The 72,089-nt window shown below is 39.6% G+C and overlaps 1 long non-coding RNA gene across 1 annotated transcript; it reads right to left on the bottom strand.

Annotated features, from left to right (window-relative positions):
* Positions 1 to 45,615: 45,615 nt before the first annotated feature.
* Positions 45,616 to 71,190, bottom strand: LOC122916294. The gene is made up of 3 exons (XR_006386157.1): positions 71,014 to 71,190; positions 47,736 to 47,789; positions 45,616 to 46,008 (listed from the first exon to the last, which is right to left on the bottom strand). It is a non-coding gene; the product is annotated as an uncharacterized LOC122916294 (long non-coding RNA).
* Between the last annotated feature and the right edge of the window lie 899 nt (positions 71,191 to 72,089).

Below are 72,089 nucleotides of genomic sequence, written 5' to 3'. Positions count from 1 at the left end.
TCTTAGGGAAGAAAAATTATAGAGCTGTAATAAATAATCCTGATTATTTATAATAAATAATCCAGGATTATTTAAATAATCCTGATTTAGTCAAATCAAGATATCACCTTACACCAGTTAGAATGGCCAAAATTAACAAAACAGGAAACAACATGTGTTGGAGAGGATGTGGAGAAAGGGGAACCCTCTTCCACTGTTGGTGGGAATGCAAGTTGGTGCAGCCTCTTTGGAGAACAGTGTGGAGATTCCTCAAGAAATTAAAAATAGAGCTTCCCTATGACCCTGCAATTGCACTCCTGGGTATTTACCCCAAAGATACAGATGTCGTGAAAAGAAGGGCCATCTGTACCCCAATGTTTATAGCAGCAATGGCCACGGTCGCCAAACTATGGAAAGAACCAAGATGCCCTTCAACGGATGAATGGATAATGAAGATGTGGTCCATATACACTATGGAGTATTATGCCTCCCTCAGAAAGGATGAATACCGAACTTTTGCAGCAACATGGATGGGACTGGAAGAGATTATGCTGAGTGAAATAAGTCAAGCAGAGAGAGTCAATTATCATATGGTTTCACTTATTTGTGGAGCATAACAAACAGCATGGAGGACAAGGGGCATTAGAGAGGAGAAGGGAATTTGGGTAAATTGGAAGGGGAGGTGAACCATGAGAGACTATGGACTCTGAAAAACAATCTGAGGGGTTTGAAGTGGCGGGGGGGTGGGAGGTTGGGGTACCAGGTGGTGGGTATTATAGAGGGCACGGCTTGCATGGAGCACTGGGTGTGGTGAAAAAATAATGAATAATGTTTTTCTGAAAATAAATAAATTGGAAAAAAAATCAAGCCTTCAAAACAAAAGATTAGAGAATTTGTTTGCAAAAATGGAACTAAAAGAAATCTGGGAATTTTGTGCATGCATATGTACACATAAAATGTTTAAGCAAATATTATAAATAATGGATGATCAAACATGGATGTGTTAATTTATCTATTAACCTAAAATTTTATAAAGATCTGCAAAAGCATATTATCCCAACATATGGCAGCAAGTACCCAAAAAAAGCTAAAAGGATTGAAAACAATTGCTTTTTTAGAATAAAATGTTAAGATTACTTTCATAATTTTATATAAGATAATTGTTTATTTTTTAAAGAGCGGGACTGGGGGGAAGAGAGAGGTAACATCGCAGAGGACTAGGGGACTGAAACGACATCAGGTTACAGGAGTTTGGCTAGATAGTTATCAAACCACTCTGAACACCTACAAACTAAACAGGTGATAGAAGAGAAGAAGAGCAGCAATTCTAGGAACCAAAAATTGACCACTTTCTGAAAGGTAGGACATATGGAGAAGTGAATCCAAAGGGATGGGAGGACAGACTATGGGGGGAGGGGCCAGCTCCCAGCAAGCAGTGAAGCAGTGGAGCACAAAATGGGAACTTCTACAAGTTTGCTCCACTAAGGGACATTGCTCCAGAGGCTCAGTGGGGGTGGAGCCCCCACGGGGACAGTGTGATCTCAGGACCTGTAGGTCACAGAAAGACCGGGGGTGTCTGAGTGTGGCAGAGCTCCCAGGTATTGGAGTAGGGAAGCTGGCTGCAGAGGTGGAGCCAAGGAGGGGGCTTTCAGCTTGGGGTTACCTTAAACCATGATCTGAGCCACAGTTGGGTCACTGCTCTTTGAGCAGGAACCCCACAAGTGGCAAAGTGGCAGATCTGGGGAGACTCACTTTCCTCTAGAGGTGCAGCATGGCAGGGATCAGCTTGGTTTGGAGACTGCAAAGGGGGCCGTGCACCAGAAAGAAATGCTTGGACATAGGTTGGTAAACCCAGAGTGGGGCCAGAGACCAGGGAGATGGAAGGGATTGACTGCTTTTTTCTGAGGGCGTACTGAGAAGTGGGGTCCTGAGCTCTCAGCTCCTCCAGGCCAGAGATTGGGAGGCTGCCACTTTCATTCCTGTTCTACAAAGCTGTAAGGAAAGTGTTCAGGGAGCAAAAGCTCCTGAGAGTGAACTCTAGTAGATTACTTAGCCACGACCCTGGGAAGGGCGGCACAATTCTGCCTCCAGCAAAGACATTAGAGAAACAAGGCAACAGGCCCCTCCTGCAGAAGATCAGCAAGGACAACCAGCCAAGACCAAGTTCACACATTAACGAGAACTGCAGAACTTCAGAGCTAGGGAAAAGCAATGCATGGAATTAATGGCTTTCTCCCCATGATACTTTAATCTTGTAAAGTTACATTAATTTTTTTTTAATTTTATTTTTTTCTTATTCTAAACTTTTCCTCTTCCCTCTTTTAATGTTTCTTAACTAGTTTATCTTAACAATACCTTTATTAAAATTTTTTAAACCATTATTATACGCATATTTTATCTTTCATTATATTTAACTTTATCTTTTGTATACACACAGGGTCTTTTTTTCCTAAAAAATTGGGATACCATTACTTCTTTTTTTTCTTAATATTTTATTTATTTATTTGACAGAGAGAGATCACAAGTAGGCAGAGAGGCAGGCAGAGAGAGAGAGAGAGGAGGAAGCAGGCTCCCTGCTGAGCAGAGAACTCGATGCGGAACTCGATTCCAGGACCCTGAGATCATGACCTGAGCCAAAGGCAGCGGCTTAACCCACTGAGCCACCCAGGTGCCCCGGGATACCATTACTTCTAATAGATCAAAATATGCCCTAAATCTAGCACAGGGCATATTTCTAGTCTCCAGCCTGAGCACATTCCTTTTTTTTTTTCTTTCTTTTTCCAACCAACTTATCAATTCCTTTTTCAGAATTTTTAAAAATTTTTCATCTTTACCATCATATTTCATCCCTTCATCATGTTTATCCTTATTTTTGTATATATATATATGTTTTTCTTTCTTTAAAATTTTGCTATGTAGTTTTTATAAGAGATCAAATACACACAAAATCAAATGATCAAATGGGTGGCTCTGTTCTATTCACCAGTCATGTATGTATGTGTGTGTATATATATAAATATATACTTTTTTTTAGTTTATTTTTATCCCTATTCTTTTCCCCCCAGTTTGGGGTCTCTTCTGATTTGGTTAGCATACATTTTTCTGGGGTCTTTCCCACACTTTTTGTATTTTATTCTCTCATTCATATATTCTTACCTGGATAAAAGGACAAGGTAGAAAAACTCACCACAAAAAAAAAAAGAACAATAGGCAATACCAAAGGCTAGGGACCTAATCAATATGGAAATTGGTAATGCAATCCATATCAAAATACCATCAATTTTTTTTCAAAGAAATAGAATGTATAATCCTAAAATTTATATAAAAAGAGAAAAGACCCCAAATAGCCAGAGGAATGGTGAAAAAAAAGCCAAAGTTAGTGGCATCACACTTCCAGTCTTCAAGCTCTATCACAAGGCTATAATCATCAGGACAGTATGGTACTGGCAAAAAACAGACATATAGATCAATGGAACAGAATAAAGAGCCTGGAAATGGACTCTCAACTCTATGGTCAACTGATCTTTGACATAGCAAGAAAGAATGCCCAATGGAAAAAAAGACAGTCTCTTCAACAAATGGTGTTGGGAAAATTGGACAGCCACATGCAGAAGAATGAAACGGGACCATTTCCTTATACCACACACCAAAATAGATAAAAGACCTCAATGTGAGACAGGAATCCATCAAAATCCTTGAGGAGAACACAGGAAACAACCTCTTCAACCTCATCCACAGCAACATCTTCCTAGATACATTGCCAAAGTCAAGGGAAGCAAGGGCAAAAATGAACTATTGGGACATCATTGAGATCAAAATCTTTTGCACAGTAAAGGAAACAGTTAAGAAAACTGAAAGACAACTGACAGAACGGGAGAAGATATTTGCAAATGACATATCAGATAAAGGGCTAGTATCCAAAATCTATAAAGAACTTATCAAACTCAACACCCAAGGAACAAATAATCCAGTCAAGAAATGGGCAGAGGACATGAACAGACATTTCTGCAAAGACATCCAGGTGGCCAGCCAGACACATGAAAAAGTGCTCTACATCACTCGGCATCAGGGAAATACAAATCAAAACCACAATGAGGTATCACCTCACACCAGTTAGAATGGTTAAAATTAACAAGTCAGGAAATGACAGATGTTGGAGAAGATGTGGAGAAAGGTTCCTCAAAAAGCTGAAAATAGAGCTACTCTGTGACCCAGCAATTGCACAATTTACTCTAAAGATATAAATGTAGTGATCCGAAGGGGCACGTACACCCGAATGTTTCTAGCAGCAATGTCCGCAATAGCCGAGTTATGGAAAGAAACTAGATGTCCAACAGCAGAAGATAGGATAAAAAGGAGTGGTATATATATACAATGGAATACTATGCAACTATCAAAAGAAATGAAATCTTGCCATTTGCAACAATGTGGATGGAATTAGACAGTATTATGCTGAGTTAAATAAGTCAATCAGAGAAAGACAATTATCAACTGATCTCTCTGATATGAGGAATTTAAGAGTTAGAATGGGGGTTTCCGGGGTATGAAAAAACAATTGAAACAAGATGGGATCAGAAGTGAGGTAAACTATAAGAGACTCTTAATCTTACCAAACAAACTGAGGGTTGCTGGGCAGTGGGGGGATAGGGAGAGGGTCATTGGGTTTTGGAAATTGGGGAATCTGTGACAAGGTGTGTGCTGTGAAGTCTGTAAGCCTGACAATTCACAGACCTGTAGTCCTAGAGCAAAGAATACATTATGTGTTAATAAAAATAATTTTTAAAAAGGGGGGGGAGAGGGAGTAAGGGAAGGAGAGGGATAGGGAAAGAATCTTAAGCAGGCTTTATGCCCATCACAGAAACCCACTTGGGGCTGGATCTCACAGCCCTGAGATCAAACCCCGTGGCAGAGCCCAACTGTGGAGCTCGATCTCATAGCCCTGAGATCAGGAAGTGATCGAAATCTAGAGCTGGACTCTAGCTGAATGAGCCACCCAGGCAACCCTTTTCTTTTCTTTTTTTTTAAGAAAGTTATTTTAAATTACTATGGTTTACTTTGATAAAAATAAAATTTACAGTTAAAGTAAGGATTGAAGCAGCCAGATCTCTCATTAAAATAATAATAAAGGGGAAAAATATTTAACAGGGCTTAAAATATCAGGCAGTGTGAATCAGTGATACTTGACAGGAAATTAATTAAGGAAACCCTAAAACTGCTCCAGCCTACATCCTAGAGGAAATTTCAAGGACAAGGCAATGGGAGGGAAACTCTAGGGAAAGTCTTCTGGAGTCCCTGAAGTTGAGGCAGGGTTGGCAGTGAAAGGAATCCAGCGAACCATAAGATTGTAAAATATAAGAACAAGAGAAGAGGCTGCACAGAGAGGGGAGTCTGAATTTATTCAGAAAGCCCCATTCAAATACTGAGCTGAGTACAAATAAGGGAATATATGTGATGAACTTAATCAATATTAGCAAAAAGAAAAAAAATTACTTTGAAAGTATTAGAGGGAGGAAAGTTTGTAGTTGACACAGCGTTGCAAACAATTCCTATACCTAAAAGCTATAGTGGAATATTCATCAATATATGGGCAATGATTGGAGTATAAACTTGTCTTTCCTTAATAGTAGGAAGGGGATAATTTAACCCTACAACCCTACAACAAATGTAGCTTTGGTTCCACCTAACAAAGTTTAAAGGTGAGGCCAAACAGATCAAAGTGTTTCCAGGTAATATAATCTTATCCTAGGAAAACATTCTACAATATGTATAATATTGATTTAAATATTCAACAGTCAATGTATAACATTTACAATGCTGATCTTCAAACAAAAATTATCAGGCATGCAGCGATGCAAGAAAATAAGACACATATTAATCAACACTGATCCAAAAATCACACCAAACTGAAGGTAGATTAGTAGATAAGGACATTAAAATAATTATACTAGTAATATTCCATATGTTCAAGGAACTAAAAAAAATATTGAATAAAGTAGAGACATAGAACATATTAAAGAGACTCAAAAATCACACATGTTGAGATAAAATCTTAAAAAAATACACTGGATGGGATTTACAGCAGTTAGACATAGCAGAGTTCTTTGAATTTTAATTTAACTTTAAAAAAAAATTTTAAAGGTTTTACTTATTTATTTTACAAAGAGAGAGAGAGAGAGAGAGATCACAAGTAGGCAGAGAGGCAGGCAGAGAGAGAGGTAGAAGCAGGCTCCCCACTGAGTGCAGTGCTGGATGTGGGACTAACTTCCAGGACCCTGAGATCATGACCTGAGCCAAAGGTAGAGGATTAACCCACAGAGCCACCCAGGCACCCTGGATTTTTAATTTTAAAGATAAAAATAAAGCAAACTCTTCCTAAGTCATGCTATCAGCAATGGCAAACATTTTTAAAAATCCATGCCACATTAAAAAAAGTTACATGGTTTAAAAAATAGTGTGGACTTAAAATGAAGGCATGATACTATAATACAAATAAGTGTTTTATAAATGGACACAATTTTCACCATGCAGGAAAACTAAAGAGCTCTCCCTATTACACCAAACAGAAATTTTCCATACTTAAGTCACTCTGTGGTAGCCATTGTAGAAAGTAGTAGACTTTAAAAAAAATTATTTTGTTCTGTACTTAACATTAAGTATACTGGAAGTGAGGGGGAAAATAAAGATAAGCATGAGGAGGATTTTTAATTTCAGAACCAAATATAAGTACACCTTTATAGGCAAATGGGAAAAAATCAAGTTGATATAATCTAAATACATATTAGAATTATTAGTCATTGTAAAGGAAATAAGAATAAATAGCAGATGTCAAAAATGAACTTGGGAGCATATAAGAAATTTTTTTTTCTTTGCCCATTTAACAAAATCTACTATGGAACTCTTTAATATTTATGACTTTGCAGAATGCATGCTATATTCCAGTTGCTAAAGAAATATGCGCCAGTTGGTTGCAAATATCAGATTGATAAAAATGGTATATTTTTAAACAGCTAAGAATTCTTTAAAATCCATTATTTACATATGATTTAGCTTCAAATAAGCTGTACTAAAAATTGAAAATGAATGAAAAAATATTTTGAATATTTTGTGCCAAGTCCCTAACCCGAGTAATCCATGTCCCACAAGAGGGAATAGAGGGAGCATAGCAAAAGCTTTGAAAACTGAACTGACATTGAAACCATCACCCACATATAATGATACAAAACTTGCACTCTGAACTTAGCATTTGCACACAAAAATATAAAATACATTTGCCAGAGAACTTTAATAGCACTGAGAATCTTTCTCTGTAATACTTAAAATATATAAGATACATCCTAAATTACCCAATAAACAAAGACCAGAGAGTATGATCAACTCTCAAGAGAATGGGTAACCAACAGATGCCCATCTAAGGATGACAGTGATGCTGGAATTTTCAGGAAAAGACTTTACTCCATCTACTATTAACTGTGGTTAATGAGGTAAAGATTAACTTGGAAGGAGTGGAAAATGACAGTATTAAAAAGACTGACAAGCAATAAGAGCCAACTAGAAATTTTAGAACTGAAAATTACCATATCCTAAATTATAAAAATTATGAATGGAGCCAAAGAGCAGGATGGCAATGACAAAGGAAAGAGTCAATGAATGTGAGGGCAGATAAACAGAAATTCAATCCAAAAAAGGGAAAGAACAAAATGTTAAAAGAGTGAACAGAGCCTCTGACAACTGTCAAATAATGTCAATAGCTCTAATATTCAGGCCATTGGTGTCCCAGAAGGAAAGAAGAGATTAGTGCAGTAAATATCTCAAGAAATAAGGGCTAAAGATTTTTCAAATTGTGTAAAAGACAAATTTACCAATTCAAGAAGCTTGTGCATGAAACATTTAAAACATGCACAGGATCTGTATAATGAAAAGTACAAGTGCTGATAAAAAACAAAAAACAAAAAACAAAAAACCTCAAGGGAGGATTCAAGATGGCATAGTAGCAGCAGTCTGAGATGAGATCAGGTTGTAGGAATTCTGCTGGACATTTATCAAACCACTCCAAACACCTACAAACCCAACAGGAGACTGAAGAGAAAAAGAGCAGCAATTCTAGAAACAGATAATCAACCACTTTCTGAAAGGTAGGACATGCAGAAAAGTAAATCCAAAGCGACAGAAAGATAGGGATCAGTCCTCGGCAAGCAGAGGAGGAACGGAGTACAAAATTCTAACTTTTAAAAGTCTGCTTCACTGAAGGACATTGCTCCAGAGGCCTAGTGGGGGTGGAGCCCTTGTGGGGACATTGTGGTCTCAGGTCCCATGGTGTCACAGAAAGATTAGGGTTGTCTGAGTGTGGCAGAGCTGGCAGATATCAGAGCAGGGAAGCCAGCTACAGAGACAGAGCTGAGGAGTGAGCTCTCAACTCAGGATTACCTTAAACTGTGATTGGCACAGTCAGGTCACTGCTCATTGAGCAGGGAAACCACAAGAGGCAGATCCAGGGAGACTTACCTTCCTTCTCTGGAGGCAGGAATCTGCTGGGTTTGGAGACTCCAAATGGAGCTGTGTGCCACAGATGGAGGCATTCGGTCATAGGCCGGGTGAGCTTGGAGCACGATCAGAGACCAGGGAGACAGGAGTGGTTGAGAATTGAGCACTTTTCCTGAGGGTGCATGCACTGAAGAGTGTCATCCGGAGCTCTCGGCTATTCCAGGCCAGAGATTAAGAGGATGCCATTTTTATTTCCCTTCTTCAGAGCTCTATGTAAAGCATTCAGGGAACAAAAGCTCCCGAGAGCTAACTCGAACACATAATGTAGCCCGGCCCCTGGCAGGGGTGGCACAATTCTGCCTCAGGCAAAGACATTTGAGAATCACTACAACAGGCCCCTTCCCAGAAGATCCTCAAGAACATTCAGCTAAGACCAAGCTCACTGATCAAGGAGAACAGAAGGAATTCCAGAGGAGGGGAAAGCAAAGCATGGAATTCATGGGTTTCTCCCCATGATCCTTTAGTCTTGCAAAGTTAATATATTTAGTTTTATTTTTTTCTTATTCTAATTTATTAAACTTTCCTCTTTCCTCTTTTAATGTTTACCTAGTTTAACTTAACAATACACTCTAAAAATATATTTTTAAACCTTCACTATTATAGTCATTTTAATCCTTCATTGTATCTAACTTTATTTTTCATATACATATAGGGTTTTTCCTTTAAAAAAAATTTGGGATACAATTTCTCCTAATAGATCAAAATATAGCCTAAATCTAGCACAAGGTGTTGTTCTAGTTTCCAGACTGAGCAAATTATCTCCACTTTTTTTTTTCTTTTTTGAACCAACTTCTTATCAATTCCTTTTTTAGATTTTTTAAATTTTTTTATTTCATCTTTACAGTCATATTCCATCCCTTCATCGTGTTTATCCTTTTTTTGTATACATTTAAATTTTTCTTTCTTTAAAATTTTGGTATGTAGTTTCTTCTAGGAGACCAAAATACACCCAAATTCAAGTGAGTGACTCTGTTCTATTCACCAGTCTAATATATATACCTACACACAGTTAATTTAAAAAAAAATTTTTTTAGACATTTTTGTACCCCCTTTCTTATCCCCCCAGTTTGGCGTCTCTTCTGATTTGCTTAGCGTACCATTTTCTGTGGTCTTTGCCACCCTTTTAGTATTTTACTCTCTCGTTTATATATTCTTAACTGGAAACAATGACAAGGTGGAAAAACTCACCACAAAAAAAAAAAAAAGAAAGAACAAGAGGCAGTACTGAAGTCTAGGGAGCTAATCAATATGGACATTGGTAACATGTTAGATCTAGGGTTCAGAATGACGATTGTCAAGGTGGTAACTGGGCTCGAAAAAGGCATGGGAGATATTAGAGGAACCTGTCTGGAGAAATAAAATACCTTTCTGAGAAATAAAAGAACTAAAATCTAACCAAGCTGGAATCAAAAAAGGTATTAATGAGGTGCAATAAAAATGGAGGCTCTTACTGCTAGGATAAATGAGGCAGAAGAGAATTAGTGATAGAGAAGAACAAATAACAGGGAATAAAGAAGCTTAGCAAAAGAGAGACAACTACTGGACCACAAGGGGAGAATTCGAGAGATAAGTGATAGTATAAGAGGAGACAATAACAGAATAATTAGGATCCCAGAAGAAGAGGGAGCAGCACAGAAGGTATATTGGAGCGAATTATAGTAGAGAATTTCCCTAATAATGGCAAAGAGAACAACCATCAAAATCCAGGAAGTACAAAGAACCCCTCCCCAAAATCAACCAAAATAGGCCCACACCCTGTCATCTAATAGTAAAACTTATGTCTTAGCAAAAAAGAGAAAATCCTGAAAGCAGCTCAGGACAAGAGGTCTGTAACATACAATGGTAAAAATATTAGTTGGCATCAGACTTATCCACAGAGATTTGGCAGGCCAGAAAGAACTGGCATGATATATTCAGGGCACTAAACAAGAAAACCATGCAGCCAAGAATATTACATACAGCTAGGCTATCATTGAAAATAGAAGGAGAGATAAAAACCTTCCATAACGTACAAAAAAAAAAAAATATTGTAAACACCAAACCAGCCCTACAGGATGTGTTGAAAGGGTTCCTCTAAGCAAAAAGAGAGCCTAAAAGTAGTAGACCAGAAAGGAACATAAACAATATGCAGTAATAGTCACCTTAAAGACAATACAATGTCACTAAATTCATATCTTTCAATAGTTACCTTAAATGGACATGGGCTAAATGCCCCCAATCAGAAGACATAGGGTATTGGGATGGATTAAAACAACAACAACAACAACAAAACATCAATATGCTCTCTATGAGAAATTCATTTTAGACCCCAAGTCACCTCCAGATTTAAAGTAAGGGGGTGGATAACAATTTACCACGCTAATGGACATCAAAAGAAAGCTGGGGTGGCAAGCCTTATATCCAATAAATTGGACTTTAAGCTGAAGACTATACTAAGAGACAAAGAAGGACACTATATCATACTCAAAATATCAATTGAACAAAAAGATCTAGCAATTTTAAATATCTACGCCCCTAACATGGGAGCAGCCAATTATATAAACCAATTAATAACAAAATCAAAGAAATACATCAATAATAATATGATAATAGTAGGGGATTTTAATACCCCCTCACTGAAATGGACAGATTATTCAAGCAAAAGATCAACAAGGAAAGAAAGGCCTTAAATAGCACACTGGACCAGATGGACATCACAGATATATTCAGTACATTCCATCCCAAAGCAACAGAATACACATTCTCTCTAGTGCACATGGTATATTGTCCAGGATAGATCACATCCTGGGTCACAAATCAAGTCCTAATCACTAAGATCTTCATATTTTGGACCACAATACTCTGAAGCTGAACTCAATTACAAGAGGAAAATTGGAAACAACCCAAATACACGGAGGCTAAAGAGCATCCTACTAAAGAATGAGTGGGTTAACCAGGAAATTAAGGAAGAATTGAAAAAATTCATGGAAACAAATGATAATGAAAACACAATGGTTCAAAATCTGTGGGACACAGCAAAGGCAGTCCTGAGAGGAAAATATATAGAGATACAAGCCTTTCTCAAGAAACAAGAATGGTCTCAAGTACACAACCTAACCCTATACCTAAAGAGGCTGGAGAAAGAACAGCCAAAAAAGCCTAAACCCAGTAGGAGAAGAGAAGTAATAAACATCAGAGCAGAGATCAATGAAATAGAAACAAACAAACAACAACAAAACAGTAGAACAAATAAACAAAACTAGGAGCTAGTTCTTTGAAAGAATTAATAAGATTGATAACCCCCTGGCCAGACTTATCAAAAAGAAAAGAGAAAGGACCCAAACAAATAAAATCATGAACGGAAGAAGAGAGACCACAACCAACACCAAAGAAACACAAACAATTATAAGAACATATTATGAGCAACTCTACACCAGCAAATCTGACAATCTGGAAGAAATGGATGCATCCCTGGACATATGTATAAACTACCAAAAGTGAACCAGAAAGAAATAGAAAACCTGAATAGACCCATAACCAGTAAGGAGATTGAAGCAGTCATCAAAAATCTCCCAACAAACAAGAGCCCAGGGCCAGAAGTCTTCCCAGGGGAATTCTACCAAACATTTAAAGAATGAATTCCTATTCTCCTGAAACTGTTCCAAAAAATAGAAATGGAAGGAAAACCTCCAAACTCATTTTATGAGGCCAGCATCACCTTGATCCTAAAACCAGACAAAGACCCCATCAAAAAAGAGAATTATAGACCCATATCCTTGATGAACATGACATGAAAATTCTCACCAAAATACTAACCAATAGGATCCAACAGTACATTAAAAGGATTATTCACCACAACCAAGCAGGATTTATCCCAGAACTCCAAGGTTAATTCAACATCTGCAAATCAATCAATGTGATACAATACAAAAATCAAAGAAAGAACAAGAACCATATGATACTCTCAATAGATGCTGAAAAAGCATTTGACAAAGTACAGCATCCTTTTTTGATCAAAACTCTCCACAGTGTAGGGATAGAGGGTACATACCTCAATATTATCAAAGCCATCTCTGAGCAACCCACAGCGAATATCATTCTCAATGGAAAAAAAACTGAGAGCTTTTCCGCTAAGGTCAATAACACGTCAGGGATGTCCATTATCACCACTGCTATTCAGCATAGTACTAGAAGTCCTAGCCTCAGCATTCAGACAACAAAAAGAAATTAAGGGCATCCAAATCAGCAAAGAAGTAGTCAAACTATCAATCTTTGCAGGTGATATGATACTTTATGTGGAAAACCCAAATGACTCCACTCCAAAGCTGCTAGAACTCATACAGGAATTTAGTAAAGTGTCAGGATATAGAATCAATTGACAGTAATCAGTTGTGATTCTATACAGCAACGACAAGACAGAAGAAAGAGAAATTAAGGAGTTGATCTCATTTACAATTGTACCCAAAACCATAAGATACCCAGGAGTAAACCTAACCAAAGAGGCAACGAATCTGTATGCAGTAAATTATAAAGTACTCCTCAAAGGAATTGAAGAAGACACAAAGAAATGGAAAATGGTCCACACTCATGGATTGGAAGAACAATTATTGTGAAAATGTCTATGCTACCTAAAGCAACCTACACATTTAAAGCAATCTGGCATTAAAAGTATAGATTGCTCTAGGCAGCATAGACATTTTAACAATGTTTATTCTTCTGATCCAAGAGCACAGAACGGAATGGTCTTCCATCTATTTGTGTCTTCTTCAATTTCTTTCATGAGTGTTCTGTAGTTCCTCGAGTACAGATCCTTTACCTCTCTGGTTAGGTTTATTCCCAGGTATCTTATGGTTCTTGGTGCTATAGTAAATGGAATTGATTCTTTAATTTCCCTTTCTGTATTTTCATGGTTAGTGTATAAGAAAGCCACTGATTTCTGCACATTGACTTTGTATCCTGCCATGTTGCTGAATTGCTGTATGAGTTCTAGTAGTTTGGGGGTGGAGTCTTTTGGGTTTTCCATATAAAGAATCATGTCAGGGCGCCTGGGTGGCTCAGTGGGTTAAGCTTCTGCCTTCGGCTCAGGTCAGGATCTCAGGGTCCTGGGATCGAGTCCCGCATCAGGTTCTCTGCTCAGCGGGGAGCCTGCTTCCTCCTCTCTCTCTCTGCCTGCCTCTCTGCCTACTCGTGATTTCTCTCTGTCAAATAAATAAATAAAATCTTAAAAAAAAGTCATGTCATCTGCGAAGAGAGAGAGTTTGACTTCTTCACTACCAATTTGGATACCTTTTATTTCTCTTTGTTGTCTGATTGCTGTTGCTAGGACTTCTAATACTATGTTGAACAAGAGTGATGAAAGTGGCCATCCTTGTCTTGTTCCTGATCTCAACGAGAAGGTTGCAAGCTTTTTCCCATTGAGGATGAAATTTCCTGTGAGTCTTTCATAGATAGATTTGATGAGGTTCAGGAATGTTCCCTCTATCCCTATACTTTGAAGCGTTTTAATCAGGAAAGGATGCTGGATTTTGTCAAATGCTTTTTCTGCATCAATTGAGAGGACCATGTGGTTCTTCTCTCTTCTCATATTAATTTGTATCACATTGATTGATTTGCAAATGTTGAACCATCCTTGTAGCCCAGGGATGAATCCCACCTGATCATGGTGGATAATCTTTTTAATGTGCTGTTGGATCCTGTTGGCTAGGATCTTGTTGAGAATCTTAGCATCCATATTCATCAGTGATATTGGTCTAAAATTCTCCTTTTTGGTAGGGTCTTTGCCTGGTTTGGGGATCAGGGTAATGCTGGCTTCATAGAAAGAGTCTGGAAGTTTTCCTTCTGCTTCAATTTTTTGAAACAGCTTCAGGAGAATAGGTGTTATTTCTTCTTTGAAGGTTTGGTAGAATTCCCCAGGGAATCCATCAGGTCCTGGGCTCTAGTTTTTTGGGAGATTTTTGATCACTGCTTCAATCTCGTTATTAGATATTGGTCTATTTAGGTTGTCGATTTCTTCCTGGTTCAATATTGGTAGTTTATATTTTTCCATGAATGCATCCATTTCATCTAGGTTGCTAAAGCAATCTGTATCAAAATACCATCAATTTTTTCAATGAAATGGAACATATGATCCTAAAATTTATATGGATCCAGAAAGGACCTGAAATACCCAGAGGAATGTTGAAAAAGAAAGCCAAAGTTGGTGGCACCACAATTCCAGACTTTAAGCTCTATTACAAAGCTGTCGTCATCAAGATAGCATGGCACTGGCACAAAAACAGATATATATCAATGGAACAGAATAGAGAGCCTGGAAATGGACCCTAAACTCTATGGTCAACTAATCTTTGACAAAGCAGGAAAGAATGTCCATTGGAAAAAAGACAGTCTCTTCAACAAATGGTGTTGGGAAAATTGGACAGCCACTTGTAGAAGAATGAAACTGTACCATTTCCTTACACCACACATGAAAATAGACTCAAAATGGATGAAAAGAGCTCAGTGTGAGAAAAGAAGCCATCAAAATCCTTGAGGACAACAAAGGCAACAAACTCTTTGATCTCAGATGCAGCCACTTCTTCCTAGAAACATTGCCAAAGGCAATGCAAGCAAGGGCAAAAAGGAGCTATTGGGACTTCCTCAAGATCAAAAGCTTTTGCACAGCAAAGGAAACAGTCAAGAAAACTAAAAGACAACTGAGAGTATGGGAGAAGATGTTTGCAAACACCATATCAGATAAAAGGCTAGTATCCAAAATCTATAAAGAACTTATCAAACTCAACACCAAGGAACAAATAATCCAATCAAGAAATGGGCAGAGGACATGAACAGACATTTCTGCATAGACATCCAGATGACCAGCCAGACACATGAAAAAGTGTTCCACATCACTTGGCATCAGGGAAATACAAATCAAAACCACAATGAGAAACCACTTCACACCAGTCAGAATGGCTAAAATTAGCAAGTCAGGAAACGATAGATGCTAGTGAGGATGCAGAGAAAGGGGAAGCCTCCTAAACTCTTTTTGGGAAAGCAAGCTGGTGCAACCATTCTGGAAAACAGAGTGGAGGTTTCTCATAAAGTTGAAAATAGAGATACCCTATGACCCAGCAATTGCACTGCATATCTACCCTAAAGATTCGAACGTAGTGATCCAAAGGGGCACGTGCACCTGAATGTTTATAGCAGCAATATCCACAATAGCCAAATTATGGGAAAAAACCTAGATGTCCATCAACAGTGAATGGATAAATAAACAGTGGTATATATATAGAACGGAATACTATGTAGCCATTAAAATAAATGAAATCTTGCCATTTGCAATGACATGGATGGAACTAGAGGGTATTATGCTGAGTGAAGTCAATCAGAGAAAGACAATTATCATATGATTTCACTGATATAAGGAATTTGAGAGCAAAGTGGGGTCTGGGGGGTAGTGAAAGGAAGAAATGAACAAGATGGGATTGGGAAGGAGACAAACTATAGAGACTCTTAATCTCACAAAACAAACTGAGGGTTACTGGGGGAGGTGGGAAGGGAGAGGGGCATTGGGTTATGGACAATGGAGAGGGTATGTGCTATGGTGAGTGCTGGGAAGTGTGTAAGCCTCACAATTCACAGACCTGTACACTTGGGGTTACTGATACATTATATGTTAATAAGTGGGAAAAAAAGGTAATTAAAAAAAAAAAGCTCAAAGGAGACCGAAATATAATAAGTATAAATGGGGACACATATAATATTCATGGTTTGGAATGCCTAGCATATTAAAGATGTCAGTTCTTTGATCTACAGATTCAATATAAACCCAAGATTTTTGTGCATACATGTACTGGCTTATGTTAAAATTTACGTGGAAACACAAAAGGACTTAGAATGGCTAAAACAGTTTCAGAAACATCAAACTGGAAGAACCATACTGTCCACTTTTAAGACTTATTCAATATCTATAGCAATCAATACAATAGCAAATCAATATCTAGACACACAGATCAATGGAACCTGAAATAGGGAACTAGAAAATGATCCACACAAATGTGATTAGATCATTTGGGGGCAAGATTACAAAATCAATTCTGTGTTGGAAGAACATCCCTTTTTTAAAAAAAAATTAAAGATTTTATTTGAGAGAAAGCAAGCATAAGCAGGGGGAGGGGGAGGGCAAAGTGAGAAGCAGGTTCCCTGCTGAGCAGGGGGCAGGATTGGGGCTGGATCTGATCCTTGGCATCATGACTTGAGATGAAGGCAGGCACTTAACCAAACGAGACACCCATGTGCCCCAAGGAAAAGCTCTTTTTATAAAACAGTATTGGAACAAATGGACATCAGGGACCATAAATTATCCATCTAAACCTCATACCTTGTATAAGAATGAACTCAAATAGATCATAAATATACATGAAAAATGGAAAGGCCTAAAAATTTTGCAAGAAACACAGAAAATCTTTGGGACTTAGATTTAGATAACAAGTTTACAAGACATGACACCAAAAGTGTTATCCATAATAGAAAATAGTTGATATATTTGGCTTCCTAAAAATTGGAATTTTTGCTAGGCCTAAGACCCTGTTAAGAGGACAAAAAGACAAGCCACCAGAAGAGAGAGATTTGCAAACCACATAACCAACAGGTAACTGATACCTAAAACATATAAATCACTCTCCAAATAATAAAGCAACCTAATTTAAAAAGAAATACAAGACCTACACACACAGTTCACAAAAAGGAATTTGCAAATGTCAATAACATGAAGAGAGATATTCAACATCCTTAGTCACAAGAAAACACGAATTCAAACAACCACAAATAACTACTGCATAGCACTTAAAATGGCTTAAAAATACTTATATCTATACTTATAATTATATTAATACATTATACTAATACTTGTAATGTATAATACATTATACTAATATTTATACTGTAACACCTTTAGGCATTACACTAGGAGGAAGCAACCTGATATCCATATAAAAACCTTTGCACGAATGTCACAGCAGCTTTTTAGTCATGAATGGCCAAGGACCTTAGAACATGGGATGTGTCGCAATGCTCTACAGAGTTAAATGGAATACTCCTCAGCAATAAAGTAATGAAGTATCAATGTATTCAAACAATTTGGCTGGATCGTAAGAAAATTATGCTTAGTGGAAAATGCCCGTCTCAGAAGTTGACATACAGTATGATTACATTTCCATAAAATTTGTGAAATGAAAACACTACAGAGATGGAGAACAGAAGTGGCAGTCAGGAGCTGGGGCAAGGGACAATTGGGAGGTGGGGGGATGGTGTCCATAAAGACCAGCCTCAGAGAAGTGCTTTGTGATGACAGAATGTTTCTGTATTGTGACTGCAGTGATATGTATATAATTCTATACAAGGCATAAGATGGCATGGAATTATAAAAACAGACAAAATATGAGCACACACAGAAACAGTACCATCTGAGTAAGGCCTGCAATGTGCTTAGTTGTTTTGTTCCAGTCAATTTCCTTTGTTTGGTAATGAACTATAACTATGTTGAAGAAAAGGGGGTGATGGGTATACATGGGACTTCTCTGATGAGTTTTACCAAAATTAAAAACTTTTTTAAAAAGCTCAGCATATCTCAAACAATATTTTTAAAAAATCCTACCCAGACACATCTTACTCAAACTACTGATAATCAAAGGTAAGGAAAGCAAATACCAAAAATGAATGAATCTTTTGAGTAGCTAAGTAATGTGTTTTTACCCTCATCTCATTATCCTCCCCACTAGTATTACTTTAGTATTACAAAATCCATTTTTAAGACAGAACATTGACTCAGAAAGTCTGCAAATTTGCTAAGTGGCAGTAAGAGATAAAATCCAGTTTGACTGTTTTGAAGTCTGATCTTTTGCTTATACACCCAAACATTTTTCCTGCACCTTCCTAATTAATCAAGGATATAGTATACCTACTGAGTTTAAGTATATCCCTTACTGTTTCAGTATAAAGTCAGAGGAATATAATATTATTTCTTTCTAGGCCATACTGTTTCAATAAATAAAACGGAAGAAATGATCATATTGAAGCTAATTTGCATCCAAATTAAGGGACATTAGGTTTCAAACAACAGTAAATGACTCAGGTTAATGGAAACAAAAGAATTTATTGAAGGGTTGGTGGAGATGCTTAGCATATTAAAGTACTAACTGAAATGGCCAGGTCATCCAAAAAAGAAGAACTGAAGGAGTGCAGTGCAGCCTCACAGACTTTAATTTGGGTTGCGGACAAAAGATCACTCACCAGGAAACTGCCCAGTCTCTAGCTCCTGTTTCAATTGTCTAAGCTATCAGTACAGACTGTTCTAACACAGGTCCTACACCTAGGTAAACTATGGAAGCCAAGTGTTGAAGTAAGGACTTCACTTGGCTAGTCTGACTTCCTTGCCCATAAATTTGGCCAGAAAGTGAAGACACTATCACAGGAAGAAGGATAAAGAACTAGGCAGATGAAAGCAAAAACAATTATAATCCTCCTCTTGGCTTCAATGACACACAGGTGCACATAAACTTCTTATATGTCCATATCCATGGGGACAGCTTCACTATGTCTGAGATATATATATAGAGATAAGGAAATACATGTATAGGCATAGGTATATACAGGTTTGTGTATATATACATATATAAACTTATATAAACCTGTATATACCTATGTAAATATGTATGTCCCAAATGCCATATAGCTGTCATGAACTTCTGAAACATGCACTTCTGAAAGTGTAAAGCTAAAAATTATAAATGATCCCATTTCAAAGTTGAACTATTTTAATTTTCCTTATATTATTTGCAAACTATAAAGAACACTTGAAAATTTCCCTGTTTCTGAACTTCTGATTGATTATGGCAGAGTGACAAAAGAAAAATTAAAAATTTATCTTTGAAAAGGCACAATGAAGTGTAAGTGACTTGCAAATAATTGAACATGCAAATTATATTTTTCAAAACTTGGTGTCTTTTATGCTTCTAAAATTAAGCTTAAGGCTGCATTATGACTTCTGTGACACCCTCGTGTACACATATTTGATCATCCATGATGATTTATTACATGTTCCATCCTCTCTCCTGTGACTGTATAAGAAGTATTTGCACACCTATGTGTGCCCAAGCTCAGAGAAGCCAAGTGGGGGGTTTTCTTTGCTTTTGTTTCATTTGTGAAATAGCTTTTTCTCTCTCAATAATAAGAATGTCTGTCAGCCAGATAACTGTGCAAGTGAGTAAGTTAAAAAAGATAAGGAGAAGGGTGTATGTTCATATAAAGAAAGGGATATAGAAAAATAAGTATAAGTTAACAGAGACTACAGTGGAGCAAATGTATGGGTGCAAGTGGAGGGGAGGAAGAATATGGATTACAATCTGGACCATTGATATTTGGAGTGTTCAGGCACATATTCATAGATAGAAGGTGTGGAGGAGTAAAGAGTAAGGGCCGGGCTGGAGAGTAAGACCTGTAAGCCAGGTCTTCAAACCTACAGTAAATCAAGGGACTTGAGAAGCTACAAGTAGAAGACAAACGGAGGAAAGAGATCAGAAATATCCTTTTAGATCCTCTGTCAAGCTAACAGTCTCCTTCCTTAAGTTCTGCCAAGCTGTCGTCAATCTTCTTATTCCACCAGCCAAAGCTCTAGGAAGGTGTCATGGCCTGATCACAGTACTAACATCTCTCTACCTATACTGCCCTCTTCCCAACAAGGCAATCTTGAAGGGATTTTCAGTGGTGCCTGCCTCCTGGCAGGGTGGGGAGGGTCATCAGGAGTTATTCCACGGGGCTCCTGAGTGCCCAGTAATTCCCAGCATTCCTTGGACTTCTCATGGCTCTAGGCGGATATTTTCTCTAGAGCTGGGCACCGCATTTTACCAGGTCAACTGGGAGCAGCTGCAGAGTATCAGGTATATGTATCTTTAGCCAGCCATCCCTAGATGCTAGGGGGGCTTAGGAGAACTTCTGTGCTCCCATCAGACTGCAGGGTGTGCTGGACACCATCATTTGAAATCTCTGGGCCAGTGGGTCTGTGAGAAAACCAAAACAGGGAAGGAGATCCTTTCAATGAGGAAGGCAGCTTTTCTTATTTTACTGATATACATTCATTCACTCTATGTGATTCAAAAAATTTAAGGCAATTCCCAGGTTCCATTATGACTCTTGGACCCTAGAAGAAGAGCCCTTCTTTCTAAGATAGACTCTCATTCATTGTGGTACAAAGCTGGTTTTGCTAGTCTTTGCAGTCTCATCTGTTTAACCCCTCTACTGATCCCTTAGAACAAGGCACTTGATGCTATAACAAAAATAAAGAATAAGATGCAGGAATCATAAACCTTCATAAAAGGACATGGGGATCCTCAAGAAAGCAACACATTAAAAGTTGCCAGAAACTGGGGTGCCTGGGGGACTCAGTTGGTTAAGCATCCAACTCTTGATTTCAACTCAGGTCATTATCTCAGGGTCATGAGATTGAGCCCCAAGTCTGGCTCTGCACTGGGTGGGGAGCCTGTTGAAGACTTTTTCTCTCCCTCTACTCTCTTCACCTATTTGCTCTTGCTCTTTAAAAAAAAAAAGTTGCCAGAAATGGTCCATGACAGAAGGGTAACCTCTATCCCTATCTCTTTCCAGTTGCTTCTGACACTTTAAAGGAAGCAGCCAGAACTACTGGCTCCAAGTACATATCAAGGGGAAAAGAAAAGGAATCCTCTGATTATAACTCTTCAGCAGGTCTTCTAGGTATGAAACTTAGAACATGACATCTGAGATCTCACTCTCACCCAGGAAAAGGGCAGGACTGCATCTAGCCTGCATACCAACCCTTCCTCCAGCAGACAAAGTTTGTCTCTGAATTGCTCTGCACCCCATGGAAAGGGAGGCAGGCCAAGGGATGTGACTCCCATGACATTTGGTTAATCTAGGAATGGTGGGCCCGGGCTTCTTAGCCCTGCTGAACTGCTAGTCAGGTCTTTACTCCTGTCTCCTCAAAGGGCATAGAAAGGAAGCAATCTCCTTAATCTGTCGTCAAGCAAGCATTCTACTTCCAATTATGTATTCCTCTGAAGGAAATTATTCAACACAGTTATCCTGGAACCTTGGGAGGCATCTCCAGCAGAAACCTGAGTCCCAAGAACACTTGAGACGTTCTCTTACTCCTAGGGCCCTCACCTCTTCTACAATCTGGCCCCCAGCAGTTTCCCCTTCCAGTAGGTCTTCTTTTTTCAGGTAGAGATGATATGTGAGTGGTCATTGCTCTTTAGTTTGTATGAGACCATCTTGCAGTTCTGCATGGTGTGATCTGCCTTCTTCTCCCTCCTTCTTGGGAGAGCAGTGGAGATAGTTGAAAGGGGTTGTCTGCTCCTGGTGGTGGTGTGCTGGGAGTGGTGGTAGTGGGAGATGTGACACATAAATAAAAATGGGTCCTAGGGCTGCTTAGAGAAGATGAAGCCCTTCTCAGTAGAGTCTGGCCTACTCTACTGCTTCTCCTGGAGTGGATGGAAAGAGTTCTGTTTATTTGTATGAAGACAACTTCAGGCCAAAATTTTTCTCTTTCCGGCATCTATATGCCAGTATTCTTAGTATTCTTTGTCTGCCTACTCTTTTCCTTCTCTACCCTTTTCTTGCTCTTCAGCAAAGTCAAGGTCAGATGGAAAGTATGGCAGCTGAAGCCCTCACGGACTCCATGCTTCACGTGTTCCTGGAGGACCTCCAAGCTGGGAAAGACCCGGCAGCAGGCCATGCACCTGAAGCCACTATCCGGGGCCACGAGCCATTCAGGCGTCTTGGCCCTGGGATATTCTTCGGCAGCTGGAGGCACTGGTGGACTGTCAGCCTCCTTCCCTTTCTCCTGCTTTTCAGCTGTCAGTCTGGATGCACTGACACTTGGTGGCTCATCAGAAAAGGTCTTTTTTTCTTGTTTTGGTTTTTTGGTGGGAGGCTCCAGGCTTTCCTGCTCATCATCGAAGACAGCCACCCCCCTTTTTGTTCTTACATTTGTATAGTATATATTAATGAATGGTTCCTCTTCTGAGTTTGCAGAGGACACAGAAGGCTTAGGATCATCAGCCACATGGAATGGAAAGGAGTTATAGAGAAAGGGTGAGGAAGTCTCACTTTTCGTGGAAGAAGAAAAGGGCTGATCTGTTTGAGGAACTCCTAGGGAAGAAAATTACAGGTGTAAGACAAATAGAATAAGTCCGCGGTATCTGGAGGAGGCGAGATGCCCATGAGATTATTCCTATGTAGACATGTGGAGCCTAAGTATATACACATGTGATATGTACATGGTCTAACTATGTGGGAATGAGGGTGTGGTATGTCTTGTGGAGTTGCAAGTATGTTTTGGGACTCATCTGGTGAGTGGTTGGTTTTTTCTTTCTTCTTCTTTTTTTTTATTCAGTATTTTGTTTATTTGAGAGACAAGAGGGGTGGAGGGAGAGGGACAAGCAGACTCTCTGCTGAGCATGGAGCCTGATGCAGGGTTTGATCACATGACCCCGAGATCATGACCTGAGCCAAAACCAAGCGTTGGCTGCCCAAATGACTGAGCCACCCAGGAGACCCTGATGAGTGTTTCTGATGATGGTGCAAGGTGACGGCGGATGAGTGTGTGCATGCGTATTCCACAGTGTGGCAGAGCATATGAACAAGTGCGGGACTGGTGCCGTTCCTTGTCGTGAGACAACAGGACTTAGAGTGTTCTTACCAGAAGTGACCTGAACTCCCCGAAGATGCAGCTCTGTGAAGTGCCAATGTCTTCGTGCATGACGTGGCACGTGGATGAGTAAGGCTCTATAGGAAAGTGCACCCCTCTCAGGGTGTACCAATTTTCCACAATTTGGCTTAGTGTGAGGTAGTTAAACCGGGTGATTGGTGTGAGGGGATGTAAATTCCGTATGGCATTGGTGTGTAAATGGGTGAGTCTGATTGTGTGAAGGAGTGAGGGTATGGGGGCATAGCTGCGCCCTCACATACAAGGGAAAGGGAAGATTGATGAAGAATGAAGGCATGTCTAAAAGCAAAGGGAAGGAGAAATGGGACCATAACTGGTAGGAAGGCAGACAGATGCAGGAGTGTGTGTGAGGAGTTCATGCTCACCTGAGGGGGAAGACTATGATGAAAGGCCCACACCAGCACAGTGCTCTTCCCCACCCCCAGCTGTCCCAGTACTCTCACGAGTAACTGGGTCCTAACCCTGGAGGCACATTCCCATTTGTCCCTCTGCAGAGCCTTCAGTCTTAGTGCCTCTGCCCTGAAGCCCTCTTCAGATTTTTAAGGGGAGACTTAAATAAGAGGGCTTGGGCTGAGCAGCTCAGTTGTACCTCCCATCCATGCTCAGACCCCACCTGTGTATTTCCCTTACCATCCTCATTAGCACGAATGATCTGAGATAAGGACGAGAAACAGGAGAAGTACTCTGAGGCAGAGGATTGTTGTTTTGCTGCCTCACCACCAGGGGGGACCACGGCAGAGGACGTAGGAAGGGGTGCATCCTCCTTGGTTGCCCTCTGGAGTTCTGGTGAATGGAATAAAAATAATATATTGAGATGCGGCATCTTCTGGAGTCTGTATCCTCTCAAAAGAGCCACACTGAGTGAACACTCTAAGTTAGACAACATTACCACACATGACATTTGCTCTCACAGAGCAAGTGTCTGAGTGCTATGCTTTGAGGTGTGTACATGGTCTAGCTATGTGGGAATGAGGGTGTGGTGTGTCTTGTGGAGTTGCAAGTATGTTTTGGGACTCATCTGGTGAGTGGTTGGTTTTTTCTTTCTTCTTCTTTTTTTTTTTATTCAGTATTTTGTTTATTTGAGAGACAAGAGGGGTGGAGGGAGAGGGACAAGCAGACTCTCTGCTGAGCATGGAGCCTGATGCAGGGTTTGATCACATGACCCCGAGATCATGACCTGAGCCAAAACCAAGCGTTGGCTGCCCAAATGACTGAGCCACCCAGGAGACCCTGATGAGTGTTTCTGATGATGGTGCAAGGTGACGGCGGATGAGTGTGTGCATGCGTATTCCACAGTGTGGCAGAGCATATGAACAAGTGCGGGACTGGTGCCGTTCCTTGTCGTGAGACAACAGGACTTAGAGTGTTCTTACCAGAAGTGACCTGAACTCCCCGAAGATGCAGCTCTGTGAAGTGCCAATGTCTTCGTGCATGACGTGGCACGTGGATGAGTAAGGCTCTATAGGAAAGTGCACCCCTCTCAGGGTGTACCAATTTTCCACAATTTGGCTTAGTGTGAGGTAGTTAAACCGGGTGATTGGTGTGAGGGGATGTAAATTCCGTATGGCATTGGTGTGTAAATGGGTGAGTCTGATTGTGTGAAGGAGTGAGGGTATGGGGGCATAGCTGCGCCCTCACATACAAGGGAAAGGGAAGATTGATGAAGAATGAAGGCATGTCTAAAAGCAAAGGGAAGGAGAAATGGGACCATAACTGGTAGGAAGGCAGACAGATGCAGGAGTGTGTGTGAGGAGTTCATGCTCACATGAGGGGGAAGACTATGATGAAAGGCCCACACCAGCACAGTGCTCTTCCCCACCCCCAGCTGTCCCAGTACTCTCACGAGTAACTGGGTCCTAACCCTGGAGGCACATTCCCATTTGTCCCTCTGCAGAGCCTTCAGTCTTAGTGCCTCTGCCCTGAAGCCCTCTTCAGATTTTTAAGTGGAGACTTAAATAAGAGGGCTTGGGCTGAGCAGCTCAGTTGTACCTCCCATCCATGCTCAGACCCCACCTGTGTATTTCCCTTACCATCCTCATTAGCACGAATGATCTGAGATAAGGACGAGAAACAGGAGAAGTACTCTGAGGCAGAGGATTGTTGTTTTGCTGCCTCACCACCAGGGGGGACCACGGCAGAGGACGTAGGAAGGGGTGCATCCTCCTTGGTTGCCCTCTGGAGTTCTGGTGAATGGAATAAAAATAATATATTGAGATGCGGCATCTTCTGGAGTCTGTATCCTCTCAAAAGAGCCACACTGAGTGAACACTCTAAGTTAGACAACATTACCACACATGACATTTGCTCTCACAGAGCAAGTGTCTGAGTGCTATGCTTTGAGGTGTGTACATGGTCTAGCTATGTGGGAATGAGGGTGTGGTGTGTCTTGTGGAGTTGCAAGTATGTTTTGGGACTCATCTGGTGAGTGGTTGGTTTTTTCTTTCTTCTTCTTTTTTTTTTTATTCAGTATTTTGTTTATTTGAGAGACAAGAGGGGTGGAGGGAGAGGGACAAGCAGACTCTCTGCTGAGCATGGAGCCTGATGCAGGGTTTGATCACATGACCCCGAGATCATGACCTGAGCCAAAACCAAGCGTTGGCTGCCCAAATGACTGAGCCACCCAGGAGACCCTGATGAGTGTTTCTGATGATGGTGCAAGGTGACGGCGGATGAGTGTGTGCATGCGTATTCCACAGTGTGGCAGAGCATATGAACAAGTGCGGGACTGGTGCCGTTCCTTGTCGTGAGACAACAGGACTTAGAGTGTTCTTACCAGAAGTGACCTGAACTCCCCGAAGATGCAGCTCTGTGAAGTGCCAATGTCTTCGTGCATGACGTGGCACGTGGATGAGTAAGGCTCTATAGGAAAGTGCACCCCTCTCAGGGTGTACCAATTTTCCACAATTTGGCTTAGTGTGAGGTAGTTAAACCGGGTGATTGGTGTGAGGGGATGTAAATTCCGTATGGCATTGGTGTGTAAATGGGTGAGTCTGATTGTGTGAAGGAGTGAGGGTATGGGGGCATAGCTGCGCCCTCACATACAAGGGAAAGGGAAGATTGATGAAGAATGAAGGCATGTCTAAAAGCAAAGGGAAGGAGAAATGGGACCATAACTGGTAGGAAGGCAGACAGATGCAGGAGTGTGTGTGAGGAGTTCATGCTCACCTGAGGGGGAAGACTATGATGAAAGGCCCACACCAGCACAGTGCTCTTCCCCACCCCCAGCTGTCCCAGTACTCTCACGAGTAACTGGGTCCTAACCCTGGAGGCACATTCCCATTTGTCCCTCTGCAGAGCCTTCAGTCTTAGTGCCTCTGCCCTGAAGCCCTCTTCAGATTTTTAAGGGGAGACTTAAATAAGAGGGCTTGGGCTGAGCAGCTCAGTTGTACCTCCCATCCATGCTCAGACCCCACCTGTGTATTTCCCTTACCATCCTCATTAGCACGAATGATCTGAGATAAGGACGAGAAACAGGAGAAGTACTCTGAGGCAGAGGATTGTTGTTTTGCTGCCTCACCACCAGGGGGGACCACGGCAGAGGACGTAGGAAGGGGTGCATCCTCCTTGGTTGCCCTCTGGAGTTCTGGTGAATGGAATAAAAATAATATATTGAGATGCGGCATCTTCTGGAGTCTGTATCCTCTCAAAAGAGCCACACTGAGTGAACACTCTAAGTTAGACAACATTACCACACATGACATTTGCTCTCACAGAGCAAGTGTCTGAGTGCTATGCTTTGAGGTGTGTACATGGTCTAGCTATGTGGGAATGAGGGTGTGGTGTGTCTTGTGGAGTTGCAAGTATGTTTTGGGACTCATCTGGTGAGTGGTTGGTTTTTTCTTTCTTCTTCTTTTTTTTTTATTCAGTATTTTGTTTATTTGAGAGACAAGAGGGGTGGAGGGAGAGGGACAAGCAGACTCTCTGCTGAGCATGGAGCCTGATGCAGGGTTTGATCACATGACCCCGAGATCATGACCTGAGCCAAAACCAAGCGTTGGCTGCCCAAATGACTGAGCCACCCAGGAGACCCTGATGAGTGTTTCTGATGATGGTGCAAGGTGACGGCGGATGAGTGTGTGCATGCGTATTCCACAGTGTGGCAGAGCATATGAACAAGTGCGGGACTGGTGCCGTTCCTTGTCGTGAGACAACAGGACTTAGAGTGTTCTTACCAGAAGTGACCTGAACTCCCCGAAGATGCAGCTCTGTGAAGTGCCAATGTCTTCGTGCATGACGTGGCACGTGGATGAGTAAGGCTCTATAGGAAAGTGCACCCCTCTCAGGGTGTACCAATTTTCCACAATTTGGCTTAGTGTGAGGTAGTTAAACCGGGTGATTGGTGTGAGGGGATGTAAATTCCGTATGGCATTGGTGTGTAAATGGGTGAGTCTGATTGTGTGAAGGAGTGAGGGTATGGGGGCATAGCTGCGCCCTCACATACAAGGGAAAGGGAAGATTGATGAAGAATGAAGGCATGTCTAAAAGCAAAGGGAAGGAGAAATGGGACCATAACTGGTAGGAAGGCAGACAGATGCAGGAGTGTGTGTGAGGAGTTCATGCTCACCTGAGGGGGAAGACTATGATGAAAGGCCCACACCAGCACAGTGCTCTTCCCCACCCCCAGCTGTCCCAGTACTCTCACGAGTAACTGGGTCCTAACCCTGGAGGCACATTCCCATTTGTCCCTCTGCAGAGCCTTCAGTCTTAGTGCCTCTGCCCTGAAGCCCTCTTCAGATTTTTAAGTGGAGACTTAAATAAGAGGGCTTGGGCTGAGCAGCTCAGTTGTACCTCCCATCCATGCTCAGACCCCACCTGTGTATTTCCCTTACCATCCTCATTAGCACGAATGATCTGAGATAAGGACGAGAAACAGGAGAAGTACTCTGAGGCAGAGGATTGTTGTTTTGCTGCCTCACCACCAGGGGGGACCACGGCAGAGGACGTAGGAAGGGGTGCATCCTCCTTGGTTGTTGTCTGGAGTTCTGGTGAATGGAATAAAAATAAAACAATATATTGAGATGCGGCATCTTCTGGAGTCTGTATCCTTTCAAAAGAGCCACACTGAGTGAACACTCTAAGACAACATTACCACACATGACACTTGCTTTCACAGAAATTAAGTGATTTTCTCAGTAGAAACGTCTAATATTAAGGTGAGTTTACGTCTTAAAACTTCGCTTACTCCAAAAGAGAAATAAATAACAATGATCAAAATGTTTTTATGGTGGATGCCCATAATACTGAGTACCTTGCATGTGGGATTTCTGGAGATGTGTAAAGAACACTGAACATGTAGAAAGAACCATGTCTGTGAAACAGTATGGAGTCACTAACGTTGGGTATTTTCAGCTTGATTTTCCTCTTCAGAAACTGTCTAATTAGGGACTATGGGGTACAAGTTTTATGAAGAATTCTGCATGTGTATCTACCTACTTCTATGTTGGTGTCTATCTATACATACACATATATGTAGAGAGAGGATAGATAGATATAATGATATTATAGATATAGACAAAATAAATTTTCAGGGATTCCTGGGAATCCTGGTGCTGGAGATGTTCAAATTAAGACTTCACAAACTTTCCCCAAACTCCTCTTCCAGAATTGTATTTCTACATTTCTCTTAGATTTTTAATCTTCCCATTCAGATCCTTTAAGAGAGTCTTCCAAAGAAGACAGGGATCCTGACATGGTACATTTCTGCCTATTATTTAAAAACAGAGACCTTGGGCAGTCCTTGAGCAAAGGGGTCATTTATGGCCATAGCTGAGCACGGGCACTTAATTCTAATTTTGAGTTAACATGCTGCCTCACCTCCCTGCCTGATTCCCCCTCAGCCCTACCTCTCCCCCACCACAAACCACAGTGAAAGAGCTTGTCTGCAGACACACAGGAGTATTGTGAGATTGCATCTGCTGCCATCTGGCCATGGCCTTGGGCCAACCCAGAGGGTCCAGATAAAACATCTTCAGATGTGTTTAAAACTTCTGAGAAAGAGAAGGAAGAGCAGACAGGTGACTTTTTTTTTTCCTTCACTAAACATTCAAGAAATAGCGTGTATAATAACCCACACGACACTTGTCCCCATGAAGATTATAGTCCAACTTCTGTTCGAAGTTCTAAAATCTAGGTATCTAAAAACAATTTCTGGAATGAAATGTCTGGTTACCTCTGAAAGCCTTATGTTGTTTTCTGCCATGGATCAGAGGCTCAAATTCTTGCCTAGTACATGGTAAGGCGCCTGCACTCTGACTATTCTGTTTACCACAAGAATAAATTTGGAGCATGTCAGTAAAGGTCTTTGGTCTGCCAGCTGTGCTTTATGATATGAAAGTCCTGTTGCTTCCTGGGAGGGTTCGAATTTACAGGAAGGAACTGACCGACTTCCACTGCTGCTCTTTGGCCTCCTCTTTCAGGTACCTGGGTCGGACCTTACCTGAGGGCTCTGCTGCACAGCTCTGCAGGACCAGGAGACTAGTAGAATCCCCAAGGCTGACTCCAGGCCACACCTCCCCACATTGGGCACAGCTCCCCTCCGAGGAGCTACTGACTGCCAAATGGCTCAGCTGTCACTTGGCCCAGTTGGTGGTGTCACCCTCCTCACATTCCCACACACTGTTCTGTTTAATTTTTGCATCTGTACTCACCGTACACATAAGCCTACCTCTAAACCTTACCAATGAACAGCGAAATTCTAGGCTGTTGGTTATTTTCCTGGTAAAATATGTGTATTTCTAGGATCATCTCGAACTCTGCCATGAATTTAAACATATCACAAAAATCACCCGTTAGTTTTTCTTCCTCCTAATCTACATTTCCAAACTCAATGTTCAGGAAATAGGTCCATTTTTGTTCCTTAGAAATTAACTCAAACATATTACATCTCCTCCTTGGATTAAAAACTTCAGGGAAGCTTATAACTCAATTTTTACTTCACAAAATGCACCTACTTTGTCTCTTAGGTCACTGGAGAGTGTCTGATAGGTCATGTTGGTTTAGGAATGAGACAATTCAGTGGGGGTGGTGTATTTTCTAGGGACTTAGTATGTGCGCCATGTTTGTGAACACAGTCTGATGTGAGTATGTGTCTGTCACGTTTCCTCAACAATTTTATGTAGAGACTGTAGAGGTGACATGGCCATTGCATGTGAAGGTAGCATGAGAGTCGTGGGTGACACTGCAGCATCCTTCTAGAGATGTACATCAGTATGTCTTCCCTTTATCATAAGTGATCCGTGTGTCACATTATTTATAATTTCTATAACATTAATTTTCACTTCTAAAACTTTAGGTTTTTAAAAATTTTTTTTCTTGGTAGTGTTTTATGACTTTACATCTTTATTAATTGTAAACATTCTTATTTACCATCCCTATACACTGTTCAATTAAATGATCTTCTTTGATGTTAAACCTTAATGTTCACTATGTTTGCAGAACCTTCCTTAGATTGTGTGCTTTGTAGTTTTAGACTGAGTTCACATTCAGGAAGTCATTACCATAGGACCCTTAATGTGGATGACTATCAATTTGAAGCTTTTACGTATTCTGCAGTTTGATATTTCTAGAGTACTACAAGCTATGGTTTCATTTTACATTTATTCTTCCCTTTTAGGTTTAACTGACACTACACAAATTGTGAATACTGTGCCTATGAATTCCACTTCTTCCCTCAATAAGTGATATCTTCCTCACAATGTAGGCACACAATTCCTCTCTACCCACTAAAAGTGAAGTGTTTGTAATGAGTTCCTATTGAGGGTACAGAAACAGGAGACTCATATTCCCAAATCAGGGCAGAGAATAAGATTATAACTGGGCCTCATGTGCACCTTTCTCCCTCTGGCTTTGGAGAGATGCTGAGCAGCATGTCCATAGGTCTATTCAGACTCCCTCTTCCCTCATCTGCCTAGACTTGAAATGCCCTTCCTTTCTCCTTAAGAGAATGAGGAGTAACAGGTGAAGTATTCTGATACAGGTGATACACTTTTTGCCTCATGGTCTGGAAGACTGTCTTCTAAAGAGTGGCCAGGTTGGGGATAATGTGTGTGTAACTTTGATGGTCCTAAAAAACTGAATAAAAGTCATAAAAACTGCTGGTCCCATTCTGTTCCCCTCTTACACTCTTGTCCCTATTCTACTTTCCCCACTCTCCCCACCCCCCATGGAAATATTTATTTTGCCCTAAATAATTATCTTTAGTTTGGGCAAAGAATTGGCCTATTACACTATCCTGTCTTTCTGTCTGGATGCTGCTACCATGGCTCCTGATAGTCATTCACTCTGGTTAGGATTTTCAGTAACATTTGCCTTCCTTCCCATTTGCTACACTTTTACCCTCTGCGTTCTGAACTCCAAGAGATTTATAACCTCAAAGGAGACAAACAAGTTTTATTTTTGAAGAACATATCCCCATTGTTATGTCAGCGTTTCTGTTGCCATGGTAACCAAGCTCACTGCTCACTAGTTAACTGTTTAATAATACCATCATTTCCTATGGGTGTGTCTGATACGTGTACTGGGCACCTGTTGGATCATAATGGTGTGATGGATGTAAGGTGCTTTGTGTGTAAGTTCCTAACACGTTGGTTCAAACAGGGCCAGGGCCTAATGTGTAACTGCATTGGTGTTTGTGGATCTGAATATGGGGTGAATTTTGTGTGACTGAGAATGGTATGCATGCTTTATGTGTTTTAGTTTTGCACGTATCCACATGTGTAGATTCCTCATCCTGTGACAACGAATTTGGGGGTGTATATGTTGTTGCAGGATTTAGATGTACCAGATAATTATTAGGAATACTGTCTTTGAGAGTAGAATTGGTGTATTTGTGTCATCTAAGGGAATAATGAAAACATTAGAGGATGTAAAAGTCAAAAGTTGTAAGAGAAAGAATATATGAGCTTTGAGACTGTGTAAAGATCTAAAGGAAATGGAGGTATAGAGAAGACTGTGTAAGAAAATATAAATGTATGTGCATATATATAATATTAAATTTCACAGATTTAATGATGAAAGGAACTAGACACAAACTATACATTGTATGCTTCTATGAAATTTAAAAACAGGGGTAACTGATCTAGAGTTTCAGAAGTCAGAGAAATCGTCACTGTTTTTATGGTAGGGACAACCACATGGCATAGAGAATTCAGAAACATGTGGAAGATTACAAGAAATTGAATAATGAGGATGAGGAGTGCAGAGGGTTTGTAAAGGGATGAATGTCAGAACACAGGCTACCAAAGCACATGAAAGGGATGGGTCTCAGACTGGATGTCTCTTACTCCACCCTAAGTCCAACTCTTGAGAATCTGACCGCTTCTGGCCTACTTAAAGCTGTTAGTACTTTCACGCCTTCCTGATAACATAAATGCTTTGGTGGTTCACACTGACATACCCTTCCATGTTTCTCTGCTAACATTCTCATGCCCAGACCCTATCCCAGCATTTCTTCAAGAAAAAGCGCTGCTCTCTGCTGATCTTTCTGGGATTACTCCAGTCCTAGTAAGGACTTTTCCCTGGCAACTGATGGTTTCTGTTGATCATGGAAGAAGACCAGGCAGCCTTTTATCACAACGCCTTGACTGCTCTGTTCACTTCTGATGGCCACACATCCACCCAGCCCAGCACCCAGTACCCAGCAACAACCCCCAGCAAGGTGACAGCCCAACCCCCTCTGCCCCCACTACCGCGGCGCTCAACACGCCTCAAACCCTGATGGAGGGAGCGCCTCATGCCCACCCTGTCTGCGTCGGGGTCTGCTGTGCTTTATAGAAGTCTTGTGTAGAAATTTGACATGGTTGGTGTTTTTACTGAAAGCCGAATAAAAGAAGGTAATTTGGCTGTGCAGTACGTCATAATTTATTCAACACACTCTCCTTACCAGCACCAGTGAGCTTGTTTTCTAAAGAGTTGCTGGAGAAATACTCTGAGGAAGAAGATGAAGCCTTCTTTGTCGTCTGGACTGAATTTGAGGCTGCTGCCTTTTGTTGATTCTCCAGATCTTCTTGTAAATTCAATTACACAAAAATAAGAGAGATGTGGTCCACGTTAGCTTATCCACCCATAAAGCAAACAAGAAGAGTCCACAACGTGAGATGTTTAGTGAATACACATGGCCTCCATTTTCATGAAGAGCTTGATATGGTTCATTTATTGTGTTTATATCAGGAGTAGCTGGCTTTGTATAAGCCATGCTCTTCGTAAATAGAACAGTAAGTGCAAGCTATCTCCTTTCTACCTGGACATACTACTAGATTGCATTTATTGACAACTCTTGTAGCAGTTCTGACCATGTGGTTAAGTTTTCTGAACTGAGCAATGAGTGGAATTGACATGTGCCACTTCCAGACAGAATCATAAACACCTCCTCTATGTCCCTCCACACGTTTCACTTTTCCAGCTAAGATGTGGATCACCCAGCATCTATTTGAAAGCTCCTGTTAATGAAAACAAAGTCTCCATCAGCCCAGGAGACTTGCCCTACTATATTCTGAATTGTTACATAAGCAAGAAATAGATTTATTCGTGTTAGCTTCAAAGACCAGATCTACTCTAGCTAATGAAGCATGGATATAATGTGTTTTTGAGAGGCAAATAATTGGACCTGGTACAGAGTAAATGGACAATTATGTTTGATAATAATTACCTTTTCCTGGGGTATTAATGTTCTATACGTGTATCTATGTGAACACATGGTTCTGAGTGCATGTTTACTTTACACTCAGGAACAACTCTCAACATGCACGAATTTTACTGAAGGTGAATTGCAGACAACCTCACTTCCCAGAAACCCCAAACATTATTGGAAATACCAAGTTATCCACCTGGAGTAGGAGACACCACTTGGAACTTTGGGGTTAGCTCTGATCTGTCCCCCTCCCACCACTGAACAATGGTTCTGACTCACAGCAGTTACCTGTTTACTTTTAATCTCCATAGTAACCAGAACTCTTTCACTTTTCCGTTTCTTCAGAAAGAAACAAACTACTTCCTCAATTTAACTTATCGTTAAACAGCGGTGTGCGTGTGTTCTGCCCGTTCCTTACAATTCACGTAGGAGCCCCACACTCATTTTCTCATCCTCTGAGACAAAACAATTTTTTTGCTTCTGAGTAAATAAATTCTCACCTTATACTCTCATCCCTGTACAACCAGTTTTAAGTGCTTTTTAAAAGTTATTCCTCACCTCCATGAGTCACATTTTCTTCTTCATTAACAGGAGAATGTACTACTAGAAAACTTTTAATAACATCATATACTTAACCAATGCCCTTAGGCAGAAATAAAGGAAAACAATTTTCAATAAAACTTGTACTCATCAACCACCATATGATGCAGTAGCCCAGGGAAACATGTATAGATGGCACAGGTCCTCAGCTGCAGAGACAAGGATTTGAACTTTCTCTACTCTCAGACCACCTGAGTCCTCAGAAAGACCAGCATAAACACATCCCTCCCTCTCTTCCCTCTTCCTCTCCCTTTCCACAGCTACGAATCCTCTCTCCCTCTTTCTTTAGAGGCAATTCCTTCTTACCTTATTCTCAGGGAACATGCTTAACACATACCTCTTGACTTTTTGGCATTTGGGGGGGACGATGGGCTTTCCAGATGTTTCCTTTTTTGTTTCTTTTTCATGATTCACCTCTTCAGAGAGGGACTCCAGATGGTACCTTTCTCCCTGAAATTCTACTTTCAAAAACTCACTGATGATAGCAAAGAATCAAACCAGTACGATCAAGAACAACAAATCACTTGAGAAACTACTTTCTCACTAGACCACTGTCCTGACCAGCACTCAGTATACCATCAAGGGCTATTATGATGTAAGTCAGCATCACTATTCTATGACCTAGAGATTACATGACTGCATCCCAGGGGCCCAGCTGGTACTCACAGGACTGAAGGACTGCCACAACCAACAGACTAGAGCAATTGTGTCATCCAGTGGAAACTATCCTCAACTTGAATCTGTATAACTTGTACTTGATATCCAAACAAGAGAATAGATGACTTGGATTAAACAAAGAACATTCCTTTGTGTTTACAGTGACCACATTACTAAGTCTCCCCACAGAGAAGATAAGGTTGTACCTGAGAGAACTAGGCTTAGAACCATTCCTGAATGATAGAAAACAGTTAGTGTTAGATGTTATTAGTAATACTATGTAACTTATGTAAAACAGTTACAGCTGAAGTATATATTGTGTAGGCATGAATTTGAGGACGTAATTCTATAGAACCCTAAAAATACACTGAATTTCCCCCACTACTGGGAATAGTCTCATGTATTTTTACAACAAGGCATTCTTTTGCTACTCTTTTACTAATTATTTTCCCAGAGGTTTGGGGAAAGAGAAAGCCCCTGAATACATTCCCTGGCCCTCATAATGAGTCCTGTTCTTGTCAAGCCTGAAGGTCTCACTCTCTAGGCTTCTGTTCCAGGTCCCGGTCTGTGTTGTCTGGAAACAGCTGGGCTCTGTGCAGGGTCTGAACATGGTACAGGTCTGGGTTCCATCCCACCTCCCATCCACCATTGCATACACCCCCTCCCTTAGGGACAATCTGCATTTACTGCCACCTTATCAGCTGTACTAGGACCAGGCCAAGATCTATAGTCTCCTTCGGTCTTTGTTGGCTATAGTAGGAGTCGCCTCTACACATACCCCTCACTAACTAGGAACTCAGCCTTTTAGAGCCACTGAATGGCAGGCACAATCACCCAGAACCGTTCAGCCTTGATAGCTATCAGAAAAAAATGAAAATAAAAATTAGATACTATTTTACATGGACACACTGGTAAAAATTAGGCCAAACTATACAAAGGATTATAAGGATACAGGTTAAAAAAAAATCTTCATGATCTAAAATGTCTTATGCAGCCATGTGGAAGAACAATTAGTCAACTTATTACAAAATTAAATAAGCATCTAACCCATGATCTATGATCGCATTCCATAAAGGGATTGTTACAAGAGTTATACCTATACCATTATCTATACGAGCAAGGAGCTGTAATTTTAGTTTAGTTTCTAACTCGAGACGAATGGGCAAACATAGTATGGTAGGTACATATGACAGAATTCATTCCTAAGGAGAGAAGTCATGCCCCTTAAAACACATGCCCACAGAGCAGGGCATCAGGAAGGGATTGACAAACAGAAATAGAAAAGAACATATAATCAATGAATAATCACAGCTGCTTCCTTGACCAGGCTAGTGGCTAAGGAGAATTATGAACTTAATAGTCAATACTCTTAGGAAGGGGAAAAAAAAAAAGAATAATTTCACCCACAAGTAAAATGGTTCAGATGATGTCCAGATCTAAGAGAAAGAATTGTCCAAAGGATCCTTTACTGTATCCATGTCCTATTTCTGCTATAGTAAAGTGGAACAAATTTAGTGGCTTCAAATACAAATTTATTCTTACAGTTCTGGAGGTCAGAAGTCCCATCCGGGTCTCAGAGCCTGAAATCAAGGTGTTAGGAGGATCGGTTCAGTCTCGAGACTCTAGAGGAGAATCGGTTCTTTTCCTTTCCAGGCTTTAGAGGCGGCCTGCATTCCTTGGCTCTAGTTCCCTCCCCTCGTCTATAAAACACATCATGTCAACATCTGCTTCCATTGTATCTGCTTCCACTGCTTCTCTGGTGGATCACTCTCCTACCCCCCTCTTCTAAGGATTCTTTCAATTATACCAGTGCCACACAGGTAATCCAGAAATCATCTGGATCTTATCTTCAAAATCCTTAACTTGCTCCCTTCCTGAAGGCCCTTTTGACACTTCAAGTAACATATCCAAAGGCTCTAGGGACTGGGGAGTGGACATCTTCTTCCAGGGCCAGGGTGAGTGAATATTTCAGCTACCACAGCAAGACAAAGACAAAGGATGTCTGAGGAAATTCCCACCTATAGTAAAATATGATGAGGTAAGAATATAAATCCCAAATGAAACAAGAGTGATAGGGGCAGAAAAAGGCACAGTCACTGTATAAACACACTGAGTAAAACAAAAACAGGACAAAATAACACAACCACCCCCAGTTTGAAATTGAACACAACCCAAGGAATAGAAGAATAATTACATGAGAAGTCCTCATGCTACAGAATTTAAGCAACTAGATTAAACAAAACAAGAGCTCCAGGACAAGATGACAAGTCAATGCAAAGATATAAAAGGGGGGAATTTAAAGATGAGGGGAAAATAAAGATTCTAAACAAGGTCAAAACAGGGTAAGTAAACAATTAGAACCAGAAAGAATGGTTTCAAGATGAAAAAAAAAAAAAAACTGGAATACTGGTTTAACAGAAGTGTAAAGGGAAGAGAGAAATATATAATTAATTAGAAGACAATGAATTTTAAAAAAGGCCAGATGATGATACTTACCAATAAAGACGTTAACAAATAAACCAGACAATTATCCAAGTATAATCCAGTAAAATATTCCCAGAGTACAGAAAGAACTGAAACCACAAATGAAAGGGTACACATTTTTATTTTCAGGAAAAAAAAGAGAGATGACAACTTATAGAAATTCATAACCCCCAAATACATGTACGTGTGCACGCGCGCGCGCACGCGCACACACACACACACACAGATAAATCTTAAAGGATACAACAGACAAAATTCTTCAGGTATCCTAAAAGAAGAAGCAAGTCACTTGTAAGGGCTTCACATTAAGCTGTCTTCACCATTCCATAAAGCAAAATCTATTGCTTGAAAATAGTAGAGTAGATATTGAAAGAAAGAAGGTGTGAAACTGCGATATTATTTGTAGCCAAGTTGTTCTCCAGTGCAAAAGCAACTGGCAGATGTTGTCAAATGTGTGTCAATTTTTTTTTTTTTTTTAGGGAATATGTGTGTTATCAGAGCCATTCCTAAAAAAGTCAACTCTGTGATAGAGCCAACTTAAAAATGCCATGAATAAAGGACAAATGTAATACTCCGTGCCAAAAGGCAGTTGAATTTCGACAGCATACAACATAGGGTGGGGTAGGAGTGGGGCAGGAATTGATGGAAACAGTTTTGTGATACACCTGCCTATGAAGAAAGTTTGGGTTTCAGGGCCTTTAGGGGCTGGTCTACGCCTCCTGCCCATGACTTTCAGCCATCCTTCTGGGTCTTACCATGTACTCCCGACACTGTCGAAATTCTGATGGTACTTCCCATGACTGTTTCTCATCTCTGTGCTTCTGTCCAAACACTTCTACCTTTTTGAAAATCCATACAACATCCGTGACATAACTTTTACTGTATTTAGTATAGTATATGGTCAACTGTTCAACTTTAAAGTTTCCCAGGTCAGGAATTTCAAAGTGTACATCTTCTGTACACTCAGTCTAACACAGTAATGAGTGATCTGTATCCTCTTACAAATTTAAAAAAAAGCCACAAATAGATAATTATAAAATTTTAAGAGCAAGCAAAATTCCCAACACTGTATCACCTGTGAGTCTTAACTGAAAAGGCATAAAAAAATTCCTATGACAATGAAATCCAGCCAACCTGGAGATGGTGTTTTAAAAGTCCCTCAAATATTATGAATGTGACTGGGGAAGGGCAGTGAATCCATTAAATCCAAAATACGAACATAAAACAAGTACAGAGATTACAGTTACGAAGTAAATGCAGATTTTAAATACGTTTACAAAGGAGAAATAGCTACAAAATCTAAGAGGAAAGAGGTGAGTACAGATGTATTACTTTCATCTTTAATGGAAGGATTAAATTGATACTATCTAAGAATGAAACTTAAAATTACACCGATCTCAGTATTTTTTAACTCTTTACCTTTAATTATAAGGAGTTTTTAAAAAATGAATAAATTTGTGTTTATGAAACACATTTAAAGTTCAGCGCTGCTAGCTTCATTCCCATTTCATTTTTTGGTAAGTTCAAGTATAGTTAAGTTAAATATTTTAATTAATTGTAGTGTAATTCAATTTCTACAAAATAGCTTCTGCTCCTCTTTCCATCCATCCATTTACCTGCCCACTTGTATACAGACACAGATGAACATATTCAACTAGTTTGATATTCCACAGATGTTAAAAATGGTTACATTTTAGTAATATGGATTAATTTTTAAACATAATTTTCAAGAACTTTTGAATTCCCAGTTTATTATGTAGTACTTATGCAAAAACACTAACTTCATCCTAAAAGTTAAAAAAAAAATCATGTAAATCTGGGGAAAACAGTTTGCAAACTTTGGATAATTATGATTCTTTCCTCTTTTTGAAATACTTTTGCTTAAGAATAAGTAATCACATCTTTCCAAGTTTCCAGGTTTTAAAGGAGTATAAAAGTCTTGATAAAGTTCTATGTGACTGTTCTCTTATAAATACAAGATGGAATTTATGTGATAACGGCTTCGGTTGTACTTACGTGAAGTATCAACTAAAAGTAATCTGTGAAAGCACAGCAATACATTCAATAATGTTACTTACGTACTTAACCTGGTACAGGATCTAATGATCGTGAAATGCATATGAACCCAATTATGTAACTGATTCCCCCTGAGGTACCCTGACCTGAAGACATTCTCACAGGTCAATATAGGTTATTTACTTATTTTTACCCACACCCTCTAACATTTGATAGTAATTCACAAATTCTTCTGAATGGACAGCTATAATTATACATAGAGTTGGGCGAGTCAATAATAATTTGCTTCCTACTGAATTTTTTTAAAATTATTATTTATTTATTTATTTTCAGAAAAACAGTATTCATTATTTTTTCACCACACCCAGTGCTCCATGCAAGCCATGCCCTCTATAATACCCACCACCTGGTACCACAACCTCCCACCCCCCCCGCCACTTCAAACCCCTCAGATTGTTTTTCAGAGTCCATAGTCTCTCATGGTTCACCTCCCCTTCCAATTTACCCAAATTCCCTACTCCTCTCTAACACCCCTTGTCCTCCATGCTATTTGTTATGCTCCACAAATAAGTGAAACCATATGATAATTGACTCTCTCTGCTTGACTTATTTCACTCAGCATAATCTCTTCCAGTCCCGTCCATGTTGCTACAAAAGTTGGGTATTCGTCCTTTCTGATGGAGGCATAATACTCCATAGTGTATATGGACCACATCTTCCTTATCCATTCATCCGTTGAAGGGCATCTTGGTTCTTTCCATAGTTTGGCGACTGTGGCCATTGCTGCTATAAACATTGGGGTACAGATGGCCCTTCTTTTCACGACATCTGTGTCTTTGGGGTAAATACCCAGGAGTGCAATTGCAGGGTCATAGGGAAGCTCTATTTTTAATTTCTTGAGGAATCTCCACACTGTTCTCCAAAGAGGCTGCACCAACTTGCATTCCCACCAATAGTGGAAGAGGGTTCCCCTTTCTCCACATCCTCTCCAACACATGTTGTTTCCCGTTTTGTTAATTTTGGCCATTCTAACTGGTGTAAGGTGATATCTCAATGTGGTTTTAATTTGAATCTCCCTGAGGGCTAATGATGATGAGCATTTTTTCATGTGTCTGATAGCCATTTGTATGTCATGATTGGAGAAGTATCTGTTCATATCTTCTGCCCATTTTTTGATTTGTTTGTCTGTTTCGTGTGGGTTGAGTTTGAGGAGTTCATTATAGATCCTGGATATCAACCTTTGATCACCAAGACAGCATGGTACTGGCATAAAAACAGACACATAGACCAGTGGAACAGAGTAGAGAGCCCAGATATGGACCCTCAACTCTATGGTCAATTAATCTTTGACAAAACAGGAAAAAATATACAGTGGAAAAAAGACATTCTCTTCAATAAATGGTGCTGGGAAAACTGGACAGCTATATGTAGAAGAATGAAACTCGACCATTCTCTTACACCATACACAAAGATCAACTCAAAATGGATAAAAGACCTCAACGTGAGACAGGAATCCATCAGAATCTTAGAGGAGAATAATCTCTTTGATATCAGCCACAGCAACTTCCTTCAAGATACGTCTCCAAAGGCAAAGGAAACAAAAGTGAAAATAAACTTCTGGGACGTCATCAAAATCAAAAGCTTCTGCACAGCAAAGGAAACAGTCAAAAAAACAAAGAGGCAACCCACGGAATGGGAGAAGATATTTGCAAATGACAGTACAGACAAAAGGTTGATATCCAGGATCTATAATGAACTCCTACTGAATTTTTAATAGGAAAAAAATATCCTCCAGAAATAACATGTCCATCCAAATGTAAACCCTATAGAAGCTGGATCTATGATCAACCTTGTTAACGACTCTAACTCTAGTATCAGCAACAGTAGTAGACATTTGAGATGTACAGAACAAATATATATATAAATCCATAAATGAGTCAAGATAATTCAGATAGCCAGAAGTGTGTTGAGCTTTTCTCTGGCTTTAATTAACACAGCATGTGAAGTAACTATGTTTCCAGGGATGCCTGGGTAGCTCAGGCGTTAAGCTTCTGCCTTCTGCTCCAGTCGTGATCCCAGGGTCCTTGAACTGAGCCCCGCATCAGGCTCCCTGCTCAGTAAGAAGCCTGCATCTTCCTCTTCCACTCCCCTGCATGTGTTCATTGTGTCTCTGTCAAATAAGTAAATAAAATCTCTTGAAATAAAAAGAAACGTTTCTCATAATCAAACATATCTATTCTGACAAAGAATAGTTTAACTTTAAAACTCATATACATGCATAATTTCTTCTCAGAAAAGAAAGGATCTTAGTTATAATTTATCGACAGGAAAGGTTAAGAAAGCCTCCGACAGTTAAGCAATCTGTTTGGTCATATGACTAGGGAGTGTGCAAAGTCTTTCTGCTAAATTAACATGAAATTAAATTGGTTTTTTCTTGAACCAGGAGAAGCTGTGGTATGTTTTGAATGCTGCTCTAAATACAGTGTAAGCTAACTAGAGCCACTACTTAGCAAGTTAATGCATGAGTGGAAATTTTGACTTAAGGAACCAGCTATGGAATTTTTTAACAATGCTTATCTTCTTTTTCTTTTTCTTTTTTTAAGATTTTATTTATTTGACAGAGAACACAAGTGGACAGAGAGACAGGCAGAGAGACAGGAGGAAGCAGGTTCCCTGCCAAGCAGAGAGCCCAATGTGGGGCTCCATCCCAGGACACCAGGATCCTGACCCGGGCTGAAGGCAGAGTTTAACCCACTGAGCCATGCAGGCGCCCCAACAATGTTTATCTTTTTAACACTCCCCAAAAGCAGATTTTATAGGTCAAAAATATAGAGTAGAATGGCACTTGCCCGATGCCAGCTCTCAAGGGGAAATTTAAATAATAAATGTCACATCCTCCTGTTAACAAACCTCCCTACAGATGCAAAGCTATCCAAGGAGAAGTACAGGGGAGAGTACAAGGAAAAAAGAAAGCAAAAATAAGGCTGAAAGTCAGACTTCTCAATCTTTGTCTGCTTATTTTCTGTCTCTGACCACTGGTGGAAGGTAGAATGAGGAATGAGTAAGCAAGAAAATTGTGAGGGAGAGCTGATATCCCTAACCTTCCTCCAGTCCTCTCTTTTGAATTCTGCCACAACTTCATATTGAATATGTAGCTGGAAGGAAAAGGGAAAAGTGAGGTTAATTTCTCTAATGGTCTTTCCTGAAATTTCCAGATTTATGACTGTGAGGCAGGGCAGTTTAAGAGCACAGGCTTGGGGTTGAGCTCACAGTGTGAATCCCAAATCTGTGACTTAGTACTTGTCGGAGGTTGTGTAAGCGAGTTGCACCTTCAGTGCCCCAATTTCTTCCTCTTAATATGGTGGCCATCTTATGGAGTTGAAGATTAAGTAATAAAAGTCTTAACACACTTCCTGGATGATTGTTAACCCTCGATTAATACGCATCAAGAGTTGACTGTATGCTGAGTGTTTTCGTACAAGATGGGTATAAAAAATTGCAAATCTAAGTCAAAATGTCAAGATTTAGCACTGAGAGTTGGGCCAGTGCAAACTGAAGACATTTGAAATAGCTAACTTACTTGCAGCACTTACTCTGTGTAAATATTTTCACATCCTACTTAATTTTAATGATGCTAGTCATTTAAGTCAATTTCCCTTCTCTGTTCTCCTTTATAGGTCTAAAATGGCAATTCTCATTTGCCTTTGATAATCTGATGAAAGCGCTGCTTTTGTAAAATTCTCCTGAAAACTGGCATTGCACTGCTTTGATGAGTATGTTTCCATTTTCATTTAAATGCTCTTTAAAATGGGTGCTCTGACTGATTAGATGCAAAAGTTATATGTTTTCTGGTAATGGCTGTCTTTTACTACCTGTGGTGATAAAAACGTTCTTTCTATGGTGATAAAAGGATATTTAACATTTCATTTGTCAAATTATCTGTAGTTAAGTTTCTTTATGAGCGTTTGCATAAAAGGAAAAAGTAATGTTATACAAGTTTTTAATATACTAACCCAATCACCCCAGGAGAAAGTAGTTACTCACTGACAGTTTGCAAACATATATCTTTTCACAGAGGCATTGGTGCTAAATGCCTGGTGCCAACATTTGAGATTTCTTGAGGGATTTATTTTATTTTATTTATTTTTTAAACTACATTTAAAAATAATTTTTATTGGTATAATTTATTACCTGTATAATAAAAGTTTTTTTTCCATAATAAAAGTTTATCTTGGTTTGGCTAACAGGCATAACTTAACAAAGGTGATCTATTTTCTATTTTTTTAAATATTTTGTTTATTTGAGAGAGACAGAGAGAGAACAAGCAGTGGGGAGAGGCAAAGAGAGGAGAGAGAGAGAGAGGGGGACTCCCCGTTGAGCACGGAGCCCAGTGAGAGGCTCCATCCCAGGACCCTGGGATCATGACCTAAGTTGAAGGTAGATGCTTAACCTAATGAACTACCCAGGGGCCCCAAAGATGATCTGTTTTCAATTGCTATAATTTCCTCCAAATAATTTTCTATTATTACTTTAAATTTATCTTGACATTTATTTTCAAGGCAGAAACACTAGAGTTGAACCAGTGAAATGATAAGCACAAATGAAAAATAGGAGACAATTATAAATCCAAAATCATTTCATAGAGCAAACATTCTTGGGCACATTACTGAAAATGAGTTTAAATATATACTTGGTTTGTGAAAGGCTTACATAAACTTAACTTGAACACACTTAAAAAAGAAAAACAGAGACAAAAACAAACTTATTTCCAGGACTACTCCAAAGAGGATAAGTCAAATACATGTTTAAATAATAGGCTAGATCAAAAGAAATGAAATCTCCCCATTTGCAATAATCTCCCTGATGGGAAGAACTTGAGAGGCAATGTGGGGGGCGTTGAGGGGTAGGGAAGAAAAAAATGAAACAAGATGGGTTCAGGAGGGAGACAAACCATAAGAGACTCAATCTCACAAAACGAACTGAGGGTTGCTGGGGGAAGGGGAGTAGGGAGAGGGTGGCTGGGTTATGGACACTGAGGAGGGTATGTGCTATGGTGAGTGCTATGAAATGTGTAAGCCTGATGATTCACAGACCTGTACCCCTGGGGCTAATAATACATTATATGTTAATAAAAAATAAAAAATAAATTAAATAATAGGCTAGTTAAAGAAAAAAGAAAAAAATTTTAGATGGAAATGTTCACAGAGAATTCACTGATCACTCATCAAATGTGCATTCTTCCCCTAAAACAACAATTTTAATTTGTTATTTAAAAGAACAGCAACTCTTGCTTGTTTCCCATAAACCATGAGGGAGTAGCTGCAATTGTTTCTTTTTAAAGAGACAGATTCTTTTTTTTTTTTTTTTTAAGATTTTTATTTATTTATTTGACAGACAGAGATCACAAGTAGGCAGAAAGGCAGGCAGAGAAAGAGGAGGAAGCAGGCTCCCTGCTGGGCAGAGAGCCCTATATGGGGCTCTATCCCAGGATCCTGGGATCATGACCTGAGTTGAAGGCAGAGGCTTTAACCCACTGAGCCACCCAGGTGCCCCTAAAGAGACAGATTCTTGATCTCAAGTTTATTTTGAGGACAAACTGCCGTTTTGCTATTCAGAGCCAGTTTTTCCCCATAATTTCTTTCCAGAGTTCTTGGATCCTGAGAAAGAACAGGAAAGCATGGATTCAGACTTCCTGTTTTCAATCCTTGAACAGTTTTTGCCATTTTCTCTAACTCCATAGGCTTCACGGATGTCTTTTTAGGGTAATGCTTTTTGGGGCTTCTCTGTTCCATAACTGAAAAATGGCAACCACTTTCCCTCTTTCAATATGAACAATAATTTTTCCCAATGAAGAAGCCATCACCACCGTCAAATCACTATCCTCAGACAGGGAAGATGGTAAGACTTTTCTTCTTCATATCTTTCTTCCCCATCACTCCTACTGCTAATAGGGCTTTCAGACTTTTTCTTTCTTTCTCTCTCTCTCTCTCTCTTTTTTTTTTCTTTTTTCATTTAATGTTTTTATGTTGAGGTCAGCTGGTATCTTCTAGAGTTCAGGGGGAACTACAAAGTCTTTTTGAGAAGGCAGTGATGGAAAATTTGAAATGGGCACTCATTTGGGCCCAAGTTCCATCTTGGCTGTTTTTTTTTTCTTTTAAATGATTTATTGGTTTGTCAATATTTTGGCTTCTTTTCATGTTTGCTCACTTCAGATCATTACTTCACACCATCATTTACTTGTCTCATAATTATAACGTTACTTGTCCTTAGAATAATTTTCTTCCAAAGCTTTCTTTAAGGACTTGACTTCAATAACATTCTGTATTGCTTCTTTGAAAGCTCTGACAGCAGCGTTTTCATTTTTTATGAAAGCCAGTGAATCCTGCTGAAGACAAAACAGAACTTGGATTTTTAGATTTTTAGACAGATAATACCTTGAAGAAGAAAGAGCTCAGGCAATAAAGCAAACCTAAAGTTTATTTGGGGTCTTTAGGAATTTGAATTGGTGAGTCAGAGATTCAGAAGGAAAATGAAATGTGCTCCAAGAAGGGAGGAGATAGAGTTTATAAAGGTAAAACCAAATGCTTGTATAAGTTGTTTTGAAAAAATTATGATGTACATAGGTAAAAATAATTAACACTGATCTAGATAGGCCAGGTTACTATGCTAACTGTTACTATGCTAACTGGAGTATGGCAAAATAAATCTCATTCAGAGAATTCCAACAGGATATGCTATTTGTGGTTGGCAGCCTAAAAAGTTCATGTTCTATCCAAGTACAACTGAGCATAAGCCTAACCTGCTCAGGGCTCCCCGGCTCTAATATATGGCCTCTTGACATGTTTTACTTCATTTTAGATGCTTCTGTTCACAATATCAATTCTACTCCCTTCATTTAACAGTCAAATACATAAAATTACTTTTAGTGTCAAAGTGGTAACTATTGTTAAAGTAGGAGAAGATTCCAAATATCTTCATTTTCAATGCTCCTTCCACTGTATCATAACTGCTGCTTAAGGATTCCTTTATATTGTCTAATTATTCATGGAGTTAAACATTTAAAAAAAATAAAGAAAAGAAAGGAGGAGGTAGGGGAGGAGGAGGAAGAGCAGGAAGAGGAAAGATTTCTTACTTTATTGCTTTCCCTCTGTAGTTGACCCTTGAAAAGCATGAGTTTGAACTCCAAAGGTCTACTTTCACACAGATTTTTTTAATTAAAAGAGTACAGTATGTAAATGTGTTTTCTCTTCCTTATAACTTTAATAACATTTACTTTTCTCTACCTCACTTTACTGTAAGAATACATCTAACATAAAAATCTGTGTTAACCAACTGTTCATGTTATTGGTAGGGCTTCTAGTCAACAGTGGGCAACTCGTAGGTAAGTTTTGGGTGAGTGAAGTTGTACACGTATTTTCCACTATGAAGAAGGGGTTGGTGTGCCAATGCTTGTGTTGTCTGAATGTCACCAGTACTAGGATTTCTTGATTTTCCTCAAATATCTAATGTGCCTGAAGTTTCTAACCCCAAGTCTATTCTTTCTTTCCGAACTCTTTCGAAAATTCTTTGACTTCCTTACTTCAAGCTGCCGGTTGTCACCTCCCACCTCCATGAAGAGAGGTCCCTAGTGTGTATCTTCAGCCCTTTTCTGGCTTTAGCCACTCTTCAGATATCACTTTGGGTGAACAAGCAACACTGAAGATGTCAGACAGCAAAAGAAAACAAGAGTTACAAAGTGTCAAAAAAACACATTGAAGTCCAGACATCAGGAAAGAAAATGTTATGGGGGTGGGGAGACTACTGCAATTAGAGAATGCACTGGCCATCTGATCCCTAAGTGTCTTAAAGGTCAGACAGAAAGGACATTTTTAGGGAGGAATAAACAAGACCACAATCAACCAGGTGTGGGGGAATGAACAAGTGGCATGATCAGACAGTTGAGCAAGGAATGTTTTTATGTGTGTCTGTAAGCTTTCTCTTTGGTCCTCATTCTTGGGAGGGGCCATAAAAGAAGAGCTGTTTTATGTTCTACTGTCTTGGAGAACCTCAGGAGCAAGCCAGAGATTGGAAGGGAGGAGAAGAGTCCAACTAAATTTTACTGAAGTCACATACCTGGGCATTTTGTTCAGGTCCATCAGTGAGAACAAATAGGGCAGTTAATCCTTCCTGAGACAAAGAATGGGGATTTAGAATTGTTGTGTCTAGATTTGTCAAGGGTAATCGAGGGGAACACTGCAAAAATTACATCATACAGAGAAGGGTGATTCTTTGCATCAAGCTGTTTCCCAGAATGCAAAAAGGTAGGGGAATTTCTTAATCATTGCTGTTTTCCAGGAGTACAGAGATCAGTAAACTTGAACACTGCCATAACAAAACCAGAATTTCCTTTTACCTCATCAGGTATTATTTTACCTCATGACAATGTTTCCCCATCATACCTTTCCTGTTCTCTTCAGTATGATTACTGAGAGCTCAGCAGCTCTGTGACCAGAGCCCACACAGAGCATTTTTTAAAGTGATTGCCCTTGAGCACATAGTACTCCACATTGATGCAGGTAAGGCTACCATACGTGCTTAGGTAAGTGATGGGCATTTCTTCCTTCTCCACCTTCTTCTTGACAATCATACTGTATCTAGAATAACCCTCAACTTTAGAAGGCTATTACACATCTCCAGGAGAAGATTATATCCATAAGAGTCTTCTCTTAGAAATCTCACCTTAGAAACCATCAGAAATCTCTCTCCTGTACACCATTCATCAAATCCTCATACTGGTCCCTATTTGACTTTTTTCTGGCCCCAATTCCTTATTTCCTAAAATCCCTTTTACAGTGTCTTCAGGACTGCCCCACTGATACCAACTCCCTATGCTGCTCCAACTTCCTCTCAGGGCATTCCCTGTCCATCACCTTGATGACACTACTCTTCCATGGCCTATCAAGTGGACAGTTTTCTCCCCTACCCAGTGTACCTTTAGCTTCAATCATGCCAAATGAGGTGGGTGAGGAATGAGAGAATTCTGTTGGTATTTATCAGGTTGATATTACATTTATAAATAAATTTATGGATAACTGATGTCTTTTTGGTGTTAAATCCTACATATCTCAAAATATTGAAAGAAGGGGCACTGGGGTGGCTCAGTGGGTTAAAGCCTCTCTCTGCCTTCGGCTCAGGTCATGATTCCAGGGTCCTGGGATCGAGCCCCGCATCAGGCTATCTGCTCAGCAGGGAGCCTGCTTTCTCCTCTCTCTGTCTCTGCCTGCCTCTCTGCCTACTTGTGATCTGTCAAATAAATCAATAAAATGTTTTTTAAAAATATTGAAAGCATTTTCATTTTTTCAAGTCTCCTTTAGGTTTTTGGTTTCTTCAGAAACACTTTAATTTTTCACATTTAGCTTACTGCTACTTAAGAGTATTTAAAGGTATTTCATGAGGTGCCTGGGTCACCCAATCGGTTAAGCATCCAACTCTTTGTTTCAGTTCAGATCTGATCTCAGAATCACAAGACTGAGCTCCAAGTTGGGCTCCACACTCAGCAAAAAGTCTGCTTGAGATTCTCTCTCCCTTTTTTTCTGCCCCTTCGCACCATGTGCAAGCTTTCTCTCTCTCTAAAACAAATAAATCTTTCAAAATAAAAACTAAATAATAATTATTATAATAAATAAAATGATAACAATAAATAATAAATAAAATAATAATTAATAATTTTATTTTACTTTGCTGTTTTAAAGGGGATATACTCCTCAATACATTGTGTAGCAAAATGCTTTAACATGTGAAGATTATTGATTTATACATTAATTTTATTTATCTTAACCCACAATTCTGTTCTAATTAACTTGGCTAGCTGTGGTCACTAATACTTCAAATAGTAATAGTAGTAATGGTAATAGTGATCATTTTTATACTTTTTTAAAAAAAGATTTTATTTATTTATATGAAAGAGATCATAAGTAGGCAGAGAGGCAGGCAGGAAGGGAGAAGCAGGCTCCTTGCTAAGCAGAGAGCCTGATGTGGGGCTCGATCCCAGGACCCTAAGATCATGACCTGAGCTGAAGGCAGAGGCTTTAACCCACTGAGCCACCCAGGCTCCCCGATATACTTTTTTTTTTATTATAGAAGGAATATGCCATTTTTTTCCTCCTAAGTTGTTGGATTTTTAAGTCACAATAAATATTTTTGTCATGTGAGATAAATAGTAACTACTAATCATCTGAAAATCAAGAACAGACATTAAATTATGAGATGCTTTTTCCTCATCTATGGAGATTTATCATAGGGGACTTATCTTTAGGCATATAATGAATATTACTACTATACTTTTTTTTTTTAAAGATTTTATCCATTTATTTGACAGACAGAGATCACAAGTAGGCAGAGAGGCACAGAGAGAGAGAGAGAGGAGGAGGAAGCACTCTCCCTGCTGAGCAGAGAGCCCAAAGCAGGGCTCAATCCCAGGACTCTGGGATCATGACCTGAGCCGAAGGCAGAGGCTTTAACCCACTGAGCCACCCAGGCGCCCCACTACTATACTTCTTAATATCAAATACCCATGTTCTTGGAATAAATTCCACCCTGGTCATGATGTACTGTCTGTGTTATGGGAGAGTTACTTTGCCTTTTTTCTTAGTTGACGTATTTCTTCCTGGGTTGTGTCCATTCTGCAATTCAACTTATTTCTTGAGTTGGTTTTTTTCATCGACTATTTCATCAATTATTTTTCAGATGCAGTATTTCCAGTGACAATTTCTAATGTCTTATTTTTCTTGCTTAATGTTTCTGTTATCATCCCCTGTATTTATTCTGCCTCTTCCTATAAATTTACTTTCACCTGTTAAAATGGTACATTTTTGAAAACATTTTGTTCATTTATTTGACAGAGAGAGAGTACAAGGAGGGAGAGCAGCAGGCAGAGGGAGAAGGAGAGCCAGACACCCTGCTGAGCAGGGAGCCCAATTCAATCCTAGGACCCTGAGTTCATGACCTGAGACAAATGAAGATACTTAACCAACTGAGCCACTCAGGTGCCCCCAAAATGGTCTGTTTTATTGTGTTTTTTCACTAATGGTTGCTCTGTGATAAACAGCCTTTAATGTTTTCTCTCTGATTCCATATTTTCCTGGGGAAACTGGCTCCTTAGCCTAGTAATTTGAATCCATGTACAGAGATTAAATTGCAAGTCCCAGCCTCCAGGTTTGAAGGATAGAAATGGCATTGCTACTCAGGGCAAAGACCACTGACAATTCTTTTTCCATGGGTAAATCACTATCCCTTGTGTTATGTTGTTACTTACTCCCATCTTCAGCTGGGGCATCTAAGAATAATTCTGATGTTACCTCACCAGTCCTGGTTAGCCCAGTGCTAGATTTTGTTTTGTTTTGTTTTTATTTTCTACTTTAGGAAACAAATATCGTGGCACTGACCCACAAAAGGCAGTGATGGAAAGACCAGATCATACTTAAAGACCTCTTCCTCTGGGGCACCTGGGTGGCTCAGTCGTTAAGCGTCTGCCTTTGGCTCAGGTCACAGTGCTGGGGTCCTGGGATTGATTCCTGCTGGGCAGGAAGCCTGCTTCTCCCTCTCCGATTCCCCCTGCTTGTGTACACTCTCTTGTGTCTCTCTCTGTTAAAGAAATAAATAAAATCTTTTAAACAAATAAAATAAAAACCTCTTCCTCACTCATATTCAAATATGCAATATTTTTCTATATCCCACTCTTGGATTCTACCCATCCACTTGTATTTCTCACCCTTAGTGTTTCTTATTTTTTATCATAGTTTAACAAACCCATCAGCCTCCTTAAGCCTTTGGTACCATGTCCACAACAGTGATTGTACAAGGAAAAATGCAGGTCCATGCTAGTTCACCATATTTGGAGGAAATAAAAGCTTCAATGCATTTCTACTCGGAATTTTTTTTAAGTCATTAGACTGATGCTAAGTAGTTCAGGGCAGAAAAGTGATTGAGGCAACTTGATAATACTCCTAGCAATTGACTTTAAGCACCACTAGTATATCTGAAGTTAAAGACTGACTTATTTTAGTTTAATATTTTACCAGGTTTGAGAAGATACCAAGGCCAAGACTGTCCAATCCCAAAATGCTTAGCCACACTCAGTTAAGAGCTGTAACTGAACTCAGTTCCCCAAGACGTGTCCCAATGACTATCTTTCCCAAGGAACTAAGTGAAGTGTCTATGAGATTTGTTCATATTGGTACTGGTACAGCTGCTGAAATTCTCTGATGAAAAGTACTTTTCCTCTCCAAACAGAAGCATCCACTTCCTTGGTGACTTAGAGGTTTCTAGAACACTACCTCCCACTTCCTGGTTTTTTTTGTTTGTTTGTTTGTTTGTTTTTAAGATTTTGTTTATTTATTTGACAAAGAGAGATCACAAGTAGGCAGAAAGGCAGGCAGAGAAGGCGGGGGAAGCAGAGTCCCACTGAGCAGAAAGCCAGATGTGGGGCCAGACCCCAGGACCCTGAGATCATAACCTGAGCCAAAGGCAGAGGCTTAACCCACTGAGCCACCCAGGTGCCCCCCACTTCCTCCTGTTTTGGAGTTGTTCTGCATTCCCTGGAATGTTGAGAATTTGTAACCCTATGGACTTTTTTTTTTTTTCCCAATTTATTTATTTTCAGAAAAACATTATTCATTATTTTTTCACCACACCCAGTGCTCCATGCAAGCCGTGCCCTCTATAATACCCACCACCTGGTACCACAACCTCCCACCCCCCGCCACTTCAAACCCCTCAGATTGTTTTTCAGAGTCCATAGTCTCTCATGGTTCACCTCCCCTTCCAATTTACCCAAATTCCCTTCTCCTCTCTAATGCCCCTTGTCCTCCATGCTGTTTGTTATGCTCCACAAATAAGTGAAACTATATGATAATTGACTCTCTCTGCTTGACTTATTTCACTCAGCATAATCTCTTCCAGTCCCGTCCATGTTGCTACAAAAGTTGGGTATTCATCCTTTCTGATGGAGGCATAATACTCCATAGTGTATATGGACCACATCTTCCTTATCCATTCATCCGTTGAAGGGCATCTTGGTTCTTTCCATAGTTTGGCGACTGTGGCCATTGCTGCTATAAACATTGGGGTACAGATGGCCCTTCTTTTCACGACATCTGTGTCTTTGGGGTAAATACCCAGGAGTGCAATTGCAGGGTCATAGGGAAGCTCTATTTTTAATTTCTTGAGGAATCTCCACACTGTTCTCCAAAGAGGCTGCACCAACTTGCATTCCCACCAACAGTGGAAGAGGGTTTCCCCTTTCTCCACATCCTCTCCAACACATGTTCTTTCCTGTTTTGTTAATTTTGGCCATTCTAACTGGTGTAAGGTGGTATCTCAATGTGGTTTTAATTTGAATCTCCCTGAGGGCTAATGATGATGAGCATTTTTTCATGTGTCTGATAGCCATTTGTATGTCTTGATTGGAGAAGTGTCTGTTCATATCTTCTGCCCATTTTTTGATGTGTTTGTCTGTTTCGTGTGGGTTGAGTTTGAGGAGTTCATTATAGATCCTGGATATCAACCTTTTGTCTGTACTGTCATTTGCAAATATCTTCTCCCATTCCGTGGGTTGCCTCTTTGTTTTTTTGACTGTTTCCTTTGCTGTGCAGAAGCTTTTGATTTTGATGACGTCCCAGAAGTTTATTTTCACTTTTGTTTCCTTTGCCTTTGGAGACGTATCTTGAAAGAAGTTGCTGTGGCTGATATCAAAGAGATTTCTACCTATGTTCTCCTCTAAGATTCTGATGGATTCCTGTCTCACGTTGAGGTCTTTTATCCATTTTGAGTTGATCTTTGTGTACGGTGTAAGAGAATGGTCGAGTTTCATTCTTCTACATATAGCTGTCCAGCTTTCCCAGCACCATTTATTGAAGAGAATGTCTTTTTTCCACTGTATATTTTTTCCTGTTTTGTCAAAGATTAATTGACCATAGAGTTGAGGGTCCATATCTGGGCTCTCTACTCTGTTCCACTGGTCTATGTGTCTGTTTTTATGCCAGTACCATGCTGTCTTGGTGATCACAGCTTTGTAATAAAGCTTGAAATCAGGTAAGGTTATGCCGCCAGCTTTATTTTTGTTTTTCAACATTTCCTTAGCGATTCGGGGTCTCTTCTGATTCCATACAAATTTTAGGATTATTTGCTCCAGCTCTTTGAAGAATGCCAGTGGAATTTTGATCGGAATGGCATTAAAAGTATAGATTTCTCTAGGCAGTATAGACATTTTAACAATGTTTATTCTTCCGATCCAAGAGCATGGAATGGTCTTCCATCTATTTGTGTCTTCTTCAATTTCTTTCATGAGTGTTCTGTAGTTCCTCAAGTACAGATCCTTTACCTCTTTAGTTAGGTTTATTCCCAGGTATCTTATGGTTCTTGGTGCTATAGTAAATGGAATCGATTCTCTAATTTCCCTTTCTGTATTTTCATTCTTAGTGTATAAGAAAGCCACTGATTTCTGCACATTGACTTTGTATCCTGCCACGTTGCTGAATTGCTGTATGAGTTCTAGTAGTTGGGGGGTGGAGTCTTTTGGGTTTTCCATATAAAGAATCATGTCATCTGCGAAGAGAGAGAGTTTGACTTCTTCATTACCAATTTGGATACCTTTTATTTCTCTCTGTTGTCTGATTGCTGTTGCTAGGACTTCTAATACTATGTTGAACAAGAATGGTGAAAGTGGGCATCCTTGTCTTGTTCCTGATCTCAATGGGAAGGCTGCAAGCTTTTTCCCATTGAGGATGATATTTGCTGTGAGTCTTTCATAGATAGATTTGATGAGGTTCAGGAATGTTCCCTCTATCCCTATACTTTGAAGCGTTTTAATCAGGAATGGATGTTGGATTTTGTCAAATGCTTTTTCTGCATCAATTGAGAGGACCATGTGGTTCTTCTCTCTTCTCATATTAATTTGTTGTATCACATTGATTGATTTGAGAATGTTGAACCATCCTTGTAGCCCAGGGATGAATCCCACCTGATCATGGTGATAATCTTTTTAATGTGCTGTTGGATCCTGTTGGCTAGGATCTTGTTGAGAATCTTAGCATCCATATTCATCAGTGATATTGGTCTGAAATTCTCCTTTTTGGTAGGGTCCTTGCCTGGTTTGGGGATCAGGGTAATGCTGGCTTCATAGAAAGAGTCTGGAAGTTTTCCTTCTGCTTCAATTTTTTGAAACAGCTTCAGGAGAATAGGTGTTATTTTTCTTTAAAGGTTTGGTAGAATTCCCCAGGGAATCCGTCAGGTCCTGGGCTCTTGTTTTTTGGGAGGTTTTTGATCACTGATTCAATCTCGTTATTAGATATCGGTCTATTCAGGTTGTCGATTTCTTCCTGGCTCAATGTTGGTAGTTTATATTTTTCCAGGAATGCATCCCTTTCATCTAGGTTGCTAAGCTTATTGGCATATAACTGTTCATAATAACTTCTGATGATTGTTTCTACTTCCTTGCTGTTAGTTGTGATCTCTCCCTTTTCATTCATAATTTTATGAATTTGGGCTTCCTCTCTTTTCTTTTGGATTAGTGTAGCCAGTGGCTTATAGATCTTATTGATTCTTTCAAAAAACCAGCTTCTAGTTTCATTGATACGTTCTACTGTATCTCTGGCTTCTCCCTCATTGATCTCAGCTCTAATCTTGATGATTTCCCTTCTTATGTGTGGAGTTGGTTTGATTTGTTGTTGATCCTCCAGTTCTTTAAGGTGTAGAGACAGCTGGTGTGTTCTGGATTTTTCAATTTTTTTGAGCGAGGCTTGGATGGCTATATATTTTCCCCTTAGGACCGCCTTTGCTGTATCCCATAGGTTTTGGACCGAAGTGTCTTCATTCTCATTGGTTTCCATGAATTGTTTCAGTTCTTCTTTGATCTCCTGGTTGATCCAAGCATTCTTAAGCAAGGTGGTCTTTAGCTTCCAGGTGTTTGAGTTCCTTCGGAACTTTTCCTTGTGATTCAGCTCCAGTTTCAAAGCATTGTGATCTGAGAATATGCAGGGAATAATCTCAGTCTTTTGGTATCGGTTGAGTCCTGATTTGTGACCCAGTATGTGGTCTATTCTGGAGAAGGTTCCATGTGCACTTGAGAAGAATGAGTATTCTGTTGTTTTAGGGTGGAATGTTCTGTATATATCTATGAGGTCCCTCTGGTCCAATGTGTCATTCAATGCTCTTGTTTCTTTATTGATTTTCTGCTTCGATGATCTGTCTAATTCTGAAAGAGGCGTGTTAAGATCTCCTACGATTAGTGTATTCATATCAATATGACTCTTTATCTTGATTAACAGTTTTCTTAAGTAATTAGCTGCTCCCATATTGGGAGCATAGATATTGACAATTGTTAGATCATCTTGGTGGATAGTCCCTTTAAGGATTATGTAGTATCCTTCTATATCTCTGACTACAGTCTTTAGTTTGAAGTTTAATTTATCTGATATGAGAATCGCTACCCCAGCCTTCTTTTGAGTCCCATTGGCATGAAAGATGCTTCTCCACCCCTTCACTTTCAGTCTGCGTGTATCTTTAGGTTCAAAATGGGTCTCTTGTAGACAGCATATGGATGGGTCCTGTCGTTTTATCCAATCTGCAACCCTGTGCCATTTTATGGGTGCATTTAGGCCATTCACATTGAGAGTGATTATTGATAGATATTTTTTTATTGACATCGAGTTACCTTTGAAGTCTTTCTTTCCGTAGACTGTCTCTATATTTCTGTTCAATGCTATTCTTGGGATTTTTCCTCTTTTATAGAACCCCCCTTAATATTTCCTGCAGTGTCGGCTTGGTGGTTGCATAGTCTTTTAAGCCTTGCCGGTCTTGGAAACTCTTTATCTCTCCATCCATTTTGAATGTCAGTCTTGCTGTATAAAGTATTCTTGGCTGCATGTTCTTCTCATTTAGTGCCCTGAATATATCTTGCCAGCCTCTTCTGGCTTTCCAGGTCTCTGTGGACAGGTTTGATGTTATTCTGATGGGCTTCCCTCTGTAAGTAAGGAGCCTCTTTGCCCTGGCGGCTTTCAAGAGATTATACCTACAATTATAATTCCTCAATTTGACTATCAGGTGTCGTGATGTTTTTTTGGAGTGTATAATCTTGGGTGGAGACCGTTCAGCCTCTAGTACATGAATGCTGGTTTCATTCGCGAGATTCGGAAAATTTTCATGAAGGACTTGTTCCACGATATCTTCTAGACTTCTTTCTTTCTCCTCCCCTTCAGGAATTCCAATAATTCTGACGTTGGAAGGCTTCATGGCATCATTTATTTCCCTGATTCTGTTTTCGTGGTTTTTAAGCTGTTTGTTCCAGGCTTCCTCCTGATCCTTTCTCTCTATCTGTTTGTCTTCCAGATCACTAATTCTATCTTCTGTCTCAGTTACCCTAGCTTTGAGAGAGTTTAGATTAGATTGGAACTCATTGAGAGCATTGTGGACTTCCTCCCTGGTAGCTTTAAGCTCCGCCCTAATATTGTGAACACCCTGTCTGGTCGCTTTCAGTTTGGCCCTAATCAATTCTGTTTGGTCATCCATGGCTTTCTCCAACCTACCTATTGCCTGGATAATTGTTAGCCTGAATTCTCTTTCCGACATATTGTCTATGTTGATAGCCGTTAGCTCTGTTGCAGAAGGTCCATCCTCTGTATTTTTCTTCTGTTGGGCATTCCTCCTCCTAGTCATTTTGGTGGGAGAAGACTGAACAGATGTAGCTGGATGTATCAACTCTGGTGCAGTCAAGGTGCACCCTGGAACACTTCTGAGCAATCAGGATTCCCCACCCAAACGAGAGACAAAAGAAAAGAAAAAGGAAAAGAAGAAAAAGAAAAAGAAAAAGAAAAAAAGAGAGAGAGAGAGACAGGAAAGAAAGGGAAGATGAAAGAGAAGGTTCAGCCCAGATGGGCCTCAAGGTAAGATTTATGAAGTAGACAAACAAAAAGAGATAAAAAGACTGATACAATTATATGGCAAGAGAAAGAAAAAAAAAATATATATATATATATATGCAAATAAAGAAAGAACCTCGTCAAAAAGAACCACAAGTGTAAAATTTATATGCTACAAACTCAAAAAACACAGAAACACTGGTGGAAGAAGATGGGAGAGTTCTTATGAATTCTCAGTGTGCGCGAGGAAGGTTGTTTTGATTCTTCCTGGATGTATCTTGATATCTTTGTTAAAGGACTCAACTTTCCTAAGATAAAGGGGATTAAAAATTGGTTTACCTATAGGGGTAGTATTGATTGGGGAAAGGGGATTACTTTGAAGTTAACTCTATATGAATATTAGAGGATAAAAATAAAAAGGAATATACTAGACTAAACTAAACTAAAATTTTTAAAAAAAAGGAATTCAAAAAATAAAAATGCAAAAGAAAAACATAGGTGTATGTATCAAAAAGTTCAGGTTAGAAAGGTATTATGGAATTTGATGTACTGTACAGCTCGCTGTGATGGTAAATAGGTTAAAAAAAATTACCTATGTGTTAAAAAAAAAAAAAAATTATGAACCGGAATAGTGGAAACGAGTGAATAATACAAGTTTTCCTATGAAGTAGTGGTGGTTCTCTTGTAGTCCTTTTTTTTTCTTTCTTGGTTTGTTTTCTGGGGCAGGGGCCTGCCACGTGGGTTGTCAGTCAATGATGTTTCCTGAGTTGAGTCCCCCCGCCCCTTCAAGGGGGTGGGCTCTGGGGAAACTGGTTTTTTTCAGGCTTTTGTTCTCTGGCGGTTTTTTTTGCTTGTTCACTTTTTTCCCTCTCACCTTGACCGCCTTTGATGGTTTTTGTAGTATTAGAAGAAATCAAACCACACCCTGATCTCCGTCTCAGAGAGAAGCCTCAGTCTGGGTGCAGAAGCTGAATAAATTCCCCCTTGGCCGCTTGCAGCGCAGGTTCCAAGTTGCAGACCCTGGGGGTGCAGAATCTTTTGCTTGTCCCCAAAGCCAAGGCAGTGGCGGCTGTCTGGGAGCTCCCGACCGCCAGAGAGGTTCCAAGCAGCGATCGCACACTGAGATTTTGCCGCTGGCCCGGGCTGGGAGTGCCCGGCTTGCGCGCACCTCTTTTCAGAGGCGGCTGTGGGTCGGGCGCGCGTCTGGGGCACTGAGAACGGGGCTCTGGTCCCTAAGCCCCAAGCTGGGCTTCTGCGCGCCTCTGTCCGGGGAAGAGTTTCGCACGCGCACGCGGCTTAGGCTTTGAAACAATGGCGCGGGTCAAGGAGCACCCGCCGGGCCTCAGTAACCCAGGGGAGCTCGAGGGACGTGCGCGCGCATCTCAAGCTTTGTGGTAGGGCTAGCGCGCATTCTGCAGACCGGCACAGCTCCCATCCCCTCACAGGAGCCGGAACCCACGCGCTCTGGGGCGCGCTGGCGGCTTAGGGACCAGGAGCTGGTTTCTCCACCGCACTCTCTCTGCCTCCACGCCGGGGAGGCCGTCTGGGACCGGGGACTTAAGCCCCTGTCCCTAGCCACCCCGATTCCCACAATTTCCCACCGCGATCCTTTGCTCTTTTGGAGTGCTTTCAACCAGTCTCCAAGTTAATGCTGGTCCCCAGACGCAGGGCACTCTCGCTCGTATTGGGGTATTACTTTCCCACCGGTCGCCTCTGGTGGCTCCCTCCCCCTTTTGTTTATCTTCTGATATCAGTCCGCCGGTTCCCATTCCGCTTTACCTGCTCACTGGCATCTTCTGCCCCTGTAGAGATCCAGACGTGTATAATTCCGATCTCAGGCTGATTTCATGGGTGATCGGAGTTCTTTGGTAGGTAATCAGCTCACTTTGGGGTACCAGCTGAAAAGACGCCTCTTCCTACTACCCCACCATCTTGTTCCCCCTGCTCAACCCTATAGACTCTTAATTTGACTAGAAACGAACTGCTTCCTTCACCACCCTATCAATGGAAGAACATTAGAACTTACATCATTCACAATTTATAAATCTATATGTCAGTATACAGGTCCATTCAGTTAAGGGGAGAAATATCCATTTTAGTTTCACCACTGCCATCATCTAATTTATAGTCAGACTAGGGGAAATTCACTGGGAATCTGTGTTTTTCTATGAGCTGGAGTATGATAACTGGGTATTACCAACGAATCTCAGTTATAGTCAAAACACTGGAAAACTGTGGGTTCTGCTATCTCCACTGAAATTTAAATATCCTGTACTGGGTTCTTCCTACAACACTGGTCGTGGGATATGAGACTGTATTTCCTTCTGCTAAGTCAGAGTAGATCTCTTATGATAAATCTCCCGTCCAAGAAAATCATCTAATTATTCATGTCCCTCTGTCACCCTCTTCCAGCACCAACAATTTCTAAGTCAAAGAGAAACCCAAGGAATGATAACTCAACAATAATAATACACAGGTGACTTTTCATACTTCACTTGAGCTTCACTGTGCCTGTCTTCTCTGGCTGCATGTTTGGGTGGGCTCATTCCTCCTCCCTGCAGTGGTTGTTCTTCTTGGTTGCCCACTGTACTCTCTGGGGCATTTTACAAATGCTGGTACCTTGTTCCACCCCACTCTCTATGCCCTTAACCTCTAGTTCATTGGTCTGGAACATGATTTGGGCATTAGGATTTTAAAAAGTCCCCCAGATGATTCTAGTACGTGGTCAGAGTGACTAGTGTCTCACGTAGAAGTTTTCTTCCAGACTGTATCTAATCCCTCTTGTGAGACCAGATGTGGGTTTTCTCCCACAGATCACGACTGGCTAAATAAATTGGGCTGCACAGTGCAAAAAGAAACTGCAGACCCCCTTATCCAAGACTTGTTAAAAATTTCAAGTCTATGACAGAAGAATATTAAATCCAGCTTGGTATCTGTCTGAACTATGCACAGGCATCTTGCCCATTAAGCTAGCCCTGCCTGAGACCCAATGGTAATAGTTAACTGATTTTCTTCTTGTGTGTATTTTTTATCTTCCATTATTCTTCTGTCTCCCTACTCAGTCTCCTTAGCCCATTCACTTATTCTTCAGATGGCATTTTCTTTTTCTCACACCTTCTCCAGCTTTGGTAGTAAAGGTGGTATTACTAAGAGCAACCTGAGTCATGGGAGAATCTCCTATCTCCCCTCCTTGGCCAGTCTTTTTTGAAGTAGGCCCTGTCCTCCTTTCCTTATTTGGTTGTTGCTGGGACATTTTAGTGGCTTTCTTTTTTAAAGATTTATTTATTTATTTGACAGAGAGAGAGAGATCACAAGTAGGCAGAGAGAGGCAGAGAGAGAAGGGGAAGCAGGCTCTCCGCTGAGCAGACAGCCCGATGTGGGGCTCGATCCCAGGATCCTGGGATCATGACCTGAGCCAAAGGCAGAGGCTTTAACCCACTGAGACACCCAGGTGCCCCAGTAGTTGGTATTCTTAAAACAAATCTCCTTTCATGGGCTAAAGAAAAATGAATAACACAACTTCTGGATACTTAGAAAATATATGTAATTTTTCATGACTTTCTGGACTTGTTTTCCTCCTGCCACACATGCCCATTTCAATTTCAGCTTCTCTCTCCTAGCATTTCCAAAAACTTTAAGAAGGAACAATACAAGATACATGCCTAGGAAGAGATTTAAGGATATAGTCTATGATAATCATCACATCCTTCAAGATAAAAACCTTTTTCACTCTTAGGCCAGGACTGCAACAGAATTTCAGGACCCAGAACTCCCCTTCCCTCAGAAAGATGGAGATGTCAGCACCTTTGACAGGAATCTGCATCTAATACCCAGCTGACCTTGCGGTGTGAAGAGGATTTACCACACACAGGGAATGGGGAAGGAGTCAGAGATACCGTGACAGAATGCTATGTCAAATAAACTGGGAGAAATGCTCAGTCAGCATCTCAGGGAGACTTTAATCCTCACTAGACCAGAGCTGACGTTTATATGGCGAGCAGATATGAAATCTCTTCTGGGAACTCAGCTGCCAGGGGCAATGGAAAAGGAAAAGAAAGGCCCACTAATATGAGAGAGGTGATAATAAGGCTAACAGGTTAACGGAATTCCACCTGGTCTGTGGCAACTGATATACTAGAATTTGCTGAAATATTTCCTTCCTCTCTTTTTAGCCATGTTCTTCCAATTCTTTAAAGTCTGGCTCAAGTCCAGATGCCTAAATAAATTTTCCTTGATGGCATCAATTCTATTCTTTTCTTTGCTGAATTTTCCCTTATTGTCAATCCACAATTTAAAAAAAAATTATATTTTACTCTATTCTGTTCTGCTGGTAAGTCAACATTTTGTAGATTAGAAAACCAATACAAAATGCTTATGGATGATGGGTGGTTTAATATATATGCATGTTTTGTCACAGAAACTAGAATGACTGATCCTGTGGGCAGCATCATCGGACAAGCCCTGTCTTGGAATTCTGATCCTAATGATGCTGAATGCAATGCTAGAAACCTATTGTCCAGCTCTCAGTAAAACGGTATTATTGCATATGTTGAAAGGCAGATACAATTCTGAATGAAGCATTATTTAGGCAAATGTAATCCTTGTAACAAAAGAAAAAAAAACTTAGTGCACATAATTTTTTTCTTTTCTTCTCTGTTCTTTCTTTCTTTCCCCTTCCTTCCTTCCTTCCTTCCTTTCATGAGATTTGAAGGTTTGTTTAGCTATACAAAATGTGTGAAAGGAAAAGGGAAAGAAGGAAACAGAAGTCAGGAACACAGAGCAGCCTGTTACTATGTGAAGTAAATGCAAACATTTTCCTCAGCTTCTGTATCAGTACTGTGTTCAAATCTCACAAGCTAGTTTTTCTTCTAAGGCAGTTGACATATGTTTTAAATGTTGATTCAAACAAACATACATGCCACAGGACAATTTCCTTGGAAAAACAAAACAAAACAATATGCGTATCTTGTGGTGGGAATTTAATATGGATCAAACAAACTGAATAATAAAAATACCTTTACCAACTACAAATCCATTTTCTGGTAAAACTTTGCTCCCTGGGGGAGAATTCAAAATAAGAGAATAATCTAATTATTTCTAATTTTGACACAATAATAAATTTAGGGGCCTGAGTTCAAATTTTTAAAAGAAAGAATACACCAACTTGGGTCAAAGAAACCATGAGTAAATTCCATTTTTTTCTAGAATAATTAGTGTATGTTTTTAATTAGTTCTACCCCTTTCATGGATTTAAATATAAGATGAATACTGGGGCCTGGGTAGCTCAGTAATTTGAATGTCAGACTCTTGGCTTTGGCTCGGGTCATGATCTCAGGGTAGTAAGATTGAGCCCCCTATAGGGCTCCATGTTCAGCGTGGAGTCAGCTTGAGCTCCTCTGTCTCGCTCTGGCCCTCCTCATCCCCTATGCACGCTCTCTCTCTCTCTCAAATAAATAAATCTTTAAAAAATTATAGAACATGAATATCACCAGTTAACTTTTCTTACTTTTGTGATTTTATGCAGGTTATAATGGTCTTTTCCTCTAATTCATTCCAAGGGTTCTGGCTTCCAAATACCCCCAGAAGCAAGCATTTATGAATGATTACTTTTCCAAGGAAATATATCTTGTGTAATCCCTCCTCTCTTTTGCACCTCCATCCTTAACTTCATGCTCAAGCTCAATCCAACAAGCCAGTTCTCCTCCACATGCAAGCAAAGGCCTTACTATTTATTACTATTTCTTTACCTGAAAACTACTATTAATTTCTAATGTAATATTGGGAAATTATCCCAGTTAATTTCTTCACATTTTATCAATTTGTTGAATTTTCATAGTGAAATTTAGTTTTAGCTGCCCTGAACTCCATAGGGCAGATGTAGAGTATTAAGAGTGAAGGATGCCAGAGCCATCGAGCGAACAGTAGAGTAACAAATGAAGGACAACTGCCATCAGCAATTTTTAAAAAATTTAGAATCTGTGCCTATATAATTAAACTGAGATGGGCCACAGGATTCTGGCATAGAGACCAATTGAAATCACAGTCTCTCAGCTATTGACCTCCTTAGAGTACACATTCTTAGAACACATAACTTTCTATGACTAAACTCAGGATACATTTATATTCTCAGACTTTATGTGCCCAGAGTCTTTTAGGATGCAAAGTGTACCAAATCCTAAGTTCCTATAAGACACTTTGATTCACTCCTATAGTTACTATGATTGCTTTGTTTTGTTTGAATGATTTTCTATTACCTGACTCATCTCTTCTATTACATTAATAGATCCTTGGAAATGAGAAACATATTCCAAAAACTAATATACACTTACATACTTTAGAAATTGCAAATAAAAACTTATTATCTAGTCTGTGTCTAGAAAATAAAATAGTGGAAATTATTAATTATTTGTTATAATATAAATATAATATAAATAACTATTAATAAGTGGAAAAATGAAAGTCTCAATCTATCATTTGATCATTTTAAAGGTTAACAACACTAAACAGTAATTGTCAGTGATATCTTCCACTCAAGGAAATGAACTACTTCAACTAAATTGACTGGTTACTTTGGTAAATTGGTAGGAAACTAAATTAAAAATTGTCTTAAAATGATATTAGAAAAAAATAATAAATTTGATTTAAAAGCGTAATGTTAAAAAATTAAAGATATAATATAATATAGTACTACAGGGTTAATAAGGAAATGGAGTGCTTTGACAATTTTAACAAATTTAAGAAAGCCATCTTTAAAATGTGTCTTCTTAAGAGATAGTTAAACTATTAAAAATGCACAGAAAATTAGGAAAATAAAAATGTAAGATAATCAGTGTTCATGTAATTCATAAATTTCAAGGTGTGTAGATCCAAGTATTTTACATGTGTTTAAAACCAAAATAAAGAATAAAATAATGATTCCTCACTGAATATTTCCAATGAAAAAATAAAATAATCATTTGGATTCTTATTTTCATAACTACTTTCTTAACCTAAAATATGAAATGCTCATAAATAAAACAATTCTTTCAGAGTAGTCAATTCTGAATATTAGATAAGTTCACAAAAAGAGTATTAGATGTATTCCAAATACCTTTTAGAATAATATGAATTAATAAGGCAAAATGTTATAAAATTTAACATTGACATTCTAGGGCACCTGGGTGGCTCAGTGGGTTAAGCCACTGCCTTCGGCTCAGGTCATGATCTCAGGGTCCTGGGATCAAATCCCGCATCGGGCTCTCTGCTCAGCAGGGAGCCTGCTTCCTCCTCTCTCTCTGCCTGCCTCTCTGCCTACTTGTGATCTCTCTCTGTCAAATAAATAAATAAAATCTTTAAAAAAAAAATTGACATTCTAGAATTATCTTCAACCAAAAAGTAATCTTTCTTTAAATGTCAATTTTAAAATATGTCACTATTATGCAGATTTAAGGGCATTTAATAAAAATTATTTTTTATCAGCACTCTACTCATTCTGAGTATAAAACTGTAATAATTTGGGTTCTGACCCTTTAAGCTGAGCTTGTGGTATAAACCCAAGACTCAAAATTCTAAGCTAAGAAGATATACACTCAACAGGCACGTTATACACACAACTTTATAAATAAAAAAGTAACTTTATTTAAGAAAAAAATGGCTTCGGGGCACTTGGGTGGCTCAGTGGGTTAAAGCCTCTACCTTCTGCTCAGGTCATGATCCTGGGGTCCTGGGATGGAGCCCCGCATCAGGCTCTCTGCTTGGCAGGGAGCCTGCTTCCTCCTCTCTCTCTCTCTCTGCCTGCCTCTCAGCCTACTTGCGATCTCTGTGAAATAAATAAATAAAATCTTAAAAAAAAAAGAAAAAAATGGCTTCAATAACTTCAATGACTTCATATCAAAGTGATTATCAAAAAACATTTGTTGCATATGTTTTGATTTAAAATGTTCTTCCAGGCGCAACTGGGTGGTTCAGTAGGTTAAGCATCTGCCTGTGGCTCAGGTCATGAACCCAGGGTCCTGGGATCTAGCCCCATCAGGTGTGACATGCCCTGAGTTCAGTGGCGAGCTCGCTTCTCCCCCTCCTACTCCCCCTACTTGTGTTCTGTCAGATAAGTAAAATAAAAGTCTTTAAAAATTTTTTTCTTCTGGAATTTACTTGATTCTTCCCCAGTGAGTTGATCTTAAGGCTACCTATATAATGTGTTTACTTATACTGGCTTACCAGAAGGAGTGGGGGGAAGGTAAGAATTTACAACATGTTTCATGACCCAAATCTCCAGAAGTCTTTGAAATGCTGCTCCAGGGAGACATAACCATTTTTGTTTTTGTGGTAAAATGGAAGCATGTGCTGCTTTCCTTTACACAAAGCAAATGAATCCATGCTCTTTATTTTCTTTTCCTAAGATATTAAAATTGACTCTCAAAAACTCTCCACCAGTTACTTGTAACATACAAAGTAATTCCACAGCTGTCTTAGGATCAACTCATAATTTCATTCTCTGTTAGGATTAAGGATCTGTTATTTAGAATGTTAATTTAAAAGTATGCACAACCCAGATGCCCTTCAACGGATGAATGGATAAGGAAGATGTGGTCCATATACACTATGGAGTATTATGCCTCCATCAGAAAGGATGAATACCCAACTTTTGTAGCAACATGGACGGGACTGGAAGAGATTATGCTGAGTGAAATAAGTCAAGCAGAGAGAGTCAATTATCATATGGTTTCATTTATTTGTGGAGCATAACAAATAGCATGGAGGACAAGGGGCATTAGAAAGGGGAAGGGAATTTGGGTAAATTGGAAGGGAAGGTGAACCATGAGAGACTATGGTCTCTGAAAAACAATCTGAGGGGTTTGAAGTGGCGGGGGGGTGGGAGGTTGGGATACCAGATGGTGGGTATTATAGAGGGCACGGCTTGCATGGAACACTGGGTGTGGTGAAAAAATAATGAATAATGTTTTTCTGAAAATAAATAAATTGGAAAAAAAAAAGTATGCACAGGAAAGAACCTATGGAGGTTCTAACAAAAAGTTGCATAAATAAATAAGGTGAAAAGCTGAAAGCAACCTAAGCGTCCACTGATGGATGAATGGAAAACAAAATGTGGTATACACAACTATGAATACTAAATTTCAAAAAGGAAGGAAATTCTGACATATGCTGTAAGATGGATGACCCTTGAAGACATTACACTAAGTGAAATAAAACAGTTTCAAGAAGACAAATACTGTTATGATTCTATTTATATGACATTTATATATACATTTATATGTATAAATGTATATATTTATATATATTTATATATTTCATTTATATTTATGTATTTATATATACGAAAGTAGTTGAAACCAGAGACAGAGAGTAGGGTGGTAGTTGCCAGGGGCTGGAGGGAGGGAAGATGAGGAGTTATTGTTTAATGGGTAGAGTTTCAGTTTTGCAAGATGTAAAGACTTTTATGGATGGATGATGGCGATAGCAGCCTAACAATGTTAACGTACTTAATGGCACTGAAGTATACACTTAACAGTGGTTAAGATGGTACATTTTATGTGGTATGTATTTCACTAAATTTTTTTTCATTCAAGGAGCACCAAAAACAAAGACATAATAATGGTATTTAGCTCATGAATGGATTTAAGACTGATCTTTAGAGTCAAATAGGGTTGAGTTTGAATGTTTCATTACTTACTGACTATATCCTTGGCCTCTCTAGCCTTCAGTGGGAAGGAAGTGTGTGTGTGTGTGTGTTTGTGTGTGTGTACTCATTCACTCATTACTGGGTTGTTCTGATATATACATGAGAAAACATTCAACCATTTCTCTTGCCAGGTAAATATGTACAAGGGTAAACTCATTGTAATGTGGCCTACTAGGTGACAAGGGAACAAGATTCACCATATGCAGACCATTCTTGTTTTGAGTCAATTCAGATCAACCATTTCCAGCCAAAATGAATAACTGTGGCTGCAACACAGATGCTGTGCTTAAGTGGTTTTCACTTTATTTACCTCAACAAGGGACTATGTACCTATCTCTGTCTATTTATCTATCAATTTATCTATCTATCTATGTCTACATCTTTGAATTAAGAAACCTGTGCTTAACTCCTAAGGATGAAAAGAGAGAGTCCCATTATTCTTGAGCTAAAGCTAGATTAAATCAATGCCAGATTTGCTCAGTGATATTTAAGTTTTATACCTATACATATATAATTATAAAAATATGTTTGTTATTGAAATCTGTGCAAGAGGGAGAAATAAAGTGAGTCATAAACTCTAGGACTCAAAGGAAAAAAAATAAATATATTGTGACATTTTAGGAATACAATAAGTAAATACATGAGATTAACAGATGGACAAAATCTAACAAGGGGCTTTCCCAGAAGAAAGCTCGATAAATATTTCTTTCCTTCCACCCTTTCTCTTCAGTGTACACAGTATATTAAACAGGAAGAAGAATAAAACTCAGAAAAGGAAATAAGAATATGAAATTGATGAGGCACCTGAATAAAAACAGGGAATACAGAACATCACAGAGAGCCTGGCTAAAACTCTGTGACTCAATATGTTAAGATCAGGAGACTCGGGGTGCGTGGGTGGCTCAGTGGGTTAAGCCTCTGCCTTTGGCTCAGGTCATGATCTCAGGGTCCTGGGATTGAGCCCCGCATCAGGCTCTCTGCTTCCCCCCAACCCTTGCCTGCCTCTCTCTGCCTACTGGTGATCTCTGCCTGTCAAATAAATAAACAAACTCTTTAAAAAAAAAAAAAAAAAGATCAAGAGACTCCTCCCATGGTGAGATCCTTCTGAGGAAAACCATTGGTTATTTGCTAATCTATGTTACATATCCAGAAGAATATTATCTGAACTATACATTATATCTCATCTACTTAATTCTCACAATTTGAATATTTTAGTTGCAAGACATTCTGACTAAAATATTATCAATACTATATGATATTATTGCCACATGTCTCTTCTCTGGAGCTAAAACAGCCTTGCAGACAGAAACAGCCTGTCATTCTCTCCATACACTGTCAGAGAAGAGATCACGGCCAAAGGAAGGGCCAAGAACATGGTGGGTGAGAGACTCCCAAGCTACAAAATCCAAAGAGGTGCTTCCTTCCTTCCTTCCTTTGGGAATTCTGGCAAGTCCAACTCTTCTTGACTTGTGTGTCTGAGGTGCCTCACTCTAATTCTAGCCATGAAAAGGTGTGGAGAGAAAAGCGTGTCCATATGAGGTGACACAAAAAAGAGGAACCAAGATATGAAAATATAACACCATCTACTTCAATTGAGTGTTTTAACATTAACAGGCTGCCTGCCAAACATCTACTCACCCACTCAACTGTAAATCAAGATGGTTTCCAGGAAATCCAACTCACCTGAGATTTTGGTCCTAGACATTTTAACCTATCTAGCCTACTGAGTTAAAGAAATTAAAACAAAGTTAGGAAGTTATAAGTGGAAATACCAACTTTCTAATCTCATGAAACTAGCTATGCATGAAACATCACAAACTCACTGGAAGTGTCTGAATTCTGACCCTGGGACTTTTGTTTTCATACAACTGCATGGTTTCAACTTGCGATCATATGTGACCATGTCTAATGGTAGATGACACTGAGAGCAGAGCCCACAGATAAAAGAGACCAGAATTCTAATGGTGAATCTGGCAATATACTGTGTGTAACCTTTAGTAAAATCTCATATTCTCTGGGAATCAGCTTGTTCTCTAATTAAAGGGTTGAGAAAATAATTTCTGAGGTTTATTCTGACTTGAAAGTTCTTTGAAATCTTGATCATTCCATGTGATTTCAGTCATGTGACTGACACAATCACTTTTCCTCAAATTCTTCAGGGGAATCACTATTTTTCCTGTCCTTACCCAAGATGTAACGGTTAGGGTTACCTATAAGCCTTCCAAAGGCACGGCCATGATAATACTTCAGAGCCCTAATAATTTAAATTCAAATATGCATCATTCCTACAATAATCTTTAGAAAAGCAAGCCATTGGTGTTCTAGTACTTCATCCTGTTTTATGAAACCTGTCTCCATATGATAAAACTTGCAAAGAAAAAGATAGTTTGCATTGATTATTAAATACTTTTCCTGCTCTTCATTTATAATATCTGACTGAAAATAATTGGAATCAACAGCAAAGACTGTTAAGTGCATAAAGCAAAGTGCTATCTCTTTCATAAGAGCTTGCCCAAACATGAAGCCTGATTTTAAAAATGTGTCATTTCGGCACCATTTTAAGCTCTGTCCCTACAGCGATCATAAATTCTCCTTCAATTGGGAAGACGGCTTACTACAAGTGAAAAACAAATACCTAGTTAGCCAACTTTCCACATTAGACCACCTCGATTCTGTGGTTTTAGCTGGTTCACTGACCCATTAGGAAGCATTTATTACAGCCAATAAAACAAACTGTCCTCATGTAGAAATGTCCTTAAGCTTCATGGTCTTCAGTAAAGTATCAAATTTTCAGGACATTTTAAGAGTTTTTAAGAGGGCAAAATATGGCAAAACAGAGATAGCATATCTACCTAAAATGAACATCTGACATTAAATAATCTTTCTGGATACAGAATGCTAAGAGATAAGATTAGGTACAGACACACTAACTGTTCCAAAGTCTTATGAAGTTTCATTCACATCTAGATAATGGCTCAGACACTCAGCTCAATAAATGACATGACTCCTTTATGGCCCACTGTTGTAGATAACCTAGTTTAGAGTTTTCAATAAAGTATGTAGAAGGTTCTAACACAAGGGTAGGCAAACTCTGGTCTTTAGACCAAACCCAGCCCCGTGCCTATTCTTGTAAATAAAGTTTTATTGGAACATGCCCATTTGTTTGCTGTTACTTGTGGCTCCTTTCCTATGGCTATGGCAGGACTCAGTAGTTGCAACAGAGACTACATAGCCTGAAAAGTTGAAAATATGTACTATCTGGCCCTTTACAAAAAGTTTGCCAACCTGAAATTAACATTAATTCATGCTACCATAGTTGTAGTCCCTGTAAATTGCAAAAGAGTTATTTGAACTGTTACAGTTTTGTAAAGGTCCCCCCTAAGCCAATAGAAATACTGTATTTCTCTTCTCTCATTCACTTACTTTGCTTTTAAAATTTGAATCCTGTGCATTTCAACTATATATGTGATGACTATGAACTTAATAGAAACAGAAAGGATCCTTTAAATAAGTAACACATATATGCTTTAATTTGTTGCTAGGTACCCAACTAAGTAAACAGTGAGAGATTTAAAAACCTAAACCTACAGGAACTTGAATTTACATTTTTAGATCATGCTCGGGTATACTTTCTCTTCAGAATGTCAATAAATCCTCTCTTTAGAAGACAACAGATAGTTAGATAGGTTTCAAAGACTTACAAACCTAACACAATGATGAAATTGTAGCATTAGAATCACATACACTGTCTCTTAATCAATAGTTTATCCTTTTAACATTTCCTGTTGGTGACTTTAAGTTATGTGCTTTGAATTACCTGTACATTCTCAGAGACATTTCTCTTCATCAACCTTCCCTCGTGACAAAAGTCCTCCCAACCTGAGTGTCCTTGAGTGACCTGTGGGGAAATGAAGAATGCTCTTTTTAACTACACCAATGTTATTCTCTGTTGGCACACACGAAGATAAGCACTGCTTTAGTGATACTTTCTAGACTTACTCTACCCAACTGGAAAGACTGAAAACAAACTCTAAATCTAGAGGGATTTAGAAAAAGAAATTTCTTTTTCCTCTAGCCGGGTAAGGATAGGCTGACACAGTGAAGCATGTATGTTGGCTGGAAAATTTAAGGGTATGCCAAAAAGTCTGACAAACAATATATAAATGTTGGAGGTGGTATTTTTAAAAAACAAAATGAATGCAAAAATACATGGGAAACAAAATATAACAATTTTCAACCAAGGCAAGCTCACTCATGGTGTCTTATAGAGCCATACTAGACCCTGAGCCAAAAGAAAAATCAGTAATCTCAATCCCACTTTGAATTAATTTTGTTTTTGTGTGTGTGTCCTTTTAAATTTTGTACCCAGAGCCACGTGACCCACTCACCTCATTCCAGTCCCATCCCTGCTCTTTATCTGGTTAACTAGAGTTAATCAAATGGTAAGTAAGTTGAAAAGCCCCTTTGTGAGCAGCTGACTTGCAACAGAGGGAAAACACCTGGAAGTTTGCCAACAACAGCACCCAGAGTTGATACTAATAATACCTACCCAAGAAAACAAACCCAAGCAGATTACTTAGCCCAGCTCCTGGTGAGGGCAGTGCAATTCCACCTGGGGCAAAGACACTTGAGAATCAATACAACAGGCCCCTCCCCCAGAAGATCAACAAGAAACCCAGCTAAGAACAACTTCACTCACCAAGGAGAACAGTGGAATTCCAGAGGAGAAAGCAAATCTTATCTGGACAAAATGACAAGATGGAAAAACTCACCAGAGAAAAAAGAACAAGAGCCACAACCAAAGGCTGGGGACTTAATCAATACAGACACTGCTAATATGACAGATCTAGAGTTCTGAATGACCATTCTCAAGGTTCTAGCTGGGCTCAAAAA

The sequence above is a fragment of the Neovison vison genome, chromosome 1, assembly GCF_020171115.1.
Source record: "Neovison vison isolate M4711 chromosome 1, ASM_NN_V1, whole genome shotgun sequence".
Classification (NCBI taxonomy): domain Eukaryota; kingdom Metazoa; phylum Chordata; class Mammalia; order Carnivora; family Mustelidae; genus Neogale; species Neogale vison.
This window is presented reverse-complemented; position numbering and strand designations above follow the sequence as displayed.